The following is a 72,089-nucleotide window of genomic DNA, read 5'->3' on the forward strand; positions in this document are numbered from 1 at the left end:
GTGGTATGCCGTGTATCCACATCTGAGTGAAAACATATAATGACTGTCTTTCTCTGATTGACTTATTTCACTTAGCATAATAACCCCCAGTTCCATCCATGTCTATGCAAAAGGTAGCTTTCATCCATATTGATGGCTGAGTAATATTCCACTACATACACAAACCACATATTTTTCCAGTCATCTGTTGACAGGCATCCCAGTTCCTCCAAATCTGGCGATTGTGGACATTGCTGCTATGAACATTGGGGTGCATGGGCCCTTTATTTTCCCTGCATCTGTTTCTTTGGGGTAAATACCTTGTAGTGCAATTGCTGGGTTGTAGGGTAGGTCTACTCTTAACTTTTTGAGGAAGCAAACACTTATTTAGCACTAATCTTTAATAGGATTATGAGATCTTCATTTTCCCTGTTCCTGTCTCTCTAGGGCCATACCCTGTCATTTATACTTTATAAACTCATTGTCTAGCACACTGTCTAGCACATGGTAAGAGTTCTCTAAGTAACTGTTGACTGAATAGATGAATTAACTACCATAACCACACTGAATTCACCAGATTTCCTACAAACTGATTTTCACCCCTGACCTTGGTTATGTAATCCCTCTCTTAGGAATGCTCCTACACCAAATGATGTGTACATATTCAAACTGTGGACAGAATGTCATGTTTCAGGTTCCATTTTTGTATATCATTTCATATTAGAACCATTCCTGAACCTCTGGATCTTTCTTTTGTGTTCCTCACAGCATGCTTTCACAGCACCCCTTTGCTGCCACTACCTTACCATTTATAATATGGTGTTGTCATTTTCTGACCCTGTTGGGTTTCTCTCAGGTGATCTGAAGCTCTCTGAAGGCAAGACCCAAATTTCTCTCTATTTACCATTGAGAAACAACCATTAATGTGTCTGATATATTCTTTGGGCTAAATAAATTTCTGTTGATATTCCTTCTGTTGAGGGACAGAAGGAATAAATGGAATAAATTTATCCTGAATTTGTTTTGAATGTAGATGGAAACGTATATTTTTTAAAATATCTATTCATAATTAAATGTTACCAAAAATTAAACTAATTAAAAGGGAAAAATAACATGAACAGTTCCCAATCATATGATGAAATCTTACTGAAAGCAGGAAGAGTAGCAAGTTAAGCTATTTGCTTTTTAACTGAGAATCTTAGTTTCAATTTCTTTCTCATCACACATCTTAAGCAGGAGTTAAAACAAATTGAAGTTTCTTGAAGAGATCTAGTTAGAAGGCTCAGAGTCCGAATCAGACAAAAATGAGAAAATAATTCTATACACTCTAGTATTTTTATTTTTACCTTCCTTTATACTGTTATTTTTCTTTCCACATTTATCATCGACTAGACATCGCTCTACTTGTAGAAACTATTCTTTGTTACAGACAAAATCTTTAAGGAGCAAAAATTTACATAAAGACTATAAATTCTTGTATGGTACTTAAAAATCATTTATTTGAACATCACATTTTTTAATGGCTTATCAGCATAAGATGGGTGATATGAACGATATAAAATGATTCTGAGGTCTACAGGAAATTTGGAAACATGGTATAATATTCTTATTCCTAAGGTAGTTACAAAACACAATATTACAGGGATGTGTTATCATCACCTATGATAAATAAAATTAAGCAGAGTCGTTAATGGAACATCTCTAGAATTTAATTTTAGTCACAAATTAATATAAATATAATACATAATTTTATATAACTATATATCACTATGATATATACGTATATAATAATATAACATGTATATGCATGCTATATATATAACATTATAATACATATATATTATAATATATATTACATGTAATATGGAGTTGAGGCGCTATCCCCAGTTCAATATATGGTAACTATTACAATCATTTTTCTATCACCATTGCCTTGCATTGCATCATAGCATAAACGGCATGGACTGAGAAATCAGGTAGATTCAGATTATTGACTCTTTGGTGTTCTTGCTTTGAGACTTTCCCCTTTCTGCTTCCTCTCCTATAAAATACGGATAATGCCACCCTCTTTGAGTTGTTATAGATATTGCTGCTTAATTCCAATATATTTTTAATTATTAAATTAGTATGAAAGCATATGAATCCATATACATGAATGAAGCTAGTAAAACTAAACCCCAGTTTGATAGAATTGTCCAAATATTCAAAGAGTGATCCTGGCTTAGGGTTATTTTTCCTTTTCTTGTGCCCACTTTGCTCTTTTCAATGCAAAGTCTAGGATTCATATCATTCACTTTTTTTTTTTTTTCATTTCATAGGTGCTCTTTGCAAAAAGGACATCCAAAATTTCCTTTTGACCTTTGCTCGAGTTGAATCAATGTAGATCTCCAGGCACGTTATTTGGCATCTGAAATAGCTTTCTTACTACACAATTTTCTAATGGCATCTTTCATCTGATCATTTCTCAAGGTATAGATTAAAGGATTTAACATGGGTGTTATTGTAGTATAGAACACAGCAACTGCTTTATCAATAGATAAAGTAGCTGCAGGTCTCATGTACACAAATATGCAGGGCACAAATAATAGGACAACCACTGTGATGTGGGAGACACAGGTGGAGAGGGCTTTGCGCCTTGCCTCCAAGCTGTGGTTCCTTAGGGAGCGCAGAATGACCACATAGGAGACCATCAAGAGGAGGAAGTTTAAGACACAGATGAAACCACTGTTGGCAGCAACAAAGAACCCTAGAGTGTGGGTATCAGTGCAGGCAAGATTGAGCAAAGGGTTAAGATCACATATAAAATGATCTATGATATTAGGGCCACAGAAGGGTAAGGGGATGATAAAGAGGATTTGTATGGTTGCATGTAGGAAGCCTCCCACCCATACCACTCCCATTAGAAGGCTGCACACCTGCCGATTCATGATGGTCATGTAGTGCAATGGCTTGCAGATGGCCACATAGCGGTCATAGGCCATCACAGTAAGCAGGATAACATCAGCACCTCCAAAGAAATGCTCCCCAAATATTTGGATAATACATGCATTGAATGGGATGGTCTTCTTTTCACGGAGCGATTCTATGATCAGTGTAGGGGTATTTACAGAAGAATAGCAGGCATCAATGAAGGAGAGATAGGCCAGAAAAAAGTACATGGGGGACCCTGATAATGGGCTGGCAATGATAGTGACTACAGTGAGCACATTTCCTACCACAGAGATGATGTAGATGACCAAAAACACAGTAAATACGATTTTCTGCATCTTTGGATTCTCTGTGAGCCCCAGTAGAACAAACTCTGTCACATTGTTCCTATTCTCCATAATTTCATTTTATGATTAATTATGTTACCTGAAAAGAAATCATTTTTTATTAATGTAACCTTGACTATATTAAGCTTATTACCTAGTAAATAATAAATGCCTAAATTCCATTGAGTCATGAATTCTCATGCTGTTTTTTGACATATAAAGTAAGTTCAAGTTCTTGAAGATCATCTGCGCATACTTGATTTGAGATAACCAAGAGACTATGTTGTTGTAGTCAAGGTTATAAATACAAAGCCAGGATTTTTTCCTTTATCCTTAGAATTGACAATATGAGTGGAAGGATGAACAAAAGTTGGAGGAAGGGTGCCAATTGGATAAAACTTTGGTAGCAATATTTGTGTGTCTTGGATAAAGTCAACTGAGCTCCAGTAAGGGGATGTAAGCCAGAGACAGAAAGCCCATTATCAGACTATTTAAAGAATTGACAAAAATTGTAATAGGATATTTCTTATGGAATATAATAAAAGGCTACAGGACCTACCATAAAAAATTGGTTGTAACTGGGCAAAAACCCAGGAACTGGAGGGTATAGGCTTAGTGAAATGAGTCAATCAGAGGAAGACAATTATCATGCAGTTCACTCATATGTGGAATACAAAAAATAGTGCATCAGATCATAAGTGAAGGCCAGGAAAACTAAATGGGAAGAAATCATAGAGGGAGGCAAAACCATGAAAGACTTATTTTTTTTTAAGACTTTATTTGTTTATTTGACAAAGAGAGAGATCACAAGTAGGCAGAGAGGCAGACAGAGGTGGAGGTGAAGCAGACTCTGTGCTCAGTGGAGATCCTGATGCGGGGCTCAATCCCAGGACCCTAAGATCATGACCTGAGCTGAAGGCAGAGGCTTAACCCACTGAGCCACCCAGGCACCCCAGGACTTTTAACTCTTGGAAACAAGCTGAGGGTTGCTCAAGTGGAGATTTTAGGGGAATGGGGAAGCTGGGTGATGGGCATTTAGGAGGGCAAGTGATGTGATGAACACTGTATGTTATATACAACTGTTGAATCATGAAACACTACATCTAAAACTTATGATGTACTATATGTTAGATAAAAAGTTTAAATAAAAAAAAAACCTCCAGGAACAATATACTAGCTAATAAATATATACTTCTAATAATAGATTGTTATGTGCATGGATGGCATGGTAGTAACCTGAATGCTTAGTATTGCACCACCAATTTTGCAAATGAAGAAACAATTGCAGAACTGATGGAAATAATAAGAATAATAAATACAATACCAACGAAAACTTACCAGACTCTGTTTTTGCAGAAATGTAGTTCTTTAATCCTCACTACAAACCTCTAAGATGATTACCACTACTTTTATACTTCTTTTACATAGTAGAAGATGCAAACTTAGGGAAGAATTAAGGATCCTGGCTAGATCCAGCAGATAGTAAAGAGTAGAGCCAAGGTTAGATCAAATTATACTTGCTATTTTGTTTTTGCTCCAAATTTTTAATCTTTACCCTACCTTGTCATGTTCCAGTAAACAATCCTGAAGTAATAATCTCCTTTCACAAGGCCATAATAAATATAATGACTTTCATGTCATTTTGGAGGCAAGTATATATGAAACAGTTTCATCAAAACACACACATATACACATTGGAATTTTTAAATATTAATAAAAAATGTGGCGCTGCTTTCATTGAGGAGCACTCTTACTTTAGCCTTTTGTGTAGACCCATTAGCTACCTTCTCAATCCCCTTACAAGCATAGGTCCCCAAATTTTTCTGCACACCTTGAAAATGACTACAAGAGTGGTTGAGTGTACTGTATTGGTTTGAACTTTAGAAAGACTAGACTAGAACATTGCCTTTTACACTTGCAACTTCCTTTATTCAAGGTATATTTCTAGACAGTGTACATCCTTTTTCTTCATCCATGAAGTGAAAATGATCATATCCGTATCCTAGGTGTTACAAGAATTGATTGAAGAAACATATACACATGCCCACCACATAAGGGGGGCATATAAGATTTTTCACTTTTTTTTGTGACTGTGTATGCAACTAGGAGATTTGAATAATTGGTATTTTGAGTGATGTATGCATAAACCTTTAACCATGCAATCAGCTCACAAAGGTTCATCTCCAATTTTACTTCTCAAGAAGCCATAGAAACTCACATTATCCATAACAGTTAACCTCAGGAAGGAGTCTTCATGGTCTTGCATGGACTAAATGACTGTAATTTATGCCATTTATTACTCATATTTTTGTATTCTCTGTGTGTGTGTGTGTGTGTGTGTGTGTGTGTGTGTAGTGTATTTACATTTGATTTTCATGCTTGTGATCAGTCTTGAATGGGAAAGGAGGTGTGTCATGGCAAAAAGAAAAGCACCTGGTGTCAGAGAGCTGGGTCCTACAAATTATATAATCTCTATGAGCCTCCAAGCTTACATTTGCCAAATTAGGTTAATGACATTTGCCAAGTATCTATTGGATAATTAGTGTGAGGATAAAATATTGTTATATTTGTCAAGCTTTGAAACATAATGATTACTACATATAGAAAGGATCTTTTTTTTTTTTAAAGATTTTATGTATTTATTTGACAGAGAGAAATCACAAGTAGATGGACAGGCAGGCAGAGGGAGAGAGGGAATCAGGCTCCCTGCTGAGCAGAGAGCCTGACGCGGAACTCGATCCCAGGACCCTGAGATCATGACCCCAGCCGAAGGCAGCGGCTTAACCCACTGAGCCACCCAGGCGCCCCAGAAAGGATCTATCTTTAAGATGATTCAACACTAATGAAAAACTTACCTTATAGACTTAGATGATCTTAATGATATTTAATGGCTTTCAGAAATAATTCCATCCTCCGACTGATGCCTTCTTGGATAGGGGTCTTTTAATATGAAAGATATGACACACTCAGACATGGACTATTTAGGTAATTTGATAACCAATCAACAGTTCTTGAGAAAGTAGTTTCTATTAGTCTAAAACTTTCCTCCTAGCCTAAAGCCTCAAAATTCTACTCAGAAAAACTGAGATTTGAATTTAGAATGGATTCTTCTGACACTCTGTGGAGAAATGATCTCCAGATGGCTCTGGCCCCATAGGCAAGAGGCAAGAAATATGGAGGCAACACTTTCAAATGGGTCATTTCTACCATAATGAATCTTGCTCTGGAAAGGTGAACCCCCCACAACACCTTCATCTGGCACTGCATGGATATTTAAAGAGGTTTCTAGAAAGGTTCAAGGACCTTGGCTTACAACTATTGCTTTCTCCCTCTGGAATTAATTATCTCTTCTGATGGAAAGGCTTTTTCTTAAAAACAGGTGTGCTGAAGAGACGTGTTTGAGAAACATGCAGTTTCAAATAGGGAATTACATTCCCTGTACTTGGAACCCAAACAAAATTTCTCTTTGGGGAATTTGGTTCCTCTTCTTTCCTTTTCTGAAATACTTTATTTATTTATTTATTTATTTACTTGACAGAGTGCAAGTAAATATTTTATTGATTTACTTGACAGAGTGCGCAAGCAGGGAGAGCAGGAAAGGAAAAAGCAGAACACAGACAGTGCTCAGGGAGCATAAGGCCGTGTTCAATCCCAGGACCCTGGGATTATGACCTGAGCCAAAGGCAGAAACTTAACTGACTGAGCCACACAGATGTCCCATGAACTTTGACTTGTTAGAAAGCTAAATGTCATGTAAATAGAAAAATGGCATAATTTCATTGTGGGGACTGTGATATACTTAACCTGTTGACTCCAGATCCACATAGAACTGCTTCCTTAACAATATTAACACTTTTGGGGATACCTGCTATTTATTGCATCTGAGTTTGAGCAGTGAGGGCATAAAAAATGGAAAGGTAGCCATTAATATTCTTTACTGCAAAAGCTATTTTACACATTCACTAGAAAGATAGAAAAGTAAACAGAAACTCTAATAGGATCTCAATTAATAATCTCTGGAATTCATGATCTGTTCAGTAAGAAATACTAGGTAACATTAAAATTGTGGCAAGACATCAAAACACAAGCAGGAAGTTGTAATTTTAACCAGAAGAATTGTTCCACATTCTTGTCACCTGATATTGTTACTCATTTTTCTTTTAGGCACCCAAGGAGTTATGTGGTAATATAATATTGTGGTTTTAATTTGCTTTTCCTGATGACTAGTGATGTTGGACACTTTTTAATGTTATTGTTGGATATATAATATATATTATATATAAATGTCTTCATTTAAATTCCAGTTAGTTTCCATACAGGCTAATATTATTTTCATGTGTACAATATAGTGATTCAACAACTTGATACAATGCCTAGTGTTCATCACAAGTGCTCTCCATAATCTCCACCAGTTACTTATCCCCTACCCCCCTCCCCCCTCTCTTATAGTAACCATCACTTTGTTCTCTAGAGTTGAAAGAGTCTGTTTCTTGCTTTGCCTCTCTATCTCTCTCTCCACTATCCCTCCATACTGGTTTGCTTTATTTCTTAAATCCAAATATGAATGAAATCATATGTTATTTGTCTTTCTCTGGCTGACTTGTTTTACTTAGCATAATACTCTCCAGCTCCATCCATGTCATTGCAAATGGCAAGACTTCATTCTTTTTGATGGCAAAATAATATGCCATCACATATCATCACCTATTCTTTTCTTTCTTTTTTTTCCCATCACCTATTCTTTATCAGTTCATAAGATGATAGATATTTGGGCTGTTTCCATAATTTAGCTATTGTAAATAATGCTTCTTTAACCAGGGATGCATGTATTACTTTGAATTAGTGTTTTTCTATTCTTTGAGGAGATATCTATGAGTGCAATTTCTGGATTGTTGGGTAGCATCCTATATAAATAAATAAATAAATATATATATATATATATATATATATATATATATATATATATAATTATCAAACTCAACACCCAACAAACAAATGATCCAATTAAAAAGGGGCAGAAGAATTGAATACACATATTTGCAAAGTAGATATACAGATGGCTGAGAGACACAGGAAAAGGTGCTCAACATCACTGATCGTCAGGAAAACACAAATCAAAACTACAGTGAGGTATCACTTCATACTTGCCAGAATAACTAACATCAACAATGGAAGAAACAACAGATATTGGTGATGATTGGAGGAAAGGGAACACTCTTGCACCATTGGTGGGAATGTGAAGTTTGCAGCTGCTGTAGAAAACATTACAGTTTCCTCAAAAAGTTAAAAATAGAACTACCCTATGATCCAGCATTTGTACCTTACTTTGAGAATTTCTTTTCAAGTCCTTTGTAGAGTATAAAAATAGTAATTCTGGGTTTCTTATTACTTAACTATAAGTGCTTTTTATATATTCTAGATATAGGTATTTTTGTCATATAGATGTTTTATACATTAAAAAAAAATAAAAACAAATAAATATAAACCATATATTTATATATAATTTAAATACACAATTGCATATAATATAAAATGTTTATACATAAGTGCGTATGCTGTATTTTTTCCTAGTCTATGAATTGTTTTTTTTTTAATGATATCCAATGAACAAAAGACTTAAAATATTAACAAGTTTCAATTTTCAGTTTTTCTTATAGTTTTCGCTAATTGTGCAATATTTAATAAAAATAATCTTTCTATTATTTTTATAGGTTTAGCTTTAAAATCTATGTCTCTGCTTCATTTTGAGTTAATTTTTGTGTATGGTGTGAGGTAGTAGTCCATGTTCATTTTTTTTTTTTCATATGGGTATCCAATTGACCCAACATAGTTAGTTGAAAAAACATCTATTCTTTCTCCCACTGTATTATCTTGACATTTTTGTAAAAAAACAAACAAAAAAAAAAAAACACTCACATTTAGGTCTATTTATGGATATTCTATTTTTTCAATGATCTATATATTTATCCTTATAGCAATACCACACAGTGTTGTTATGGGATATTTTATATATATAAATATCCACATAGTTTAGCTAGAATAAGTTCTCTCTCCCTTTTTTTTTTTAAAGATTTTATTTATTTATTGGACAAACAGAGATCACAAGGAGGCAGAGAGGCAGGCAGAGAGAGAGGAGGAAGCCGGATCGCTGCTGAATAGAGAGCCCGATGCAGGCTCAATCCCAGGACCCTGGGATCATGACCTGAGCTAAAGGCTGAAGCTTTAAGCCACTGAGCCACCCAGGTTCTCCTAGAATAAGTTCTCTAACTGCTCTCTTTATTCCTCTGAGATTTTACATACAAATGGTATCATAGTATTTGTCTCTTTTTTTTCCATTTTTTAATTTATTTTTTTAATTTCTATTCAGTGTTCCAGAATTCATTGTTTATGCATCACCCCCAGTGCTCCATGAAGTATGTGCTCTCCATAATACCCACCACCAGGCTCACCCAATCTCTCACCCCCCTCCCCTCCAAAACGCTCAGTTTGCTTCTCAGAGTCCACAGTCTCTCATGGTTCATCTCCCTTCCAGTTTCCCCCAATTCACTTCTCTCCATCTCCTTTCTTTTTCTGGCTTATTTTACTTAGTATAATGCTTTCCAGATTTACCATGTCTTTCAAAATGGCAGGATTTCCTTTTTTTTTAAATGGCTGAATATTATTATATTCTTCATTCATCTATTGAAGGACATTTATATTTTTCTCCATAGCTTGGATATTGTAAATGTTAGCATAAATGTTGGTGTGTAGATATCTCTTTAAGATACTGGTTTATTTGTTTACTTTGTTCAGGTAAACTCCACACCCAACATGGGACTTAAGCCTCAGGTCCTGAGATCAAGAGCTGTATGGTCTATGGGCTGAGCCAGCCAGGCACCCCCAAGATGCTGAATTAAGTCTTTCAAATATACCCAGAAGTAGGACTGGGTATATAAAGTAGATCATTTTTTTTAAGGCTTTGAATTATCACCATATTGTTTTCCATAAAGGCTATGCCATTTTACATTCCAACCAACAGTGTCATGATTAGTGTGAGAGAGGTGTCCTATTTTATTCTTTTTCATATGGATATCCAGTTTTCTCAAAGCCATGTATTGAAGTTACTGTTCTTTCTGTACTGTGTGTTTTGGTACCCTTGTCAAAAATCAGTTCACTGTATATGCGTATGTCTATGTCTGGATTCTTTATTCTGTGCCATTTTTCTATGTGCCTGTTTTTATGTCAATATCATACTGTTTTGATTATTACAGCTTTGTAATACAGCTTGAAATCAGGTAGTGGGATGCTTTAAGCTTTACTCTTCTTTCTCTGGATTCCTTTGGTTTTCCAGGGTATTTGTGTGAGTCCAAAGAGAATAGGATAATTCTTTCTCTACCTGTGAAAAAGGCCATTGAAATTTTGATCAGGGGTGCATTGAATCTATAGATTGCATTAGGTTGTGTGAACATTTTCACAATATTTATCTTTCTAATTCCCTGAGCATGAAATTTTTTTCACTTATTTGTGTATTATTTTATCTTTTTCTAATATATCTTATGGTATTCAGTCTAAAACCTTTGACCTCCTAGGTTAAATCTATTCTTCAATATTTTGTTGATTTTGCAGCTATTGTATATAGGATCATTTTCTTAAAATGTCTTTCAGTAGTTTGTTGTTAGTGTATAGAAGTGCAACTGATATCTGTACATTGATTGTTTTATCTTGCAAATTTACTGAATTCATTTATTAGCTCTAATTTTTTGGTAGAATATTTAGGATTTTATGTATATGAAATCATGTGATTAGTTACAGAGAGAGTTTTACTTCTTTCTTCCTCGATTGGATGCTTTCATTTACTTTTTAATCTAATTTCTCTAGTAGAAACCTTTAATAAACTGTTTGCTATAAGTAATGAGAGGGAACATCCTGGTGTTATTCTGATTTTAAGTGGGAAATATTTTGTGAATTGTAGTTCTTTGTATGTTTAGTGATTTTTCTAAATTATTTTTCTAAAATCCATATTCTGTATGGTTACAGAACTCTTCTATTAGCTTAGAGGTTAGCTAGCTATTTGACAGAGACATCTTTAAACAATTTGTACAAAAAATAATAATAACATAGGTCTAGGTCTACCTCATGTTGTGCTCAGACTTTGGTGTAATGTCTCTTCAAAGTACATTGAGGCTTCTTCTTTTTTAATGACCTAATGCTTAATTGTGTAAATATTCTATCTATCTATCTATCTATCTCTCTATCTATAAAATGTATATTCTTGTTAGATATAATTTTATGTATGTGTCTACAATACTTTTAAGTTGTATTTTTCAGATCTTTTCTGTTCTCCTGACATAATGTTTGCTTTACTCATCAATAATTCAAAAAAAAGGAGTATTGCAATTGTCTCCTGTGAAGATGGATTTATATTTTTTCATATGGATTTACCTCATTTTGTTTCATGCATTCTGAGGCTGTATTACTGAGTGCGCATATGAGTATGGGTTATGCAGCAAGGAAAAGACAAATGCTATAATTTAAGGGCAGTATTGGAAGACTTTACTTTCATGATGTGGACAGCTATAGAAGAAACCAAGGAGTGTGCAACATCCCAGGCTAGTGAAGTTGAGTGTGTTAGAGTATGGTGGGTGCAGAGAAGGGGCAAGCAGAAGTGGAGATGAGCAATGCAGAAAGGAAAAATATGTATTAAAATAAAACCCCTAGATGGACCTGGCGTGAACCCAGGAGGATCACCTGCGATGTACTAAGGGCTATGATTTACTCAACCTGTCCCCATGAGGTTCTTCTGACACTCTATTTCTCTCTCACTCAAGGAGAGGGAGATAAAGCAAAGGAAGATAAAAACAAAGAAAAATAAGGGGAGAAAATGGTTATGCACTGTGGCATTGCCAAATTCTAACAAGTGCCCAAGCTAAGTAATATCCAGTAGCACAGAAAAAGTTATAATTGGATTGATAAATAATTCAAGATTTGTTAAATATATATTATGTATTATGATCAACAGCAGAGACTTCAGTCTTCAAGGAAATTATTCTTGAAGAGGAGAGAGGGAGAAAGGGAGGGGGGTGGGAGATGGAATAGCCTGGTGGTGGGTATTAAGGAGGGCATGAATTGCATGGAGCACTGGGTGTGGTGCATAAACAATGAATCTTGGTACACCGAAAGAAAAAAAAATTGTAAGATGTTGATAGACTTACAGAAATTAAATGGACGGCAACTTCAGAGAAAAATATGTATATATATATCCATAATATTACATCAGGGCTATAACACTGCAGAAGTATTGAATCACTCACTAATAACTCTCATGAGGTAAATGAAAAAATCCTCAAGCCCATCTATATGACCTTATAAAAATGTGGGCTTTATTTTTCAAATTTTAACCACATATGCCCTGGCCACTCTAAAATGCCTGTGGGAGATTTTCCCTCAGGTCCTTCTTGTGCTTTTAATTCAAGGTATTCCCAGTAACACTTTCCTGAAAGCTTCTTTTGTATGGAAGATTCACAGGAGAGTCAGGGACATTCCACATGCGTTTGCTATTTTATAGCACAGGCACAGAAATTAAAATAAAAACAACACAGCCTGAGGATCACCCTGACATTCCAAAGAGGTTTAAAATCTCACAGAAGTGAACATCCTGATTACTATGTATGTATGTGTGCATGTGTATAATGTAATATATGTTTATATATTAATGTATGTATATATACATAAGTATGTATGTTTAAATTGGGAAGAAATAACTAGGATATTTAACAATTTATTTTACATAAAAATTCGAACTTACTAAAAAAATTGGAACTTATTGCATCCTTATTTTTAAGTTTAAATTCTTCTGGAATAAATTTTCTTGTTGGTTATTTTTTAGAGAGGTCATTCAGGATATTCACGATAAAATCTTGATAATTTAAGGGTAAAGGGAAGGTTTAAAGTTTTTATTTATGAGAGGGTATTTAAGCAAAATCAATAAAGTATGAGCTTCTAAATCACATTGAAAAGGTTTAGATACAAACGGCCCCCTCATACTTGTATAACCTTGGGTTTAAATTTCCTTATTTGCAAAACAGGGGCAATAGTACAACAATATACCTCATCAGGTCATAGTGTAGACAAAATGGTTGGTAAATGAAAAGAGGTTACTAAAGTGCCTAGAATATATTATTATTTACCATTCTGGTTTTAAAGATTTAACTATAAATGTGTCACATAATTGAGCCCATAAATTTCAATATCACATTTTTCTTTATTATAGATGTGATAAAGTTAATTTTATTTATTTAACAGAGAGGAACACAGTGAGAGAGGGAACACAAGAAGGGGGAGTGGGAGAGGGAGGAGCAGGCTTCCCGCTGAGCAGGGAGCCCAGTGTGGGGCTCAATCCCAGTAATCTGGGATCATGATCTGAGCCAAAGGCAGATGCTTAAGGACTGAGCCACCCAGTGCCCTGGATGTAATAAATAGTTTTAAAAAAGCCAGAAGAATCAGGGCATCTGGGTGGCTCAGTCAGTTCAGGATCTGACTCTTACTTTCCATGCAACTCACAATCTCAGGGTCTTGAAATCAAGCCCAGGGCAGGCTCTGCATTCAGTATGGAGTCTGTTTGAGATTCTCTTTCTCTTTTCCCTCTGTCCCTTAACCTGCCTCTGCTTGCTTGTTCTCTCTCTCTCCCTCTCTCTAAAATAAATAAATGAATGAATGAATAAATATTTTTAAGAGCCAGAAAAATCATGTCAAATTGTCCTTGATGGATTTTTACACTATCCATAGATTCTCATGTCCTCAGTCATAATTTCCACTTCCAAATAAGCTAATGAAACTTCTTTTCCTTTTAACCTGTAGTTAACGTGTGTATGCAAAGAATTCCTCATACATTTTTCTCAAGTGATTTAAAATCTAAAGAGCCGTTCTTGAGAGAAATTCTTTAAATAAAAACGTATGTAAAAAGGTGGACTCTAAATTTACTCCAAAAACCCTGTTCATACATATATACAGTGTGTCTGTGTTTTTGTGTGAGAGAGTGAGAAAGAGGGAGAGAGAGAGAGACAGAGAATTGAAACAGGATTTTTATTTAATGAATTAAATAATGACCAAAAAGAAAATGATTCAAATGTGAACAGAGGATATTTATGCATAAGGCAACATTCCCAGAGAATTCTATGGTCACTGCTTTGCTGCTTTATAGAATTTTTTTTTTCTATATGAGTATATGCTTTCCCAAATAATGTTCAGTCACTGAAAACTGAGCAATACTGGATCAAATGTTGAGAGATGTTGAGTCTTAACCAAGATTTGAACTTGTTACAGTTTGGTTCTACAATTTTATGAAAAATTGTCTGTAAGTCCATATATATCCTTTAACTGATCACAACCTGACACATAAGGACTGTTTCAATACCCTCAACTTAAACATAAATAAATATATTGCTACGCTTTGTTTTATTAACCCAGAACAAATTTATAATAACATCATTTTTTTTCTTTGCATTCAATGTATGTCTAACATGAGTTCTTCAACTAATCCCATTGTGGAAGAATATAAAATCCACAGGTAAATCCAATGAACTGATGGAAGTATTGATAACTATCTTCTTATACAACAACTTGTTGCTTTCCATTTTGGGGAGAACTCTTCTTCAGATTTAATCATATCAGAATCATAAGCCTCTATATTTCATATCCCTAAATGAACTTTATTTATTTTGCCCTGGAAACAAGACAGACAGATCCAGTATGATTGGTTCCAATACCAGCTGAAGAAAGAGGATCAGGGAGAATGAATTCCTCGATACTAACAAGAAAGGTCACAAGACATAGGAGCTTGGATGCTCACCTTCATGATCATTAGACTAGAAATCTGTCCATTACATCATACTGTTCCTTCAGTGGCACCATTAAAATAATTCATTGACTTTAAGACTTTTAGACAAATTACGTCCGCTGTGGCAGACATTTGGTTACAGGTAAAAGGTGATGGCTCAACATAGTCACTCTCTGCTCCAAGTTCTACTGCATCTAGGTGGCTATGCTGCTTAACTGCATGGTTAAATATGCAGCACATTCTTTAATTGTCTTGGGTTCTTCAATATATCAATAGAAGATAACTAGTTTCTAGCATTTTAAACAGCTTCCAAATCATTGCTTCTAGCATTTTAAACAGCAACCTCAAAATGTGTCTTTAAAATGATTAGAAAAAAGGGAAATCTTGTATATAATAATAAACTGATATAACAGACTGGGGAACTTATATCAGATTCCAGATTGTGTCCCAGTTCCTTTTTCCCTGCCTCTCCATGTTATGACTCTTCACCAAACCTTTCAAAAAGAAGACTCACTGAAACTATTATCAACTAATTATCAACCAATCTCTGCTATGATCCAGAGCCTTGATTTTGTCCTTATTTCAAGAATATATCTTTAGTTCTCCTGGATATATGGAACATTTTGTGTGATTGGGATATTATATATAAATTCCAAAATGTCCATTAATTGGTGAAAGGATAAAGAAGATGTGGTGTGTATGTACAGTGGATTATTAGTCATTAAAAATAATGAACTCTTGGGGCACTTGGGAGGCTCAGTGGGTTAAAGCCTCTGCTTTCAGCTCAGGTCATGATCCCAGGATCCTGGAATCGAGCCCCGCATCTGGCTCTGTGCTCAGCAGGGAGTCTGCTTCCTCCTCTCTCTCTCTCTCTGTCTGCCTCTCTGCCTACTTGTGATCTCTGCCTGTCAAATAAATAAATAACGTCTTTAAAAAAATAATGAAATCTTGCCATTTGTAACAATGTGGATGGAGCTAGAGTGTATTAGGTAAGTGAAAAAAGTCAGCAAGAAATCTACATATTTTGTCAATTTATAAATATTACAAAATTTTAAAAGGCTTTTGTATATGTCATATGTTCTGTGTTATTTCAGATAAATTAAGTTTCTATTATGTCTCTGGAATCACCTCAACCACATGGAAAATCAGAACAATGTCACAGAATTTCTTTTCATGGGTCTGTGGGGAAATAAGCACATGGAGCTACTGTTCTTTTTCTTCTTCCTGCTTTGTTATTTGGTAATCTTAATGGGAAATTTTCTCATCTTATTCACAATCACCTGCAGCCATCTAATCGAACAACCAATGTACTATTTTCTATGTCACCTTTCCCTCATGGATCTCGGCTACACCTCCACGGTGGTCCCCAGGCTAATCAGGGACTTGGTCACAGCAAGAAAAAACATTTCCTATAACAACTGTATGACCCAGCTCTTCACTGCCCACTTGCTGGCGGGTGTGGAGATATTCATCTTGGTGTCCATGGCTTTAGACCGCTACGTTGCCATTGTCAAGCCCCTGCACTACATGGTCCTCATGAACCGGCGGAGGTGTAACATGTTGATCTTCATGGCCTGGGGTGTGGGTTTTTGGCACTCTGGCGCTCTACTGCTGGTAGTACTCCATTTACCTTTCTGTGGTCCTAATCAGATCGATCACTACATATGTGATGTGAAGCCTCTCTTAAAACTGGTGTGCAAAGACATTCATGTTGTTAATATCTTAATGATTGCAAACTCAGGAATGGTGGTGGTTGCTGTCTTTCTTGTCCTGGTGGCTTCTTACATTCTCATATTATACAATCTTAGGACATACTCTTCTGTAGGGAGACGCAAAGCTCTTTCAACCTGCAGCTCTCATGTAATGGTTGTCATCTTATTCTTTGTGCCTTGTATCTATATTTATGTTCTACCTGCCGGAAGTGAGAACAAGGATAAGGAAGTCTCTGTGTTTTACACTGTGATTGCCCCCATGCTGAATCCTCTCATCTACACCCTGAGAAACATGGAGATGAAAATCGCCATGGGGAAGGTGTGGTCTAAAATGATACATTCAAAATTCTGGTAGGGGCACCTTGGTGGTTCATGTGGTTCAGGTCATGATCAGGATCATGGGACCAAGCCCTGCATAGGGCTTTCTACTGAGCAGGGAACCTGCTTCTCCTCTGCCACTCCCCCCTGGTTTTTCTATGTCAAATAAATAAATAAAATCTTTAAAAAAGTATTTAGGTAAAGATGATATTTACTTTACTTCTCACCCTGTTTTCCCAGCGCATTTATTATTTGAGATGTTGTAGAAGATATATAGCTTTCTTTGGGGAGTTGGACTAAATGATCTCTAACATTTTAAGAGTCAAAGAAGAAAGTTACTATAGTTCAGATTGCAATCTGCATGCTAAATAAAATCTTTAAAAAAAATTTCAGGTAAAGATGATATTTATTTTACTTCTCACCCTGTGTTCCCAGCGCATTTATTATTTGAGATGTTGTAGAAGATATATAGCTTTCTTTGGGGAGTTGGACTAAATGATCTCTAACATTTTAAGAGTCAAAGAAGAAAATTACTATAGTTCAGATTGCAATCTGCATGCTAAAGTTTCCAACTAGTGGCAGATGTGGTTGAATGGGTTTGAGGAATGCTAGAAATGATTTTCTAAAACACATAGCACAGCCCTTTCCAAAAATATAGATGGAACCCTATTTTCCTTGAATAAAATCCAAACTTCTCTCTTGCTTACCAAAATTCGTCCTGGCCAAATTTGCTAATCTCAGAAGGCATTACATTGGTAGGAATTATGGCATTACAATGACAGGTTGGGAGCTCAGGGAGAGCTGGGTGATTGCTGACTCGGGTACATTTTCATCTTTGGGTCTTGTCAATTTGCTTTAATTATATATGCATTCTCATTTTTCAAATGTCTACGAAATGCATAATATTGTACTGTATAAAGTTGTAGCAGTACTTTGGCTAACACATGTGAAGATTTTGCTGGGACATATGGCTAGTGGAAACACGTTATATATCTTTCCTCTTTCTTTACCTTTCTTTTTTTTTTTTTTTTTTTTTTTCCCTTTGCTAGGATGCTTTCAACCAACTACACCCAACTACACATTCTTCAAACATACTCTAAAGTCTATCAGCTATATGACTGTTTCTTCTATCTTTCCTGGTTATAATGCTGCCCCCACTATGCGTTAGAGTTCATGTCTTTTTTTTTTTTTTTTTTTTTTTAAGATTTTATTTATTTATTTGACAGACAGAGATCACAAGTAGGCAGAGAGAGAGGAGGAAGAAGGCTCCCCGCTGAGCAGAGAACCTGATGAGGGGCTCAATCCCAGGACCCTGGGATCATGACCTGAAGCCAAAGGCAGAGGCTTTAACCCACTGAGCCACCCAGGCGCCCCTAGAGTTCATGTCTTAAATGTAAGTCACACTCCTGATATTTTCCTTTTTCCAGAAGTTTTTGCCAATTCACAGATAGACCAGAAGTATTTCTGATTTTCCTCTGTTATTTTGTTGTTATGAAACTGTACATTTACTCCTTTTAAATTAATCATCTGCCCTATATTAGTATTTTTTCTTATGTTTTCCTGGTTTGAGTCAACTCAGGCAAAGATGCACTATATCTTCATTTTTCTTTTATCCATTTTCCAGCAATGAACCCACACAAATTAAGAAATAAACAATTAATGAATTAATTTAATAAATGACTTTATTGTTTGTTCTCACTATCCAGAACTTCCCGTTACACTATGAACTATTATGAATTGATAAAATATGTAATAAAATATGTAATGTCAGAAAGTTTAAAAATTCAACATACATTTCATGTAGCTATCAGGGAACGAATGAAAACTGGCTGAATCTCAGCCACCTATTAGGTCTTTTTACTTATTTTCTGCATTTGGAGGTGCTACTATTTTAATTTTCAGTTATCCCTTGTCTTTTTAATCACATAATCAAGTCAGCTCTGTGTTTTGGTTCCCATTTGGGAAGACGTTTCTCTCTGCCAAAGCACTTGCCTTTTCTCAGCAGAATGTATTGTTTCCACACGCAGTTTTCTCAAGTGAATTACTTCTGCCCCACAGCCAAGAAGTCTAGGTAAAACCATAAATGAGATAATGCTTGTCTTTAATGTCAGGAAAGTTTCTTTTAGTATTTCTGCTCTTAAACTTTTCAGAAATCTAACTAATTATGTTTTGTTTTGTTTTGTTTTTTCTTCATGGGTCCATGAAACCTATAGAATATCAAGGGAAAACATTCTGCCTCTTTCATAGGAAATTAAGTCTGTCTAGTATAGTTTGGTTTGACCTGGTTTAACCTATTAATTTTCCAAAAAAATATATGGATTATTTTTAAAAGTATAGAATTGTAATATTTGTACCTTATATGTGTGATCATTTTTGTCTGTCTGTGTCTTTGGTATGTGATGTTTTGAGGGCCTTCAGGATGGGTCAAAGGAAATACTCAACCCATCAGAAAGAATGCTACACAACAGAACCAAAATCTTTTCTGATTTGATTTATTTTCTTAAGAATCTGTAATATTATTTTGGCAAAAAATATAAAAATATTATATAGTAGGCCCATCAAAAATATATTGAACCTAGATTAGTTATCCACTTGTAAGTTGTTCTCTCTAGAATTCACTTTCCAACCTATAGAACAATACCTAATACCTTCAAAAATACCTGAAATCTCAGTTTTGGAAGTAAGCTCATACAACCCATAAAACAAATGGTTTTATAAGGGAATTAGAAAAGAAGAAAAATATACCAAAATCAATTCTGAGAAGAGTGAGTTAATATGAACTGAGACAAATGCAGGGATTGAGGTGATAAATGAGGTACTTGTACACATCTCTAAGGAATATGCTCATATGTTTGTGTGTGTTATTGGTAGACTTATGACCAACTATGTCCTGTGTATTGACAAAAGGTCTGAGTGAAGCTTGGTCAAAACCATGTGTTATGTTGAAATGGACAAACAGTAAAACACTGAGTTCTGATATCCATCATTCTGAAGTACTAGACTTTCTTATTTACTCAGAGTTACTACACTGTCCAAGCTGGAGGCAAGTAGTAAACATATAAAAACCAGCTCCTTTCACTCATAGAAGGCACACAGTTCTTTTCCTTATTCTTATTTAGTAGCTCTTTGGGCAAATCTTTTTAACTTCTAGTGGACTGCGTTTTTATTGGAACCAGAGAACTAACATTACTTAACTCACAGGATGCACTATTAGGAGATGCAATGATACAATAAACTTGAAACACAAAATAATCTCTGGATAAATTGTTTATTATTATTATTATCATTATTATTATTATTATTATTATTATTATTATTTTGTATCTGATAAGATTCTGTAAAATTTGATCTCCTTAAGTTTAACATGTATAAAGGATTTTTTTAAAGCTTTTATTTATTTAGTTAACAGAGAGATCACAGGTAGGCAGAGAGAGAGGGGTAAGCAGGCTCCCAACTGAGCAGGGATTCCTACATGGGGCTTGATTCCAGGACCTTGAGATCATGACTTGAGCCAAAGCCAGAGGTCCAACCCACTGAGCCACCAGCACCCCAAGGAAATTTTTTATATATGGATTTGTATATGATGGAAAATTGTTCCCTGAATATCAATGTGTACATTTCTGGCTGAACCAAATAACCTGTACAGTTGAACTTACTTAGGGCCTGGGCAAATGGTAAACAGAATTGCTGGGCATTGAGTGCTGATTTCTCCTCATAGTTTCTTATATTCTCACTTAATGATATAACATTTTTACCTAGCATGTGTATGAAGAATGGATTGTTTATTCTTTTATCTTTCCTTTACTTCTGTCCTCCATTCCTCAGTCATCTATTTCATCACTGTTAGTCCCTAGCAATAAATAACTCCACTTGATAGTGGGTCACTATTTTATTGATCTATCTAATCTATCCATAAAGGTTACTCTAGATAATGATGTGCATTGAACTGTATTGCATGTGTTTGTTTCTTTTGTCTTTTCCCATTTCAGAGTTTTCTGAGGCTAATATAAAAGGAATTTCCAAATGGAGCAAGCAAGCCTATTTAAGAGAGGTTTTTTTTGTTTGTTTGTTTTTTGTTTTTTGTTTTTTTTTGTTTTGTTTTTTTCTTTATAGGATCAGGAGTTCATAAGTGAGAAAGCATTTATGCATGGCCCCATTAGAGAACCCATGAAGATTCCTGAAACTTTCAGAGAACAGCAAGCCCCAGCCTGGACTTAACTTCCTCCTTGCCATGACAACTGAATCATTGCATCCTTCACTTATAAAGGAGCTCCAAACTCTCATTTGCATGTTACCCCAACCAATCCATGTAACCCTAATTCCAATCTCTGTTTTACATAGAGGACCTGAATGACAATTAGACTCATAGCCTTTCACCTGTATAACTCTGCTTCTCTTTGACTTCCTGGAAACACAATTTGGGTTTCTACCTGAATCTGTATCTCTCAAATAGTCATTTTAATTGCCCAAGTAAATGTATGTTTTTGTTTTCAGTGAAGTCGTTCTTGACCAGCACTACCCTAATGCTATTCCATGCTGTATTATTTTAATTCAGAAAGCAAGATGAGTGCAAGTCAGGCAGAGTTTCTGAATTGCTCTTTCTGACTAGAGCATTATGGAGCCTCCTGAGAAAGTGCTTTACACAAGCCAACACAAATATGAAAAGTAAAGTTATATCTAGAAATTGCCCACAGGCACCCGAGTCAATACCATGGAGAGCAACACAGAGGCATTTGGTGAAGATCTGTTCAGAAATACCTCTAGGAATATAATTTCTTAGAGTTTCAAAGACCTATTAACTCTGTGTTGTCATATGTTATATTCTGTTCTTCTGAATCAACTTTTCTCCAGCAATTGGTATAAAATAAGTGACTCCTAGGACTTAAAATGTATATCTGTTTTCGTAAGAATTTCAAAATACTTAATTTTTTCCTTCCATTCTTCCTTTTCTTTTTCTTTCTTTCTTTCTTTCTTTCTTTCTTTCTTTCTTTCTTTCTCTCTCTGTCTCTCTCTTTCTTAAAATCCATTTCTTACATCCCTGATGGTTCAATGGATATTAAATTCTACTCCCCTTGCAAATATGTAAAGTGTTCTAAGATATGTTGAAATTTTCAAATTAATTTTAGAGAATTAACCTAAAATATGCTTGAATATTTGGTTTGTAAATCTCTGCATTTTATTTTATCTTTAGATACCGGAGAAGAATCAGCAGAGTGAGTACCTCAGGAGGGAGCTCCCCTGATTTCACCTAAAGGCAATCTTACAGCCACTGAGATCTAATGATCTATGAATTACCATGCCACTTTCATTGGGGAATGCTCCACCAACTGTGCTTTGGGGTGGTTATATGCTATTTAAATTTATTCCACTTAATTCCATCCTTAAACCATATTTTCTCTAGCAACATAAGATAATGTGATTACACAAAATAATTTCATGAACTATAGTCTTATTGTGCATTATTCATGAGCAGAATTCCACTTGAGAACAAAAACAGTTGAGTTGAACTTAATGAAATTTTTTAAGTTTCAGTGAAATTTATTGAGTCTCTTTTTGATACTTTTGTATTTTCCATTATATTCTTATGAAGGAATAGCCCAATTTATGATTGCATGTCCCAATGATGAGTAATTTTCTAACATTCAAAAAACTTGTCATTCTAAAATGGACTATATTTATCTGATTGAATTAATGGAACTATCATGGGCCATATTCTGATATCGTTAGGAGACAATCTGAACTTATGGTGGAAACTCTAACTATAAGAGCAATTATTCTTATTATCTAAATAGCATAATTAATACACAATGAAGAATTTTTATACAATTCAACCAAAGAAATAAAATTATAATTTGATTGTATTTTTATAGTGCAGGGAAATTACAGGCCAGTGATTAGTATTAAAAAGTCCCCAACACAAACAATTTTATAGATTAATTTTTACTTCTTTTTACTAACAGATTGCTCCAACTGAAATTTATCATGGTCAACCCTATTAATATATATTGTGACATTTTGATTTTTTGTTTTGTTTAGTTTTTTTCCCTGTTGACTTGGTGACAGATGTGTACATGACAATCTCAGAGACTGTTAACTTGAAAAAGTAAAAGGAAGCTAATATGTGGCTTTGAACTATGTACAACACTGGGGCATTTCACATTATTTTTGATATTCTTCAATATAGTCTGAATTATGTAATAATTTATGGATTCTATAAATGTGGACAATGAAGCTTTAAGCTGTTAGAAATAATCTCAACATTCATAAATGGTCTAGAAAGGGAGACAGTTAATTTTGTTTACTGAGCTCTTATTAAAAATTATTGGTGTATAGGAAAGGAAGATATTAAACAAAGTTAATGAGAAAAATGGGTATTGTCCTTGCTTATGCTGAATTATTGACTTCTCATAGAACACTGATCAGATTATTCAGATTTTAACCTTTATACATCTATTCTAAATAGTCATAATTAAAGGGGAATAAAACATATATTAGGACATATTTTCCTTAATATCAAACCTCTGACCACTGGAAGTATTTAGGTGAATTGTTTTCCTTTTTTATATTTAGATCGTTGCGGCTATCAAAAAACAACTTGAAGCAAAACAGTTCACCATTCAGTTATTATACTTCTCCATGTTTCTATATCTTTCGTGGTCCATGATTCCAACTAGAAAATGCCTAAATTTCTTCCTTTCATCACTTACGATATCAGTTACTTGACAAACTGAGAAAATACGGCCAAGGATATATTACATGTTTCAATCACAATAAATCTATCATGGACTGCATTCACATATCCCTTTTACTTCAGTTAACAGCAGTAATTATAATAGCATTTCCCACTCAGATATCAGGATGAGAGTTTAAGAACTGTTATGGGTGAAACATTGGTGATAATCTAGAAAATGAATCAGAATCCTACCAGAAGGAAGGCACATAGCTATAACTGATGAAAAATTATTTCAAAATGATTTGGAATGAAGAATGCTGGACCACATATTTATATTAACTGCAAAATATATCCCTCAAGATATTCATAAACATAGATTAGGTGATCAGTAATCGTTACCTTGTACACTTTTTTTTTTTTTAAATAATTGGGATGAGAATTCAAAATGTATCTTCTCACTGCTGGTCTGCAGGACACCCCATCATCTTGCACTGCTCACAAGCATCTACTGAAGCTCTCTGGACTGAGTGGGAATGAAGATATCTGTCCTCCACATGATTATTACATATTGATGCTAAATTACCTAGATTATCTTGATCTGCATCTCTTTTATTGGAAACCCAGGGTTTGGATATATAAGTGACGTCCACTTAAGTTGTTTATCTACCAATTAATTTTGAGTCAATTTGTTTTAGGCAAACACATCTCTCTGTAAATGGTATGCCATCTCCTAAATTAGGAATCAGCACTGGCTGCAATAAGGTAAGGAGAAAATTGATCCAAGAATCATAAAATTATTAACATCTATTTAGGTACCATTCACTATTGAACACAGTGAACTGATAATTGTGTTTGCTTTATTAAAAACAAGAGAGAGGTTAGGAAGCCTGATAGAGGTACCAAAGTCATAGTAGAAATGGACTCTTTTTCTTCTTGATGAAATTAAAGTTGAATGATAAATTAAAACAGAATGAGTTTCTTATAGTATATATTATTCAAAAATGCTACACCAGTTACCTAAAATGATCTTAAAATCATAGGTTTTGAGTTTTGGTGGATTTGATGACTTCTAAATACCTTTGCTATATTAGTATTCTCTGTTTTAAAATATTCACCCAGGCTGGCCAGAAATGGTAGTTACATCAGGTTAGATAAAGAGAAAAGCTGTGCTGTAGTGTCTGCATCTCATTGAGTGACATTTAATTCCTCAGTGTTGGTTAAAAGAGCTCCCAGAGTATATTCTGTCTATCCAACCCTCTTTCTTTCAAGAGAAAGATTCAAGATTCTGCGAAAGATGCAAATTTATGAATCTTTGATCCATTCACTGATGTAAAATCTAGTTGCTGAGGGTTGAAACAAATCTCTCTTTGAGCTACATTCTTTATCATATTCTTTGTTGAATTTTATTCTCTAGATCACATATAAAATACTGAAGTTCCTAGGAAAAGTCATGAAATATAAAAGTGTAAATATAATTCTTTACATATTTCATTTTGCATTTGCAATCACAAATTTAGATTAATTTAAAACAATTTTTATTTAGCTTGTAAAATGTAAATAGGAGAAATGAAAAAAATTGGCTCTTTATTTTTTACAATTGAATCGTTTTAATGTGCCTGATAGTATTTTAGTATTTTTTTTATTTTTATTTTTTTCAAGATTTTCTTTATTTATTTGACAGAGTGAGATCATAAGTATGCAGAAAGGCAGGCAGAGAGAGACCGGAGGAAGCAGGCTCCACGCCAAGCAGAGAGCCCAATGCAGGACTCGATCCCAGGACCCTGAGATCATGACTTGAACCAAAGGCACAGGCTTAACCCACTGAGCCACCCAGGTGCCCCAGTATTTTAGTTCAAAATATGCAATTGATACTGTTTGTCCAAAGGGCAAGGAAGATAATCTTTATTTATTTATTTATTTATTTAGAGAGGGAGAGATAGAGATAGAGAGATGTGGGGGCAGAGGCAGAGGAAGATGGAGAGAATCTTAAGCAGCTCCACACCCAACACAAAGCCTAATACAGGGCTCTGTCTCACGACCCTGAGATCATGACCTGAGAAAACATCAAGAGTTGGACACTTAACCAACTGAGGGACCCTGGCACTCCAAAAACTGATATATTTTTAATAAATTTTCATTCCTGAGGATACATTCCCAAATAAAACAGAATTTGTCCAGATCATCCTGAAAGAAAAAGAGTTTCACCTATGCATAAACATGTACATTTTAAAAGGTGCAAAATTTTTAACTATGTAAATTTAAGTCCTTTGTTATCTAATTAATAAAACTAATAATAATAAGCTTATTGCTTTAACATAAATCTAACATTTGATTATTCCATCATCTTGGATGGTAATGCTGAAAATTACATCATTTTCCAGTTATAGAATAATTTACAATAGATTTCTAACATAAGAGAAATTTAAAAAAAGCATAAATCTAGGTATCAGGAATAAATAATATGTACTCAATGATATGAATTTGCTTTTTGGTAAAGTTTATAGTATTGTTGCCATGCTGCTAATTTTTTTATGCAGATTCCCATTTTTTTTTTTCTTTTCAGATATTTAACCCATCTGTTTACAATCTATGCCAGTCTGAAATACATGGAGAGCCAGAGGAATGTCTCAGAATTCATTCTCTTGGGACTTTCGTATGACCAGAAAATGCAAATAATTTGCTTGGTGCTCTTCTTATTCTGTTATGTTGTCCTGTTGGCAGGAAACCTTCTGATCCTTGTCTCCATTAGATGCAGTCCTCTTTTGCACCAACCCATGTACTACTTCCTCAGCCACTTATCCTCTATGGACATCTGTTTTACCTCTAGCATTACACCTAAATTTATTGCTGACCTGCTAGTGGAAAGAAAAACCATCTCCTATGGTAGTTGCATGTTACATGTCTTGACAATGCACTTCTTTGGAATGACTGAAGTATTAATCCTTACAGTCATGGCCTTTGATCGCTACGCTGCCATCTGCAAACCTCTCCACTACTTGCTTATCATGAACAGGACAAGGTGCCATCTCCTAGTCTTGGCTGCGTGGGCTGGTGGGGCTGTCCACTCCTTTCCTCAATTTCTTATGGTAATCAGGTTGCCCTTCTGTGGTCCTAATGAGATTGATCACTACTTTTGTGATATTTTTCCTTTGCTAAAGTTGGCCTGTACTGATACCTACATCACTGGTGTCCTTATGGTTGTCAATTCAGGACTGGTTACCTTAGTGACATTTGCGGTTTTGTTTTTTTCTTATATTATTTTATTATTCAGTTTAAGGCATCACTCAGCTGAAGGAAGACGCAAAGCCCTCTCTACCTGTGGGTCTCATATCACTGTGATAGCTTTATTTTTTGGGCCTTCAATCTTTGCCTACCTTCGACCTCCAACCACTTTCTCTGAAGATAAAATATTTGCTCTGTTTTACACCATCATTGCTCCTATGTTCAATCCTTTAATCTATATGCTGAGAAATACAGAGATGAAACAGGCCCGAGAAGATCTGGTGTCAAACAACAGGGCTCAACATCTTTTTAACAAAACAAGGAGCCAGCTAGACCTACATAGGATAGGGAAGAAACCATTTCAAAGTGTACTTACTTGTTCAGCTGGTATCATGATCCTGAGTGACAAAAATCGGAACTTAAGAGTTTAATAATAACTAGAAAGAAATATTAATTTAATCATTCAAAAATAACTTTAAAACATAGTTCATTTTATAGACGTTGAGAGGGTAAGGACAAGCTTACAGGCACAATATCGGTTATATGCACAGTTAAGACAATGTTATATAATCTGTGAATTGTGATGGAAAAAGAAAATTTTAATAATTCTGTATTAATAATTCAGGTATGTTGGCTAGACCACATGAGGAAATATTCTCTATAGCAAAGGAGTTGTTAAAGTCCATGATTTTAGGGGCACCAGGGTGCCTCAGTGGGCTCCTCCTGCGAGTCTGCTCCCTGAGGCGGCGGGGCCACTGGCAGCTCTCATAGCTCTTACAGCTCTGACAAGAGCCCTGACAGCTCTGACAGCTCTTACAAGAGCTCTGAGGGCTCTGACGGGTCTTACAAGAGCTCTGACAGCTCTGATGGCTCTTACAGCTCTTACAAGAGCTCTGATGGCTCTGACGGCTCTGACGACTCTCCTACTCCTCCCCAGCTTCAGCCTTGCAGACTAACCTTTATAGGGGTGGTTGAGCCCCGCCCCCACACAGGTAGCCAATGGGATTTAAACTCACCTCAGTAAATATAGGTATGCCCTTCTGATTGGATGTCTTCACCTGGCCTGACTGGCCTTTGTATCTAGGCTTTGCAAGTAAGTTCCTCTGGGAGGGGCAGGGTCAATCTAAGTTCACTGCATAGGGTCAATCTAAGTTCACTGCAACAAAATGGCTCTCTCTGGCCAACCAGTCCCTTACAGTGTATTACTATTTTTGGCATAGAATGCAGTGATTCATTGGTTGCTTATAACACCTACTGCTCATTATATCAAGTGCCTTCCTTAATACCCATCATCCAATTATCCCATCTTTCCACCTACTTCTCCTCCACCAACCCTCAGTTTTTTCTTATGGTTTAAGATTTGTCTCCCTTTCTGTTTTTATCCTATATTATTTATTCTTTCAAAATAAATATTTTTAAGGTTGCCAAGTGGGTATTTTTATTTAAATTCAGTTAGCTAACTTATAGTACAACATTTTTTTTAATGTGGAGTTTCCATGATTCATTAGTTCAGCATAACACACAGTGCTCATCTCAAGATATGCCCTCCTTAATACCTATCACCTTGTTACACCATCCTGCCATCTAACCTCCTCTCTCCACAACTTCAGTTTGTTTCCCAGAGTCAAGGGTCTCTTGTGATTTATCTTCCTCTCTGATTTCTTCCCTTCTGATTGTCTCTCCCTTACCCTATGGTCCTCTGTGGTATGCCGTGTATCCACATCTGAGTGAAAACATATAATGACTGTCTTTCTCTGATTGACTTATTTCACTTAGCATAATAACCCCCAGTTCCATCCATGTCTATGCAAAAGGTAGCTTTCATCCATATTGATGGCTGAGTAATATTCCACTACATACACAAACCACATATTTTTCCAGTCATCTGTTGACAGGCATCCCAGTTCCTCCAAATCTGGCGATTGTGGACATTGCTGCTATGAACATTGGGGTGCATGGGCCCTTTCTTTTCCCTGCATCTGTTTCTTTGGGGTAAATACCTTGTAGTGCAATTGCTGGGTTGTAGGGTAGGTCTACTCTTAACTTTTTGAGGAAGCAAACACTTATTTAGCACTAAGCTTTAATAGGATTATGAGATCTTCATTTTCCCTGTTCCTGTCTCTCTAGGGCCATACCCTGTCATTTATACTTTATAAACTCATTGTCTAGCACACTGTCTAGCACATGGTAAGAGTTCTCTAAGTAACTGTTGACTGAATAGATGAATTAACTACCATAACCACACTGAATTCACCAGATTTCCTACAAACTGATTTTCACCCCTGACCTTGGTTATGTAATCCCTCTCTTAGGAATGCTCCTACACCAAATGATGTGTACATATTCAAACTGTGGACAGAATGTCATGTTTCAGGTTCCATTTTTGTATATCATTTCATATTAGAACCATTCCTGAACCTCTGGATCTTTCTTTTGTGTTCCTCACAGCATGCTTTCACAGCACCCCTTTGCTGCCACTACCTTACCATTTATAATATGGTGTTGTCATTTTCTGACCCTGTTGGGTTTCTCTCAGGTGATCTGAAGCTCTCTGAAGGCAAGACCAAATTTCTCTCTATTTACCATTGAGAAACAACCATTAATGTGTCTGATATATTCTTTGGGCTAAATAAATTTCTGTTGATATTCCTTCTGTTGAGGGACAGAAGGAATAAATGGAATAAATTTATCCTGAATTTGTTTTGAATGTAGATGGAAACGTATATTTTTTAAAATATCTATTCATAATTAAATGTTACCAAAAATTAAACTAATTAAAAGGGAAAAATAACATGAACAGTTCCCAATCATATGATGAAATCTTACTGAAAGCAGGAAGAGTAGCAAGTTAAGCTATTTGCTTTTTAACTGAGAATCTTAGTTTCAATTTCTTTCTCATCACACATCTTAAGCAGGAGTTAAAACAAATTGAAGTTTCTTGAAGAGATCTAGTTAGAAGGCTCAGAGTCCGAATCAGACAAAAATGAGAAAATAATTCTATACACTCTAGTATTTTTATTTTTACCTTCCTTTATACTTTTATTTTTCTTTCCACATTTATCATCGACTAGACATCGCTCTACTTGTAGAAACTATTCTTTGTTACAGGACAAATCTTTAAGGAGCAAAAATTACATAAAGACTATAAATTCTTGTATGGTACTTAAAAATCATTTATTGAACATCACATTTTTTAATGGCTTATCAGCATAAGATGGGTGATATGAACGATATAAAATGATTCTGAGGTCTACAGGAAATTTGGAAACATGGTATAATATTCTTATTCCTAAGGTAGTTACAAAACACAATATTACAGGGATGTGTTATCATCACCTATGATAAATAAAATTAAGCAGAGTCGTTAATGGAACATCTCTAGAATTTAATTTTAGTCACAAATTAATATAAATATAATACATAATTTTATATAACTATATATCACTATGATATATACGTATATAATAATATAACATGTATATGCATGCTATATATATAACATTATAATACATATATATTATAATATATATTACATGTAATATGGAGTTGAGGCGCTATCCCAGTTCAATATATGGTAACTATTACAATCATTTTTCTATCACCATTGCCTTGCATTGCATCATAGCATAAACGGCATGGACTGAGAAATCAGGTAGATTCAGATTATTGACTCTTTGGTGTTCTTGCTTTGAGACTTTCCCCTTTCTGCTTCCTCTCCTATAAAATACGGATAATGCCACCCTCTTTGAGTTGTTATAGATATTGCTGCTTAATTCCAATATATTTTTAATTATTAAATTAGTATGAAAGCATATGAATCCATATACATGAATGAAGCTAGTAAAACTAAACCCCAGTTTGATAGAATTGTCCAAATATTCAAAGAGTGATCCTGGCTTAGGGTTATTTTTCCTTTTCTTGTGCCCACTTTGCTCTTTTCAATGCAAAGTCTAGGATTCATATCATTCACTTTTTTTTTTTTTTTCATTTCATAGGTGCTCTTTGCAAAAAGGACATCCAAAATTTCCTTTTGACCTTTGCTCGAGTTGAATCAATGTAGATCTCCAGGCACGTTATTTGGCATCTGAAATAGCTTTCTTACTACACAATTTTCTAATGGCATCTTTCATCTGATCATTTCTCAAGGTATAGATTAAAGGATTTAACATGGGTGTTATTGTAGTATAGAACACAGCAACTGCTTTATCAATAGATAAAGTAGCTGCAGGTCTCATGTACACAAATATGCAGGGCACAAAGAATAGGACAACCACTGTGATGTGGGAGACACAGGTGGAGAGGGCTTTGCGCCTTGCCTCCAAGCTGTGGTTCCTTAGGGAGCGCAGAATGACCACATAGGAGACCATCAAGAGGAGGAAGTTTAAGACACAGATGAAACCACTGTTGGCAGCAACAAAGAACCCTAGAGTGTGGGTATCAGTGCAGGCAAGATTGAGCAAAGGGTTAAGATCACATATAAAATGATCTATGATATTAGGGCCACAGAAGGGTAATGGGATGATAAAGAGGATTTGTATGGTTGCATGTAGGAAGCCTCCCACCCATACCACTCCCATTAGAAGGCTGCACACCTGCCGATTCATGATGGTCATGTAGTGCAATGGCTTGCAGATGGCCACATAGCGGTCATAGGCCATCACAGTAAGCAGGATAACATCAGCACCTCCAAGAAATGCTCCCCAAATATTTGGATAATACATGCATTGAATGGGATGGTCTTCTTTTCACGGAGCGATTCTATGATCAGTGTAGGGGTATTTACAGAAGAATAGCAGGCATCAATGAAGGAGAGATAGGCCAGAAAAAAGTACATGGGGGACCCTGATAATGGGCTGGCAATGATAGTGACTACAGTGAGCACATTTCCTACCACAGAGATGATGTAGATGACCAAAAAACACAGTAAATACGATTTTCTGCATCTTTGGATTCTCTGTGAGCCCCAGTAGAACAAACTCTGTCACATTGTTTCCTATTCTCCATAATTTCATTTTATGATTAATTATGTTACCTGAAAAGAAATCATTTTTTATTAATGTAACCTTGACTATATTAAGCTTATTACCTAGTAAATAATAAATGCCTAAATTCCATTGAGTCATGAATTCTCATGCTGTTTTTTGACATATAAAGTAAGTTCAAGTTCTTGAAGATCATCTGCGCATACTTGATTTGAGATAACCAAGAGACTATGTTGTTGTAGTCAAGGTTATAAATACAAAGCCAGGATTTTTTCCTTTATCCTTAGAATTGACAATATGAGTGGAAGGATGAACAAAAGTTGGAGGAAGGGTGCCAATTGGATAAAACTTTGGTAGCAATATTTGTGTGTCTTGGATAAAGTCAACTGAGCTCCAGTAAGGGGATGTAAGCCAGAGACAGAAGCCCATTATCAGACTATTTAAAGAATTGACAAAAATTGTAATAGGATATTTCTTATGGAATATAATAAAGGCTACAGGACCTACCATAAAAAATTGGTTGTAACTGGGCAAAAACCCAGGAACTGGAGGGTATAGGCTTAGTGAAATGAGTCAATCAGAGGAAGACAATTATCATGCAGTTCACTCATATGTGGAATACAAAAAATAGTGCATCAGATCATAAGTGAAGGCCAGGAAAACTAAATGGGAAGAAATCATAGAGGGAGGCAAACCATGAAAGACTTATTTTTTTTAAGACTTTATTGTTTATTTGACAAAGAGAGAGATCACAAGTAGGCAGAGAGGCAGACAGAGGTGGAGGTGAAGCAGACTCTGTGCTCAGTGGAGATCCTGATGCGGGGCTCAATCCCAGGACCCTAAGATCATGACCTGAGCTGAAGGCAGAGGCTTAACCCACTGAGCCACCCAGGCACCCCAGGACTTTTAACTCTTGGGAAACAAGCTGAGGGTTGCTCAAGTGGAGATTTTAGGGGAATGGGGAAGCTGGGTGATGGCATTTAGGAGGGCAAGTGATGTGATGAACACTGTATGTTATATACAACTGTTGAATCATGAACACTACATCTAAACTTATGATGTACTATATGTTAGATAAAAAGTTTAAATAAAAAAAAACCTCCAGGAACAATATACTAGCTAATAAATATATACTTCTAATAATAGATTGTTATGTGCATGGATGGCATGGTAGTAACCTGAATGCTTAGTATTGCACCACCAATTTTGCAAATGAAGAAACAATTGCAGAACTGATGGAAATAATAAGAATAATAAATACAATACCAACGAAAACTTACCAGACTCTGTTTTTGCAGAAATGTAGTTCTTTAATCCTCACTACAAACCTCTAAGATGATTACCACTACTTTTATACTTCTTTTACATAGTAGAAGATGCAAACTTAGGGAAGAATTAAGGATCCTGGCTAGATCCAGCAGATAGTAAAGAGTAGAGCCAAGGTTAGATCAAATTATACTTGCTATTTTGTTTTTGCTCCAATTTTTAATCTTTACCCTACCTTGTCATGTTCCAGTAAACAATCCTGAAGTAATAATCTCCTTTCACAAGGCCATAATAAATATAATGACTTTCATGTCATTTTGGAGGCAAGTATATATGAAAACAGTTTCATCAAAACACACACATATACACATTGGAATTTTTAAATATTAATAAAAAATGTGGCGCTGCTTTCATTGAGGAGCACTCTTACTTTAGCCTTTTGTGTAGACCCATTAGCTACCTTCTCAATCCCCTTACAAGCATAGGTCCCCAAATTTTTCTGCACACCTTGAAAATGACTACAAGAGTGGTTGAGTGTACTGTATTGGTTTGAACTTTAGAAAGACTAGACTAGAACATTGCCTTTTACACTTGCAACTTCCTTTATTCAAGGTATATTTCTAGACAGTGTACATCCTTTTTCTTCATCCATGAAGTGAAAATGATCATATCCGTATCCTAGGTGTTACAAGAATTGATTGAAGAAACATATACACATGCCCACCACATAAGGGGGGCATATAAGATTTTTCACTTTTTTTTTGTGACTGTGTATGCAACTAGGAGATTTGAATAATTGGTATTTTGAGTGATGTATGCATAAACCTTTAACCATGCAATCAGCTCACAAAGGTTCATCTCCAATTTTACTTCTCAAGAAGCCATAGAACTCACATTATCCATAACAGTTAACCTCAGGAAGGAGTCTTCATGGTCTTGCATGGACTAAATGACTGTAATTTATGCCATTTATTACTCATATTTTTGTATTCTCTGTGTGTGTGTGTGTGTGTGTGTGTGTGTGTGTAGTGTATTTACATTTGATTTTCATGCTTGTGATCAGTCTTGAATGGGAAAGGAGGTGTGTCATGGCAAAAAGAAAAGCACCTGGTGTCAGAGAGCTGGGTCCTACAAATTATATAATCTCTATGAGCCTCCAAGCTTACATTTGCCAAATTAGGTTAATGACATTTGCCAAGTATCTATTGGATAATTAGTGTGAGGATAAAATATTGTTATATTTGTCAAGCTTTGAAACATAATGATTACTACATATAGAAAGGATCTTTTTTTTTTTTTTTAAAGATTTTATGTATTTATTTGACAGAGAGAAATCACAAGTAGATGGACAGGCAGGCAGAGGGAGAGAGGGAATCAGGCTCCCTGCTGAGCAGAGAGCCTGACGCGGAACTCGATCCCAGGACCCTGAGATCATGACCCCAGCCGAAGGCAGCGGCTTAACCCACTGAGCCACCCAGGCGCCCCAGAAAGGATCTATCTTTAAGATGATTCAACACTAATGAAAAACTTACCTTATAGACTTAGATGATCTTAATGATATTTAATGGCTTTCAGAAATAATTCCATCCTCCGACTGATGCCTTCTTGGATAGGGGTCTTTAATATGAAAGATATGACACACTCAGACATGGACTATTTAGGTAATTTGATAACCAATCAACAGTTCTTGAGAAAGTAGTTTCTATTAGTCTAAAACTTTCCTCCTAGCCTAAAGCCTCAAAATTCTACTCAGAAAAACTGAGATTTGAATTTAGAATGGATTCTTCTGACACTCTGTGGAGAAATGATCTCCAGATGGCTCTGGCCCCATAGGCAAGAGGCAAGAAATATGGAGGCAACACTTTCAAATGGGTCATTTCTACCATAATGAATCTTGCTCTGGAAAGGTGAACCCCCCACAACACCTTCATCTGGCACTGCATGGATATTTAAAGAGGTTTCTAGAAAGGTTCAAGGACCTTGGCTTACAACTATTGCTTTCTCCCTCTGGAATTAATTATCTCTTTCTGATGGAAAGGCTTTTTCTTAAAAACAGGTGTGCTGAAGAGACGTGTTTGAGAAACATGCAGTTTCAAATAGGGAATTACATTCCCTGTACTTGGAACCCAAACAAAATTTCTCTTTGGGGAATTTGGTTCCTCTTCTTTCCTTTTCTGAAATACTTTATTTATTTATTTATTTATTTACTTGACAGAGTGCAAGTAAATATTTTATTGATTACTGACAGAGTGCGCAAGCAGGGAGAGCAGGAAAGGAAAAAGCAGAACACAGACAGTGCTCAGGGAGCATAAGGCCGTGTTCAATCCCAGGACCCTGGGATTATGACCTGAGCCAAAGGCAGAAACTTAACTGACTGAGCCACACAGATGTCCCATGAACTTTGACTTGTTAGAAAGCTAAATGTCATGTAAATAGAAAAATGGCATAATTTCATTGTGGGGACTGTGATATACTTAACCTGTTGACTCCAGATCCACATAGAACTGCTTCCTAACAATATTAACACTTTTGGGGATACCTGCTATTTATTGCATCTGAGTTTGAGCAGTGAGGGCATAAAAAATGGAAAGGTAGCCATTAATATTCTTTACTGCAAAAGCTATTTTACACATTCACTAGAAGATAGAAAAGTAAACAGAAACTCTAATAGGATCTCAATTAATAATCTCTGGAATTCATGATCTGTTCAGTAAGAAATACTAGGTAACATTAAAATTGTGGCAAGACATCAAAACACAAGCAGGAAGTTGTAATTTTAACCAGAAGAATTGTTCCACATTCTTGTCACCTGATATTGTTACTCATTTTCTTTTAGGCACCCAAGGAGTTATGTGGTAATATAATATTGTGGTTTAATTTGCTTTTCCTGATGACTAGTGATGTTGGACACTTTTTAATGTATTGTTGGATATATAATATATATTTATATATAAATGTCTTCATTTAAATTCCAGTTAGTTTCCATACAGGCTAATATTATTTTCATGTGTACAATATAGTGATTCAACAACTTGATACAATGCCTAGTGTTCATCACAAGTGCTCTCCATAATCTCCACCAGTTACTTATCCCCGACCCCCCTCCCCCTCTCTTATAGTAACCATCACTTTGTTCTCTAGAGTTGAAAGAGTCTGTTTCTTGCTTTGCCTCTCTATCTCTCTCTCCACTATCCCTCCATACTGGTTTTGCTTTATTTCTTAAATCCAAATATGAATGAAATCATATGTTATTTGTCTTTCTCTGGCTGACTTGTTTTACTTAGCATAATACTCTCCAGCTCCATCCATGTCATTGCAAATGGCAAGACTTCATTCTTTTTGATGGCAAAATAATATGCCATCACATATCATCACCTATTCTTTTCTTTCTTTTTTTTCCCATCACCTATTCTTTATCAGTTCATAAGATGATAGATATTTGGGCTGTTTCCATAATTTAGCTATTGTAAATAATGCTTCTTTAACCAGGGATGCATGTATTACTTTGAATTAGTGTTTTTCTATTCTTTGAGGAGATACCTATGAGTGCAATTTCTGGATTGTTGGGTAGCATCCTATATAAATAAATATATATATATATATATATATATATATATATATAATTATCAAACTCAACACCCAACAAACAAATGATCCAATTAAAAAGGGGCAGAAGAATTGAATACACATATTTGCAAAGTAGATATACAGATGGCTGAGAGACACAGGAAAAGGTGCTCAACATCACTGATCGTCAGGAAAACACAAATCAAAACTACAGTGAGGTATCACTTCATACTTGCCAGAATAACTAACATCAACAATGGAAGAAACAACAGATATTGGTGATGATTGGAGGAAAGGGAACACTCTTGCACCATTGGTGGGAATGTGAAGTTTGCAGCTGCTGTAGAAAACATTACAGTTTCCTCAAAAAGTTAAAAATAGAACTACCCTATGATCCAGCATTTGTACCTTACTTTGAGAATTTCTTTTCAAGTCCTTTGTAGAGTATAAAAATAGTAATTCTGGGTTTCTTATTACTTAACTATAAGTGCTTTTTATATATTCTAGATATAGGTATTTTTGTCATATAGATGTTTTATACATTAAAAAAAAATAAAAACAAATAAATATAAACCATATATTTATATATAATTTAAATACACAATTGCATATAATATAAAATGTTTATACATAAGTGCGTATGCTGTATTTTTTTCCTAGTCTATGAATTGTTTTTTTTTTAATGATATCCAATGAACAAAAGACTTAAAATATTAACAAGTTTCAATTTTCAGTTTTTCTTATAGTTTTCGCTAATTGTGCAATATTTAATAAAAATAATCTTTCTATTATTTTTATAGGTTTAGCTTTAAAATCTATGTCTCTGCTTCATTTTGAGTTAATTTTTGTGTATGGTGTGAGGTAGTAGTCCATGTTCATTTTTTTTTTTTTCATATGGGTATCCAATTGACCCAACATAGTTAGTTGAAAAAACATCTATTCTTTCTCCCACTGTATTATCTTGACATTTTTGTAAAAAAACAAACAAAAAAAAAAAACACTCACATTTAGGTCTATTTATGGATATTCTATTTTTTCAATGATCTATATATTTATCCTTATAGCAATACCACACAGTGTTGTTATGGGATATTTTATATATATAAATATCCACATAGTTTAGCTAGAATAAGTTCTCTCTCCCTTTTTTTTTTTAAAGATTTTATTTATTTATTGGACAAACAGAGATCACAAGGAGGCAGAGAGGCAGCAGAGAGAGAGGAGGAAGCCGGATCCCTGCTGAATAGAGAGCCGATGCAGGCTCAATCCCAGGACCCTGGGATCATGACCTGAGCTAAGGCTGAAGCTTTAAGCCACTGAGCCACCCAGGTTCTCCTAGAATAAGTTCTCTAACTGCTCTCTTTATTCCTCTGAGATTTTACATACAAATGGTATCATAGTATTTGTCTCTTTTTTTTCCATTTTTTAATTTATTTTTTTAATTTCTATTCAGTGTTCCAGAATTCATTGTTTATGCATCACCCCCAGTGCTCCATGAAGTATGTGCTCTCCATAATACCCACCACCAGGCTCACCCAATCTCTCACCCCCCTCCCCTCCAAAACGCTCAGTTTGCTTCTCAGAGTCCACAGTCTCTCATGGTTCATCTCCCTTCCAGTTTCCCCCAATTCACTTCTCTCCATCTCCTTTCTTTTTCTGGCTTATTTTACTTAGTATAATGCTTTCCAGATTTACCATGTCTTTCAAAATGGCAGGATTTCCTTTTTTTTTAAATGGCTGAATATTATTATATTCTTCATTCATCTATTGAAGGACATTTATATTTTTCTCCATAGCTTGGATATTGTAAATGTTAGCATAAATGTTGGTGTGTAGATATCTCTTTAAGATACTGGTTTATTTGTTTACTTTGTTCAGGTAAACTCCACACCCAACATGGGACTTAAGCCTCAGGTCCTGAGATCAAGAGCTGTATGGTCTATGGGCTGAGCCAGCCAGGCACCCCCAAGATGCTGAATTAAGTCTTTCAAATATACCCAGAAGTAGGACTGGGTATATAAAGTAGATCATTTTTTTTAAGGCTTTGAATTATCACCATATTGTTTTCCATAAAGGCTATGCCATTTTACATTCCAACCAACAGTGTCATGATTAGTGTGAGAGAGGTGTCCTATTTTATTCTTTTCATATGGATATCCAGTTTTCTCAAAGCCATGTATTGAAGTTACTGTTCTTTCTGTACTGTGTGTTTTGGTACCCTTGTCAAAAATCAGTTCACTGTATATGCGTATGTCTATGTCTGGATTCTTTATTCTGTGCCATTTTTCTATGTGCCTGTTTTTATGTCAATATCATACTGTTTTGATTATTACAGCTTTGTAATACAGCTTGAAATCAGGTAGTGGGATGCTTTAAGCTTTACTCTTCTTTCTCTGGATTCCTTTGGTTTTCCAGGGTATTTGTGTGAGTCCAAAGAGAATAGGATAATTCTTTCTCTACCTGTGAAAAAGGCCATTGAAATTTTGATCAGGGGTGCATTGAATCTATAGATTGCATAGGTTGTGTGAACCATTTTCACAATATTTATCTTTCTAATTCCCTGAGCATGAAATTTTTTTTCACTTATTTGTGTATTATTTTATCTTTTTCTAATATATCTTATGGTATTCAGTCTAAAACCTTTGACCTCCTAGGTTAAATCTATTCTTCAATATTTTGTTGATTTTGCAGCTATTGTATATAGGATCATTTTCTTAAAATGTCTTTCAGTAGTTTGTTGTTAGTGTATAGAAGTGCAACTGATATCTGTACATTGATTGTTTTATCTTGCAAATTTACTGAATTCATTTATTAGCTCTAATTTTTGGTAGAATATTTAGGATTTTATGTATATGAAAATCATGTGATTAGTTACAGAGAGAGTTTTACTTCTTTCTTCTTCTCGATTGGATGCTTTCATTTACTTTTTAATCTAATTTCTCTAGTAGAAACCTTTAATAAACTGTTTGCTATAAGTAATGAGAGGGAACATCCTGGTGTTATTCTGATTTTAAGTGGGAAATATTTTGTGAATTGTAGTTCTTTGTATGTTTAGTGATTTTTCTAAATTATTTTTCTAAAATCCATATTCTGTATGGTTACAGAACTCTTCTATTAGCTTAGAGGTTAGCTAGCTATTTGACAGAGGACATCTTTAAACAATTGTACAAAAATAATAATAACATAGGTCTAGGTCTACCTCATGTTGTGCTCAGACTTTGGTGTAATGTCTCTTCAAAGTACATTGAGGCTTCTTCTTTTTTAATGACCTAATGCTTAATTGTGTAATATTCTATCTATCTATCTATCTATCTCTCTATCTATTAAAATGTATATTCTTGTTAGATATAATTTTATGTATGTGTCTACAATACTTTTAAGTTGTATTTTTCAGATCTTTTCTGTTCTCCTGACATAATGTTTGCTTTACTCATCAATAATTCAAAAAAAAGGAGTATTGCAATTGTCTCCTGTGAAGATGGATTTATATTTTTTTCATATGGATTTACCTCATTTTGTTTCATGCATTCTGAGGCTGTATTACTGAGTGCGCATATGAGTATGGGTTATGCAGCAAGGAAAAGACAAATGCTATAATTTAAGGGCAGTATTGGAAGACTTTACTTTCATGATGTGGACAGCTATAGAAGAAACCAAGGAGTGTGCAACATCCCAGGCTAGTGAAGTTGAGTGTGTTAGAGTATGGTGGGTGCAGAGAAGGGGCAAGCAGAAGTGGAGATGAGCAATGCAGAAAGGAAAAATATGTATTAAAATAAAACCCCTAGATGGACCTGGCGTGAACCCAGGAGGATCACCTGCGATGTACTAAGGGCTATGATTTACTCAACCTGTCCCCATGAGGTTCTTCTGACACTCTATTTCTCTCTCACTCAAGGAGAGGGAGATAAAGCAAAGGAAGATAAAAACAAAGAAAATAAAGGGGAGAAAATGGTTATGCACTGTGGCATTGCCAAATTCTAACAAGTGCCCAAGCTAAGTAATATCCAGTTAGCACAGAAAAGTTATAATTGGATTGATAAATAATTCAAGATTTGTTAAATATATATTATGTATTATGATCAACAGCAGAGACTTCAGTCTTCAAGGAAATTATTCTTGAAGAGGAGAGAGGGAGAAAGGGAGGGGGTGGGAGATGGAATAGCCTGGTGGTGGGTATTAAGGAGGGCATGAATTGCATGGAGCACTGGGTGTGGTGCATAAACAATGAATCTTGGTACACCGAAAGAAAAAAAAATTGTAAGATGTTGATAGACTTACAGAAATTAAATGGACGGCAACTTCAGAGAAAAATATGTATATATATATCCATAATATTACATCAGGGCTATAACACTGCAGAAGTATTGAATCACTCACTAATAACTCTCATGAGGTAAATGAAAAAATCCTCAAGCCCATCTATATGACCTTATAAAAATGTGGGCTTTATTTTTCAAATTTTAACCACATATGCCCTGGCCACTCTAAAATGCCTGTGGGAGATTTTCCCTCAGGTCCTTCTTGTGCTTTTAATTCAAGGTATTCCCAGTAACACTGTTCCTGAAAGCTTCTTTTGTATGGAAGATTCACAGGAGAGTCAGGGACATTCCACATGCGTTTGCTATTTTATAGCACAGGTACAGAAATTAAAATAAAAACAACACAGCCTGAGGATCACCCTGACATTCCAAAGAGGTTTAAAATCTCACAGAAGTGAACATCCTGATTACTATGTATGTATGTGTGCATGTGTATAATGTAATATATGTTTATAATTAATGTATGTATATATACATAAGTATGTATGTTAAATTGGGGAAGAAATAACTAGGATATTTAACAATTTATTTTACATAAAAATTCGAACTTACTAAAAAATTGGAACTTATTGCATCCTTATTTTTAAGTTTAAATTCTTCTGGAATAAATTTTCTTGTTGGTTATTTTTTAGAGAGGTCATCAGGATATTCACGATAAAATCTTGATAATTTAAGGGTAAAGGGAAGGTTTAAAGTTTTTATTATGAGAGGGTATTTAAGCAAAATCAATAAAGTATGAGCTTCTAAATCACATTGAAAAGGTTTAGATACAAACGGCCCCCTCATACTTGTATAACCTTGGGTTTAAATTTCCTTATTTGCAAAACAGGGGCAATAGTACAACAATATACCTCATCAGGTCATAGTGTAGACAAAATGGTTGGTAAATGAAAAGAGGTTACTAAAGTGCCTAGAATATATTATTATTTACCATTCTGGTTTTAAAGATTTAACTATAAATGTGTCACATAATTGAGCCCATAAATTTCAATATCACATTTTTCTTTATTATAGATGTGATAAAGTTAATTTTATTTATTTAACAGAGAGGAACACAGTGAGAGAGGGAACACAAGAAGGGGGAGTGGGAGAGGGAGGAGCAGGCTTCCCGCTGAGCAGGGAGCCCAGTGTGGGGCTCAATCCCAGTAATCTGGGATCATGATCTGAGCCAAAGGCAGATGCTTAAGGACTGAGCCACCCAGTGCCCTGGATGTAATAAATAGTTTTAAAAAGCCAGAAGAATCAGGGCATCTGGGTGGCTCAGTCAGTTCAGGATCTGACTCTTACTTTCCATGCAACTCACAATCTCAGGGTCTTGAAATCAAGCCCAGGGCAGGCTCTGCATTCAGTATGGAGTCTGTTTGAGATTCTCTTTCTCTTTTCCCTCTGTCCCTTAACCTGCCTCTGCTTGCTTGTTCTCTCTCTCTCCCTCTCTCTAAAATAAATAAATGAATGAATGAATAAATATTTTTAAGAGCCAGAAAAATCATGTCAAATTGTCCTTGATGGATTTTTACACTATCCATAGATTCTCATGTCCTCAGTCATAATTTCCACTTCCAAATAAGCTAATGAAACTTCTTTTCCTTTTAACCTGTAGTTAACGTGTGTATGCAAAGAATTCCTCATACATTTTTCTCAAGTGATTTAAAATCTAAAGAGCCGTTCTTGAGAGAAATTCTTTAAATAAAAACGTATGTAAAAAGGTGGACTCTAAATTTACCCCAAAAACCCTGTTCATACATATATACAGTGTGTCTGTGTTTTTGTGTGAGAGAGTGAGAAAGAGGGAGAGAGAGAGAGACAGAGAATTGAAACAGGATTTTTATTTAATGAATTAAATAATGACCAAAAAGAAAATGATTCAAATGTGAACAGAGGATATTTATGCATAAGGCAACATTCCCAGAGAATTCTATGGTCACTGCTTTGCTGCTTTATAGAATTTTTTTTTTTCTATATGAGTATATGCTTTCCCAACTAATGTTCAGTCACTGAAAACTGAGCAATACTGGATCAAATGTTGAGAGATGTTGAGTCTTAACCAAGATTTGAACTTGTTACAGTTTGGTTCTACAATTTTATGAAAAATTGTCTGTAAGTCCATATATATCCTTTAACTGATCACAACCTGACACATAAACAAGGACTGTTTCAATACCCTCAACTTAAACATAAATAAATATATTGCTACGCTTTGTTTTATTAACCCAGAACAAATTTATAATAACATCATTTTTTTTTCTTTGCATTCAATGTATGTCTAACATGAGTTCTTCAACTAATCCCATTGTGGAAGAATATAAAATCCACAGGTAAATCCAATGAACTGATGGAAGTATTGATAACTATCTTCTTATACAACAACTTGTTGCCTTCCATTTTGGGGAGAACTCTTCTTCAGATTTAATCATATCAGAATCATAAGCCTCTATATTTCATATCCCTAAATGAACTTTATTTATTTTGCCCTGGAAACAAGACAGACAGATCCAGTATGATTGGTTCCAATACCAGCTGAAGAAAGAGGATCAGGGAGAATGAATTCCTCGATACTAACAAGAAAGGTCACAAGACATAGGAGCTTGGATGCTCACCTTCATGATCATTAGACTAGAAATCTGTCCATTACATCATACTGTTCCTTCAGTGGCACCATTAAAATAATTCATTGACTTTAAGACTTTTAGACAAATTACGTCCGCTGTGGCAGACATTTGGTTACAGGTAAAAGGTGATGGCTCAACATAGTCACTCTCTGCTCCAAGTTCTACTGCATCTAGGTGGCTATGCTGCTTAACTGCATGGTTAAATATGCAGCACATTCTTTAATTGTCTTGGGTTCTTCAATATATCAATAGAAGATAACTAGTTTCTAGCATTTTAAACAGCTTCCAAATCATTGCTTCTAGCATTTTAAACAGCAACCTCAAAATGTGTCTTTAAAATGATTAGAAAAAAGGGAAATCTTGTATATAATAATAAACTGATATAACAGACTGGGGAACTTATATCAGATTCCAGATTGTGTCCCAGTTCCTTTTTCCCTGCCTCTCCATGTTATGACTCTTCACCAAACCTTTCAAAAAGAAGACTCACTGAAACTATTATCAACTAATTATCAACCAATCTCTGCTATGATCCAGAGCCTTGATTTTGTCCTTATTTCAAGAATATATCTTTAGTTCTCCTGGATATATGGAACATTTTGTGTGATTGGGATATTATATATAAATTCCAAAATGTCCATTAATTGGTGAAAGGATAAAGAAGATGTGGTGTGTATGTACAGTGGATTATTAGTCATTAAAAATAATGAACTCTTGGGGCACTTGGGAGGCTCAGTGGGTTAAAGCCTCTGCTTTCAGCTCAGGTCATGATCCCAGGATCCTGGAATCGAGCCCCGCATCTGGCTCTGTGCTCAGCAGGGAGTCTGCTTCCTCCTCTCTCTCTCTCTCTGTCTGCCTCTCTGCCTACTTGTGATCTCTGCCTGTCAAATAAATAAATAACGTCTTTAAAAAAATAATGAAATCTTGCCATTTGTAACAATGTGGATGGAGCTAGAGTGTATTAGGTAAGTGAAAAAAGTCAGCAAGAAATCTACATATTTTGTCAATTTATAAATATTACAAAATTTTAAAAGGCTTTTGTATATGTCATATGTTCTGTGTTATTTCAGATAAATTAAGTTTCTATTATGTCTCTGGAATCACCTCAACCACATGGAAAATCAGAACAACGTCACAGAATTTCTTTTCATGGGTCTGTGGGGAAATAAGCACATGGAGCTACTGTTCTTTTTCTTCTTCCTGCTTTGTTATTTGGTAATCTTAATGGGAAATTTTCTCATCTTATTCACAATCACCTGCAGCCATCTAATCGAACAACCAATGTACTATTTTCTATGTCACCTTTCCCTCATGGATCTCGGCTACACCTCCACGGTGGTCCCCAGGCTAATCAGGGACTTGGTCACAGCAAGAAAAAACATTTCCTATAACAACTGTATGACCCAGCTCTTCACTGCCCACTTGCTGGCGGGTGTGGAGATATTCATCTTGGTGTCCATGGCTTTAGACCGCTACGTTGCCATTGTCAAGCCCCTGCACTACATGGTCCTCATGAACCGGCGGAGGTGTAACATGTTGATCTTCATGGCCTGGGGTGTGGGTTTTTGGCACTCTGGCGCTCTACTGCTGGTAGTACTCCATTTACCTTTCTGTGGTCCTAATCAGATCGATCACTACATATGTGATGTGAAGCCTCTCTTAAAACTGGTGTGCAAAGACATTCATGTTGTTAATATCTTAATGATTGCAAACTCAGGAATGGTGGTGGTTGCTGTCTTTCTTGTCCTGGTGGCTTCTTACATTCTCATATTATACAATCTTAGGACATACTCTTCTGTAGGGAGACGCAAAGCTCTTTCAACCTGCAGCTCTCATGTAATGGTTGTCATCTTATTCTTTGTGCCTTGTATCTATATTTATGTTCTACCTGCCGGAAGTGAGAACAAGGATAAGGAAGTCTCTGTGTTTTACACTGTGATTGCCCCCATGCTGAATCCTCTCATCTACACCCTGAGAAACATGGAGATGAAAATCGCCATGGGGAAGGTGTGGTCTAAAATGATACATTCAAAATTCTGGTAGGGGCACCTTGGTGGTTCATGTGGTTCAGGTCATGATCAGGATCATGGGACCAAGCCCTGCATAGGGCTTTCTACTGAGCAGGGAACCTGCTTCTCCCTCTGCCACTCCCCCCTGGTTTTTCTATGTCAAATAAATAAATAAAATCTTTAAAAAAGTATTTAGGTAAAGATGATATTTACTTTACTTCTCACCCTGTTTTCCCAGCGCATTTATTATTTGAGATGTTGTAGAAGATATATAGCTTTCTTTGGGGAGTTGGACTAAATGATCTCTAACATTTTAAGAGTCAAAGAAGAAAGTTACTATAGTTCAGATTGCAATCTGCATGCTAAATAAAATCTTTAAAAAAAATTTCAGGTAAAGATGATATTTATTTTACTTCTCACCCTGTGTTCCCAGCGCATTTATTATTTGAGATGTTGTAGAAGATATATAGCTTTCTTTGGGGAGTTGGACTAAATGATCTCTAACATTTTAAGAGTCAAAGAAGAAAATTACTATAGTTCAGATTGCAATCTGCATGCTAAAGTTTCCAACTAGTGGCAGATGTGGTTGAATGGGTTTGAGGAATGCTAGAAATGATTTTCTAAAACACATAGCACAGCCCTTTCCAAAAATATAGATGGAACCCTATTTTCCTTGAATAAAATCCAAACTTCTCTCTTGCTTACCAAAATTCGTCCTGGCCAAATTTGCTAATCTCAGAAGGCATTACATTGGTAGGAATTATGGCATTACAATGACAGGTTGGGAGCTCAGGGAGAGCTGGGTGATTGCTGACTCGGGTACATTTTCATCTTTGGGTCTTGTCAATTTGCTTTAATTATATATGCATTCTCATTTTTCAAATGTCTACGAAATGCATAATATTGTACTGTATAAAGTTGTAGCAGTACTTTGGCTAACACATGTGAAGATTTTGCTAGGACATATGGCTAGTGGAAACACGTTATATATCTTTCCTCTTTCTTTACCTTTCTTGGTTTTTTTTTTTTTTTTTTCCCTTTGCTAGGATGCTTTCAACCAACTACACCCAACTACACATTCTTCAAACATACTCTAAAGTCTATCAGCTATATGACTGTTTCTTCTATCTTTCCTGGTTATAATGCTGCCCCCACTATGCGTTAGAGTTCATGTCTTTTTTTTTTTTTTTAAGATTTTATTTATTTATTTGACAGACAGAGATCACAAGTAGGCAGAGAGGCAGGCAGAGAGAGAGGAGGAAGAAGGCTCCCCGCTGAGCAGAGAACCTGATGAGGGGCTCAATCCCAGGACCCTGGGATCATGACCTGAGCCAAAGGCAGAGGCTTTAACCCACTGAGCCACCCAGGCGCCCCTAGAGTTCATGTCTTAAATGTAAGTCACACTCCTGATATTTTCTTTTTCCAGAAGTTTTTGCCAATTCACAGATAGACCAGAAGTATTTCTGATTTTCCTCTGTTATTTTGTTGTTATGAAACTGTACATTTACTCCTTTTAAATTAATCATCTGCCCTATATTAGTATTTTTTCTTATGTTTTCCTGGTTTGAGTCAACTCAGGCAAAGATGCACTATATCTTCATTTTTCTTTTATCCATTTTCCAGCAATGAACCCACACAAATTAAGAAATAAACAATTAATGAATTAATTTAATAAATGACTTTATTGTTTGTTCTCACTATCCAGAACTTCCCGTTACACTATGAACTATTATGAATTGGTAAAATATGTAATAAAATATGTAATGTCAGAAAGTTTAAAAATTCAACATACATTTCATGTAGCTATCAGGGAACGAATGAAAACTGGCTGAATCTCAGCCACCTATTAGGTCTTTTTACTTATTTTCTGCATTTGGAGGTGCTACTATTTTAATTTTCAGTTATCCCTTGTCTTTTTAATCACATAATCAAGTCAGCTCTGTGTTTTGGTTCCCATTTGGGAAGACGTTTCTCTCTGCCAAAGCACTTGCCTTTTCTCAGCAGAATGTATTGTTTCCACACGCAGTTTTCTCAAGTGAATTACTTCTGCCCCACAGCCAAGAAGTCTAGGTAAAACCATAAATGAGATAATGCTTGTCTTTAATGTCAGGAAAGTTTCTTTTAGTATTTCTGCTCTTAAACTTTTCAGAAATCTAACTAATTATGTTTTGTTTTGTTTTGTTTTTTCTTCATGGGTCCATGAAACCTATAGAATATCAAGGGAAAACATTCTGCCTCTTTCATAGGAAATTAAGTCTGTCTAGTATAGTTTGGTTTGACCTGGTTTAACCTATTAATTTTCAAAAAAAAATATGGATTATTTTTAAAAGTATAGAATTGTAATATTTGTACCTTATATGTGTGATCATTTTTGTCTGTCTGTGTCTGTGGTATGTGATGTTTTGAGGGCCTTCAGGATGGGTCAAAGGAAATACTCAACCCATCAGAAAGAATGCTACACAACAGAACCAAAATCTTTTCTGATTTGATTTATTTTCTTAAGAATCTGTAATATTATTTTGGCAAAAAATATAAAAATATTATATAGTAGGCCCATCAAAAATATATTGAACCTAGATTAGTTATCCACTTGTAAGTTGTTCTCTCTAGAATTCACATTCCAACCTATAGAACAATACCTAATACCTTCAAAAATACCTGAAATCTCAGTTTTGGAAGTAAGCTCATACAACCCATAAAACAAATGGTTTTAGAAGGGAATTAGAAAAGAAGAAAAATATACCAAAATCAATTCTGAGAAGAGTGAGTTAATATGAACTGAGACAAATGCAGGGATTGAGGTGATAAATGAGGTACTTGTACACATCTCTAAGGAATATGCTCATATGTTTGTGTGTGTTATTGGTAGACTTATGACCAACTATGTCCTGTGTATTGACACAAGGTCTGAGTGAAGCTTGGTCAAAACCATGTGTTATGTTGAAATGGACAAACAGTAAAACACTGAGTTCTGATATCCATCATTCTGAAGTACTAGACTTTCTTATTTACTCAGAGTTACTACACTGTCCAAGCTGGAGGCAAGTAGTAAACATATAAAAACCAGCTCCTTTCACTCATAGAAGGCACACAGTTCTTTTCCTTATTCTTATTTAGTAGCTCTTTGGGCAAATCTTTTTAACTTCTAGTGGACTGCGTTTTTATTGGAACCAGAGAACTAACATTACTTAACTCACAGGATGCACTATTAGGAGATGCAATGATACAATAAACTTGAAACACAAAATAATCTCTGGATAAATTGTTTATTATTATTATTATCATTATTATTATTATTATTATTATTATTTTGTATCTGATAAGATTCTGTAAAATTTGATCTCCTTAAGTTTAACATGTATAAAGGATTTTTTTAAAGCTTTTATTTATTTAGTTAACAGAGAGATCACAGGTAGGCAGAGAGAGAGGGGTAAGCAGGCTCCCAACTGAGCAGGGATTCCTACATGGGGCTTGATTCCAGGACCTTGAGATCATGACCTGAGCCAAAGCCAGAGGTCCAACCCACTGAGCCACCAGCACCCCAAGGAAATTTTTTATATATGGATTTGTATATGATGGAAAAATTGTTCCCTGAATATCAATGTGTACATTTCTGGCTGAACCAAATAACCTGTACAGTTGAACTTACTTAGGGCCTGGGCAAATGGTAAACAGAATTGCTGGGCATTGAGTGCTGATTTCTCCTCATAGTTTCTTATATTCTCACTTAATGATATAACATTTTTACCTAGCATGTGTATGAAGAATGGATTGTTTATTCTTTTATCTTTCCTTTACTTCTGTCCTCCATTCCTCAGTCATCTATTTCATCACTGTTAGTCCCTAGCAATAAATAACTCCACTTGATAGTGGGTCACTATTTTATTGATCTATCTAATCTATCCATAAAGGTTACTCTAGATAATGATGTGCATTGAACTGTATTGCATGTGTTTGTTTCTTTTTGTCTTTTCCCATTTCAGAGTTTTCTGAGGCTAATATAAAAGGAATTTCCAAAATGGAGCAAGCAAGCCTATTTAAGAGAGGTTTTTTTTGTTTGTTTGTTTTTTGTTTTTTTGTTTTTTTTTGTTTTGTTTTTTTTCTTTATAGGATCAGGAGTTCATAAGTGAGAAAGCATTTATGCATGGCCCCATTAGAGAACCCATGAAGATTCCTGAAACTTTCAGAGAACAGCAAGCCCCAGCCTGGACTTAACTTCCTCCTTGCCATGACAACTGAATCATTGCATCCTTCACTTATAAAGGAGCTCCAAACTCTCATTTGCATGTTACCCCAACCAATCCATGTAACCCTAATTCCAATCTCTGTTTTACATAGAGGACCTGAATGAGAATTAGACTCATAGCCTTTCACCTGTATAACTCTGCTTCTCTTTGACTTCCTGGAAACACAATTTGGGTTTCTACCTGAATCTGTATCTCTCAAATAGTCATTTTAATTGCCCAAGTAAATGTATGTTTTTGTTTTCAGTGAAGTCGTTCTTAACCAGCACTACCCTAATGCTATTCCATGCTGTATTATTTTAATTCAGAAAGCAAGATGAGTGCAAGTCAGGCAGAGTTTCTGAATTGCTCTTTCTGACTAGAGCATTATGGAGCCTCCTGAGAAAGTGCTTTACACAAGCCAACACAAATATGAAAAGTAAAGTTATATCTAGAAATTGCCCACAGGCACCCGAGTCAATACCATGGAGAGCAACACAGAGGCATTTGGTGAAGATCTGTTCAGAAATACCTCTAGGAATATAATTTCTTAGAGTTTCAAAGACCTATTAACTCTTGTGTTGTCATATGTTATATTCTGCTCTTCTGAATCAACTTTTCTCCAGCAATTGGTATAAAATAAGTGACTCCTAGGACTTAAAATGTATATCTGTTTTCGTAAGAATTTCAAAATACTTAATTTTTTCCTTCCATTCTTCCTTTTCTTTTTTTCTTTCTTTCTTTCTTTCTTTCTTTCTTTCTTTCTTTCTTTCTTTCTTTCTTTCTTTCTCTCTCTGTCTCTCTCTTTCTTAAAATCCATTTCTTACATCCCTGATGGTTCAATGGATATTAAATTCTACTCCCCTTGCAAATATGTAAAGTGTTCTAAGATATGTTGAAATTTTCAAATTAATTTTAGAGAATTAACCTAAAATATGCTTGAATATTTGGTTTGTAAATCTCTGCATTTTATTTTATCTTTAGATACCGGAGAAGAATCAGCAGAGTGAGTACCTCAGGAGGGAGCTCCCCTGATTTCACCTAAAGGCAATCTTACAGCCACTGAGATCTAATGATCTATGAATTACCATGCCACTTTCATTGGAGAATGCTCCACCAACTGTGCTTTGGGGTGGTTATATGCTATTTAAATTTATTCCACTTAATTCCATCCTTAAACCATATTTTCTCTAGCAACATAAGATAATGTGATTACACAAAATAATTTCATGAACTATAGTCTTATTGTGCATTATTCATGAGCAGAATTCCACTTGAGAACAAAAACAGTTGAGTTGAACTTAATGAAATTTTTAAGTTTCAGTGAAATTTATTGAGTCTCTTTTTGATACTTTTGTATTTTCCATTATATTCTTATGAAGGAATAGCCCAATTTATGATTGCATGTCCCAATGATGAGTAATTTTCTAACATTCAAAAAACTTGTCATTCTAAAATGGACTATATTTATCTGATTGAATTAATGGAACTATCATGGGCCATATTCTGATATCGTTAGGAGACAATCTGAACTTATGGTGGAAACTCTAACTATAAGAGCAATTATTCTTATTATCTAAATAGTATAATTAATACACAATGAAGAATTTTTATACAATTCAACCAAAGAAATAAAATTATAATTTGATTGTATTTTTATAGTGCAGGGAAATTACAGGCCAGTGATTAGTATTAAAAAGTCCCCAACACAAACAATTTTATAGATTAATTTTTACTTCTTTTTACTAACAGATTGCTCCAAACTGAAATTTATCATGGTCAACCCTATTAATATATATTGTGACATTTTGATTTTTTGTTTTGTTTAGTTTTTTTCCCTGTTGACTTGGTGACAGATGTGTACATGACAATCTCAGAGACTGTTAACTTGAAAAAGTAAAAGGAAGCTAATATGTGGCTTTGAACTATGTACAACACTGGGGAATTTCACATTATTTTTGATATTCTTCAATATAGTCTGAATTATGTAATAATTTATGGATTCTATAAATGTGGACAATGAAGCTTTAAGCTGTTAGAAATAATCTCAACATTCATAAATGGTCTGGAAAGGGAGACAGTTAATTTTGTTTACTGAGCTCTTATTAAAAATTATTGGTGTATAGGAAAGGAAGATATTAAACAAAGTTAATGAGAAAAATGGGTATTGTCCTTGCTTATGCTGAATTATTGACTTCTCATAGAACACTGATCAGATTATTCAGATTTTAACCTTTATACATCTATTCTAAATAGTCATAATTAAAGGGGAATAAAACATATATTAGGACATATTTTCCTTAATATCAAACCTCTGACCACTGGAAGTATTTAGGTGAATTGTTTTCCTTTTATATTTAGATCGTTGCGGCTATCAAAAAACAACTTGAAACAAAACAGTTCACCATTCAGTTATTATACTTCTCCATGTTTCTATATCTTTCGTGGTCCATGATTCCAACTAGAAAATGCATAAATTTCTTCCTTTCATCACTTACGATATCAGTTACTTGACAAACTGAGAAAATATGGCCAAGGATATATTACATGTTTCAATCACAATAAATCTATCATGGACTGCATTCACATATCCCTTTTACTTCAGTTAACAGCAGTAATTATAATAGCATTTCCCACTCAGATATCAGGATGAGAGTTTAAGAACTGTTATGGGTGAAACATTGGTGATAATCTAGAAAATGAATCAGAATCCTACCAGAAGGAAGGCACATAGCTATAACTGATGAAAAATTATTTCAAAATGATTTGGAATGAAGAATGCTGGACCACATATTTATATTAACTGCAAAATATATCCCTCAAGATATTCATAAACGTAGATTAGGTGATCAGTAATCGTTACCTTGTACACTTTTTTTTTTTTTTAAATAATTGGGATGAGAATTCAAAATGTATCTTCTCACTGCTGGTCTGCAGGACACCCCATCATCTTGCACTGCTCACAAGCATCTACTGAAGCTCTCTGGACTGAATGGGAATGAAGATATCTGTCCTCCACATGATTATTACATATTGATGCTAAATTACCTAGATTATCTTGATCTGCATCTCTTTTATTGGAAACCCAGGGTTTGGATATATAAGTGACGTCCACTTAAGTTGTTTATCTACCAATTAATTTTGAGTCAATTTGTTTTAGGCAAACACATCTCTCTGTAAATGGTATGCCATCTCCTAAATTAGGAATCAGCACTGGCTGCAATAAGGTAAGGAGAAAATTGATCCAAGAATCATAAAATTATTAACATCTATTTAGGTACCATTCACTATTGAACACAGTGAACTGATAATTGTGTTTGCTTTATTAAAAACAAGAGAGAGGTTAGGAAGCCTGATAGAGGTACCAAAGTCATAGTAGAAATGGACTCTTTTTCTTCTTGATGAAATTAAAGTTGAATGATAAATTAAAACAGAATGAGTTTCTTATAGTATATATTATTCAAAAATGCTACACCAGTTACCTAAAATGATCTTAAAATCATAGGTTTTGAGTTTTTGGTGGATTTGATGACTTCTAAATACCTTTGCTATATTAGTATTCTCTGTTTTAAAATATTCACCCAGGCTGGCCAGAAATGGTAGTTACATCAGGTTAGATAAAGAGAAAAGCTGTGCTGTAGTGTCTGCATCTCATTGAGTGACATTTAATTCCTCAGTGTTGGTTAAAAGAGCTCCCAGAGTATATTCTGTCTATCCAACCCTCTTTCTTTCAAGAGAAAGATTCAAGATTCTGCGAAAGATGCAAATTTATGAATCTTTGATCCATTCACTGATGTAAAATCTAGTTGCTGAGGGTTGAAACAAATCTCTCTTTGAGCTACATTCTTTATCATATTCTTTGTTGAATTTTATTCTCTAGATCACATATAAAATACTGAAGTTCCTAGGAAAAGTCATGAAATATAAAAGTGTAAATATAATTCTTTACATATTTCATTTTGCATTTGCAATCACAAATTTAGATTAATTTAAAACAATTTTTATTTAGCTTGTAAAATGTAAATAGGAGAAATGAAAAAAATTGGCTCTTTATTTTTTTACAATTGAATCGTTTTTAATGTGCCTGATAGTATTTTAGTATTTTTTTATTTTTATTTTTTTCAAGATTTTCTTTATTTATTTGACAGAGTGAGATCATAAGTAGGCAGAAAGGCAGGCGGAGAGAGACCGGAGGAAGCAGGCTCCACGCCAAGCAGAGAGCCCAATGCGGGACTCGATCCCAGGACCCTGAGATCACGACTTGCACCAAAGGCACAGGCTTAACCCACTGAGCCACCCAGGTGCCCCAGTATTTTAGTTCAAAATATGCAATTGATACTGTTTGTCCAAAGGGCAAGGAAGATAATCTTTTATTTTATTTATTTATTTATTTATTTATTTAGAGAGGGAGAGATAGAGATAGAGAGATGTGGGGGCAGAGGCAGAGGAAGATGGAGAGAATCTTAAGCAGCTCCACACCCAACAAAGAGCCTAATACAGGGCTCTATCTCATGACCCTGAGTTCATGACCTGAGACAACATCAAGAGTTGTACACTTAACCAACTGAGGCACCCTGGCACTCCAAAAACTGATATATTTTTAATAAATTTTCATTCCTGAGGATACATTCCCAAATAAAACAGAATTTGTCCAGATCATCCTGAAAGAAAAAGAGTTTCACCTATGCATAAACATGTACATTTTAAAATGTGCAAAATTTTTAACTATGTAAATTATAGTCCTTTTGTTATCTAATTAATACAACTAATAATAATAAACTTATTGCTTTAACATAAATCTAACATTTGATTATTCCATCATCTTGGATGGTAATGCTGAAAATTACATCATTTTCCAGTTATAGAATAATTTACAATAGATTTCTAAAATAAGAGAAATAAAAAAGAAGCATAAATCTAGGTATCAGGAATAAATAATATGTACTCAATGATATGAATTTGCTTTTTGTTAAAATTTATAGTATTATTGCCATGCTGCTAATTTGTTATGCAGATTCTTATTTTGTTTTCTCTTTTCAGATATTTAACCCATCTGTTTACAATCTATGCCAGTCTGAAATACATGGAGAGCCAGAGGAATGTCTCAGAATTCATTCTCTTGGGACTTTCGTATGACCAGAACATGCAAATATTTTGCTTTGTGCTCTTCTTATTCTGTTATGTTGTCCTGTTGGCAGGAAACCTTCTGATCCTTGTCTCCATTAGATGCAGTCCTCTTTTGCACCAACCCATGTACTACTTCCTCAGCCACTTATCCTCTATGGACATCTGCTATACCTCTACCATTGCACCTAAATTTATTGCTGACCTGCTAGTGGAAAGAAAAACCATCTCCTATGATAGTTGCATGTTACACGTCTTGAAAATGCACTTCTTTGGAATGATTGAAGTTTTAATCCTTACAGTCATGGTATTTGATCGCTACGCTGCCATCTGCAAACCTCTCCACTACTTGCTTATCATGAACAGGACAAGGTGCCATCTCCTAGTCTTGGCTGCATGGTTTGGTGGGGCTGTCCACTCCTTTCCTCAATTTCTTATGGTAATCAGGTTGCCCTTCTGTGGTCCTAATGAGATTGATCCCTACTTTTGTGATATTTTTCCTTTGCTAAAGGTGGCCTGTACCGATACCTACATCACTGGTGTCCTTATGGTTGTCAATTCAGGACTGGTTTCCTTAGTGACATTTGTGGGTTTTTTTCTCATATTATTATATTATTCAGTTTAAGGCATCACTCAGCTGAAGGAAGACGCAAAGCCCTCTACCTGTGGGTCTCATATCACTGTGAATGCTTTATTTTTTGGGCCTTCAGTCTTTGCCTACCTTTGGCCTCCAACCACTTTCTCTGAAGATAAAATATTTGCTCTGTTTTACACCATCATTGCTTCCTGTGTTCAATCCTTTAATCTATATGCTGAGAAATACAGAGATGAAACAGGCCATGAGAAGAACATGGGGTCAAACAACAGGGCTCAACCTCTTTTTAAAAAAACAAGGAGCCAGCTAGACCTACATAGGATAGGGAAGAAACCATTTCAAAGTGTACTTGTTCAGCTGGTATCATGATCCTGAGTGACAAAAATCGGAACTTAAGAGTTTAATAATAACTAGAAAGAAATATTAATTTAATCATTCAAAAATAACTTTAAAACATAGTTAATTTTATAGACTTTGAGATGGTAAGGACAAGCTTATAGACACAATATTAGTTATACATACAGTTAAGACAATGTTATATAATCTGTGAATTGTGATGGAAAAAGAAAATTTTAATAATTTTGTATTAGAAAATTCAGGTTTGTTGGCTAGACCACATGAGGAAATAATCTCTATAGCAAAGGAGTTGTTAAAGTCCATGATTTTAGGGGCACCAGGGTGCCTCAGTGGGTTAAAGCCTCTGCCTTTGGCTCAGGTCATTTTCCCAGGGTCCTGGGATCGAGCCCCACACTGGGCTCTCTGCTCTGCGAGGAGCCTGCTTCCCCATGTCTCTCTCTCTGCCTGTCTCTCTGCCTACTTGTGTTCTCTGTGTGTCAAATAAGTAAAATCTTAAAAAAAAAAAAAATCCACAATTTTAAGACCAAGTTTTGCTCATGATATCATCTTCCTCTAAATGAACTCAAGTTGTATTTAGAAATTAATCACACATCAATAAGTTTGCATAATAAAATCTGATTTAAAATGATTCTCTGGCTTTAACTCTCTTGACTTCATATTGGATATAAAAATAAATTAGTGAAGATAAAGTGAAATCAGTTACTCAAAGTATTTAAAATATACTCACTGCTCTTCTACATGTCGATCCATTAAAAAAAAAGTCCATAAAGGAACTGAATCATAAAATGCCAGCAATTAGTAGGCAAGTCACTATTTATCAGATCCAGGTCTTTCTTATGTACACAAGAAAAACATGAACAAAAGACAAATAAGAGCTAAAACTTCAATCAAAAAACCCTGTGACACAAATCATGGAAATGAATGGAAATGGCAAATCATCGGGGTGCCTGGGTGGCTCAGCAGGTTAAGCCTCTGCCTTCGGCTCAGGTCATGATCTCAGGGTCCTGGGATCAAGCCCCACATCAGACTCCTGGCTCAGTGGGGAGCCTGCTTCCCCCCTCTCTCTCTGCCTTCTTGTGATCTGTCAAATAAATAAATTTAAAAAAAAAAAAAAAAGGAAACACAAATCATCTTAGTAAATAACATGAAAAGGAGATGCATGAAAAACATTTCCTAGAAGAACCCGAAAATATTTAATCCAATCTCAGCTTCGTGTTTTGGTTCCCATTTGTCTGGACATTTCTCTCTGCCCAAACACTTGTGTTTTCTCAGCGGAATGATTGGATTGCTTCCAGAGTTTGATTGACTTTGTTATTCCTGCCCCAGTGTCAAGGCAAAATCCAAGAACACACAATAGAGGCAGTAGTGTCTGTCTGTGGATGCCAAGATCTTCTTTGGATGTTTCAACTCTTAGAACACATATATACATATACATATATGTATATGTATATGTATATGCCTGTCTGAATCAGTATTGTGTTCAAATAAATGATTACTTTAAATCACAGTTTTCACTCTTGAAGATACTTAGTATCAGTGAGGATTCTTTTTGTTTAATAAGCAGAGATGCTAATTACCCCTTGCTGTATAACAGGTAATATTTGAAACTGCAGAGTCCAATAAGTGGAATAATAACCAGACATTTAATTTTATTTCTCTGTGTATAGAAAAAATATTTTAATTAAGTTTCACTATAACTTGTATGCTACTACAAAATCACTGGTTTGCGATATGCCGTTTACTGATGGAACTTTAAATAGTACTTGATGCCCGCTTGTTGCTCTTGGCCTGTAGGAACTATTTATCTTGGGTACTAGGGCATACTAACCTAGTTAACCGAATTTCCACATCGACATTTTTGTGCATCATACCACCATATGTGGCAGGAAAACACGTCATATGGTCAGTGCTTCTGTAAAATGCAGAAAATACTGGTGTTACTTTAAATCAGGAATTGGTAGCTTCGACCTGAGCAAGTAATATCGTGTTGACTTCAGCATAAGTGATGCTCTGTGACTAGAATTCCCCATTTTTATCATATTCTTTAAAATGGTGTTGGAGATTTTTGGAAGTTGTAACAGATGTAAAGCAGTTGCATGAAAGCTGTAGAGGGATGTAACTTTGTGTCAGCTATGCGTACATTTCATTCTTAGTTAAACTGGATAATGACAGTTAACATACTCCACTAAAAGTGTTGGTTTATATAATGAATTATCTTTTTATTTATGAAAATAAAAGTAATTTTACTTACAAAAAAAGTAAAATTTTTTATATTAATTTAATAAAACAAATTCTTAAATAGAACAAAATAAACACCTAATGAGCCACTTATGTATAGAATGCCTGTGCCCATCAGCTCTTGTTCTTACCTTGGGCCGTCTCACCTGCCAAAGCCTACAAGGCTCCGAATTCTTCAGCCACCCACAGCCCCCACAGCCACCCAGCTCCAGAGCTCAGTGTCTATGGAATACCTGACCCACATATATGTATACGTATAACTAATAATTTTTTTTTTTTGGAGCAATGAAAAACTCTGAAATACCAGGGGAATCATTCTTCCCATTCCACAGAATTTCCTCTGACTGGTTATTTATTCTTAGGTCTGTTTGCTCTGGTTTAATGTAACTATATTTCCAAAAAGTATTTGGATTATTTTTAAGTATAAAGATCTAATGTGTATATGTGTACCTTTGTGTGTGTGTGATTGAATCTGTATGATTGGGGACTCTGAGGGTCTCGAGGACAAGTCAGAAGGAATAAGCACTGGAAAGAACATTATGCAACAAAACCAAAACCCTTTTATTATCGTTTATTTTTTCTCATGATCCACAATATTTTCAGAGAAAAGATATGAAAATATTATATAATAAGCCCACAAAAAATGTTCCAAACTAAGATTATTTATCTACTTGCCAGATGTTCTTTCTAGGGTTCATTTTCCAGCCTACTATATATTTTTTTTTTTAATTCACTTGAGAGAGATGGAAAGAGAACACAAGCAGGAGGAGGTTTAAAGGGAGGATGGGAAGCAGACTTCCTGCTGAGCATGGTTCCTGCTTTGGGGCTTGATCCCAGGACCCCAGGACCATGACCTGAGCCTAAGGTGGACACTACCAACCGAGGCACCCAGGTGCCCTGCAATGTCTACTATCTTCAAAAAGATCAGTCAGGTAAATACATAGAAGATTTTCATAGGATGTATTGCTCTGCATGTGCATTTAAACATAGAATATTTAAGTTTGTAAATGTGTAGTTTAAGAAATTCTACCCATTTCTACTGGGATTTATTGCTAATTAAAAAATATATTATCACAAGAAGAGACAAGATGGTGGGGTAGTAAGAGGAGGCACCATTTCAACCTGTACCCTAATGTGAACTGATTACCTAATAAAGAACTCTGATCACCCATGAAATCAGTCTGAAATTAGCATTATACACTTCTGCATCTCTGCGGGGGAAGAAGATGCCAGTGGACAGGTAAAGCAGAGTGCAAACATCGAACTGATATCAGAAGATAAGACAAAATAATGGGTCGCTTCTGGGAGCCACCAGAAGTGACCCACTGGAAAGTAATATCCCAATAAGAGAGTGCCCTGAGATTGGGGACCAGCATTAATTTGGAGTCCGGTTGAAAGCACTCAAAAAGAGCAAAGGATCGTGGGGGGGAATTGTAGGCATCCCGGCGGTTAGGGAAAGGAACTTAAGTTTCTGGACCCAGGACAGCCACTGCTGGCGCTGAGCCAGAGAGAGTGCGACGAAGAAAACAGGTCTTGGTCCCTGAGCTGCCAGCACACCTGAGAGCATCTGGGCGGCAGCTCCTGTGCGGGTGAGGGAGCCTCAACAGCGGGCAGAACCACAGCCTTTTACAGTCTCCACACACATGCCATGCTACCAGAGTCTGAGTCGCACCCCACACCCTCCTCTGAGAGAGGTGCATGCAGGCACCAGCCAGCACTCTCTCGGACCCAGAGAGTCTGAGCACTTCCAGCCCGGGACAACAGGAAAATCTCTAGTGTGCTATTGCTGCTTGGGATCTTTCTGGCGGTCTGGAGCTGCTCAGACAGCGGCAGCTATCCTGGTTTTCCATACGAGCCGAACCGGAGTTCCAGTGACCCCAGAGACCATGTGTGGGAATGTGCTCTGCCAGTGGCAGAGGGGGAATTAATGTGCTCTGGAGCACCCAGAGGGGAACAGACTAAGGCTTCTCTCTGAGAGGGAGGTCTGGGGGCAGTTTGCTTTCCTCTAAACCTAAAAAACCATCAAAAGCTGCCAAGGCGAGAGAAAACAAACAAACAAACAAACAAACAAAAACCTCCAGAAAACAAAAGCCTGGAAAACTGGTTTTCTCAGAGCCCACCCCCTATGTGGGGACAAGAGTCCTTAACTCCAGCAAGACTCCCTTAAACACTTGTGGCAGGCCCCTCCCCCAGAAAGCCAACCAAAAAAAAAAACCCAAAAGATACAGAGGAGAACCACCACTACTTCATAGACACAACTTTTATTTTTAATTCATTCCCACTATTCTGGTTCTTTTTTTTTTTTTAATATATATAGGTTTTTAACCTACTTACCATCACAGTGAGATGTCCAGTACATCAAATTCCATATAACCTTTTAACCTGAACTTTTTGATACAAATAACTGTGTTTTTTCTCTGCTTTTCTTTTTTTTTTAATTTTTAAATTATATTTTAGTTTAGTTTAGTTTATTCGTTTTGTTTTTTTTTTTAATATTCATATGAGTTAAGATTCAAGGTATTCCCATTTCCCCAATCAATGCTACCCCTATAGGTAAACCAGTTTTTAAACACTTTTATCTTAGGAAAGTTGACTCCTTTAACAAAGATATCAAGATACATCCAGGAAGAATCAAAATAACCTTCCTCCCCAACAACGAGAATTTATAACCACTCTCCTATCTTTTAGTTCTGCCAGTGTTTCTGTGTATTTGTTTCTGTCCTAGTAGTATATAAATCTTTTTTTGTTTATTTTTATTTATTTATTTTCTCTTCTCATCCACTTTTGTCGGTATCTTTGTCTGTTTTTCTTTTTGACAAAGTTCTTTTTTGTTTGTTGCTTGTTTGTTTTCCTTTATTTTTATTTCTCTTGCTACCTACTTTTGTCCATCTTTTTGTTTTTCTGTTTTTGTTTATATACTTCATAAGTCTTACCTGCGGCCCATTTGGACTGAGCCTTCACTTTTATTTTATCTTTCTTTTTTTTTTCTTTTTTTTCTTTTTCCTATTTCTCTCCCTCTCCCTCTCTCTCTCTCTCTCTCTCTCTCTCTCTCTCTCTTTTATTCTTCTTTTCTCTTTCTTTTTGATGGGGCCTTTTGATTTCTCAGAAACATTCCAGGGTGCATCTTGCCTGCACCATGGTCAATACATTCAGCTACACATCCTTTCAGCCATCTCTCACCAAAATGACTAGGAGGAGGAATGCCAAACAGAAGAAAAATTCAGAGACTGGCCCTTCCACAACAGAGCTATTGAATGTGGACAGAGACAGTATGTTGAAAAGGGAATTCAAGCTAACAATTACCCAGGCAATAGATAGGTTGGAGAAAGCCATGGATGACTAAACGGAATTGATAAGGACAGAAGAGAAAGCCACCAGGGATGAAGTTTTCAATATTCTCAATGAGGTTCAATCTAATCTAAATTCTCTAAAAACTAGGGTAACTGAGGCCGAAGATAGAATTAGTGATTTGGAGGACAAACAGATAGAGAAAAATGATCAGGTGGAAGCCTGGAACAAACAGCTAAGAAGTCATGAAAACAGAATTAGGGAAATAAATGATGCCATGAAATATTCCAATGTCAGAATTATTGGAATCCCTGAAGGGGAGGAGAAAGAAATAAGAATAGAAGATATAGTTAAATAAATTCTCCATGAAAATTTTCCCAATCTCGCAAATGGAACCTGCATTCATGTACTAGAGGCATAAAGGTCTCGCCCCAAGATCATTGAATCTAGAAAGACCTCAAGGTACCTGATAGTGAAAATGATGAATCATAATTGCAGACAGGAGCCCTTGAAAGCCACTAGGGCAAAGAAATTCCTTACATACAAAGGAAAACCCATTAGAATAACATCAGACCTACCCACAGAAACCTGGCAAGCCAGAAAGGGTTGGCAATATGTATTCAGGGCACTAAATGAGAAGAACATTCAGCCAAAAATACTTTATTCAGTAAGACTGACATTCAAAATGGATAGAGAGATAAAAGTCTTCCAAGATCAGCAAGGTTTAAAAGAGTATGGGACCACCAAACCAACATGGCAGGAAATATTATGGGGGGTTCTATAAAAGAGGAAAAATCCCAAGAATATCATTGAACAGAAACATATGGAGACAATCTATAGAAACACAGACTACACCCGTAACACAGTGTCAATAAAAACGCCTCTCTCAATAATCACTCTCAACATGAATGGCCTAATGTGCCCATAAAATGACACAGGGTTGCAAACTGGATAAAATGATAGGACTTATCCATATGTTGTCTACAAGAGACCATTTTGAACCTAAGGATACACCCAGACTGAAAGTGAAGGGATGGAGAAGCATCTTTCATGCCAATGGGCCTCAAAAGAAGGCTAGGATAACTATTATCATATCAGATAAATTAGATTTTAAACTAAGACTGTAGTCAGAGGTACAGAAGGACACTATATAATTCTTAAAAATCTAACTACCAAGAAGAGCTAACAATTGTAAATATTTATGCTCCCAATACAGGAGAGCTAATTACATAAAAAAACCGTTAATCAAGATAAAGAGTCATATTGATATGAATACATTAATAGAAGGAGATATTAACAAGCCACTCTCAGTAATAGACAGATCATCCAAGCAGAAAATCAATAAAGAAACAAGAGCATTGAATGGCACATTGGACCAGATAGACCTCATAGATATATACAGAACATTCCACCCTAAAACAACAGACTACTCATTCTTCTCAAGTGCACAGGGAACTTTCTCCAGAATTGACCACATACTGGGTCAAAAATCAGGGCTCAACAAATTTCAAAAGATTGAGACTATTCCCTGCATATTCTCAGATCAAAATGCTTTGACACTGGAGCTCAACCATAAGGAAAAGTATGGAAGCAACTCAAATACCTAGAAGCTAAAGACCACCTTGCTTAAGAATGCTTGGATAAACCAGGATATCAAAGAAGAACTTAATTCATGGAAAGCAATGAGAATGAAGATATTTCGGTCCAAAACCTATTGGATACAGGAAAGGCGGTCCTCAGGGGGAAATACATAGCCATCCAAGCCTCCCTCAAAAAAAAATTGAAAAATCCAGAATACATCAGGTGTCTCTACACCTTAAAGGACTGGAAAATCAACAACAAATTAAGCAAATTCCACACATAGGAAGGGAAATAATCAAGATTAGAGCAGAGATCAATGAGATAGAAACTAGAGATAGAGTAGAATGCATCAATGAAAGTAGAAGCTGGTTTCATGAAAGAATCAATAAGATCAAGAAACCATTGGCCAAACTAATCCAAAAGAAGAGAGAGAAGGCCCAAATTACTAAAATTATGAATGAAAAGGGAGAGATCACAACTAACACCAAGGAAATAGAAACACCATCAGAAATTATTATCAACAATTATATGAGAAGAAGTTAAGCAGGCTAGTTGAAATGGATGCATTCTTGGAAAACTATAAAATTCCAAAAGTGAACCAGGAAGAAATTGACAACCTGAATAGGCCGATATATAGTAACAAGATTGAAGCAGTGATCAAAAACTTCCCAAAAAACAAGAGCCCAGGACCTGATGGAAACCCTGGGGAATTCTACCAAACTTTCAAAGAGGAAATAACACCTATTCTCCTGAAGCTGTTTAAGAAAACTGAAGCAGAAAGAAAACTTCCAGACTCTTTTTATGAAGCAAGCATTAACCTCATCCCCAAACCAGGCAAAGACCCCACCAAAAAGGAAAATTTCAGACCAATATCACTGATGATTATGGATGCTAAGATTCTCAAGAAGATCCTAGCAAACAGGATCCAACAGCACATTTAAAAGATTATCCACCATGACCAGGTGGGATTCATCCCTGGGTTACAAGGATGGTTCAACATTCACAAATCAATCAATGTGATAAAACAAATTAATATGAGAAGAGAGAAGAACCACATGGTCCTCTCAATTGATGCACAAAAAGCATTTGACAAAATCCAGCATCTGTTCCTGATTAAAATGCTTCAGTGTAAAGGGATAGTGGGAATATTCCTGAACTTCATAAAATCTATCTATGAAAAACTCACAGCAAATATCATTCTCAATGGGAAGAAAACTCACAGCCTTCCTGTTGAGATCAGGAACACAACAAGGATGCCCACTCTCACCACTCTTGTTCAACACAGTATTAGAAGTCCTAGCAACAGCAATCAGACAACAAAGAGAAATAAAATGTATCCAAATTGGCAATGAAGAAGTCAAACTCTCTCTCTTCGCAGATGACATGATACTTTATATGGAAAACCCAAAAGACTCCACCCCCAAAATACTAGAACTCGTACAGCAATTCAGTAATGTGGCAGGATACAAAGTCAATGTACAGAAATCAGTGACTTTCTTATACACTAACAATGAAAATACAGAAAGGAAAATTAGAGAATTGATTCCATTTATTATAGTACCAAGCACCATAAGATACCTGGAAATAAACCTAACCAAAGAGGTAAAGGATCTGTACTCGAGGAACTACAGGACACTCATTAAAGAAATTGAAGAAGGAATGAAAAGATGGAATACCATTCCATGCTCTTGGATCAGAATAATAAACATCGTTAAAATGGCTATACTGTCTAGAGCAATCTATACTTTTAAAGCCATTCTGATCAAAATTCTACCAGTATTTTTCCAAGAGCTGGAACAAAGAATCCTAAAATTTGTATGGAATCAGAAGAGACCGCGAATTCCTAAGGAAATGTTAAAAAAGTAAAACAAAATTGTGGGCATCACGTTACCTGATTTCAAGCTTTACTACAAAGCTGTGATCACCAAAACAGCATGGTACTGGCATAAAAACAAACACATAGACCAGTGGAACAGAGTAGAGAGCCCATATATGGACCCTCAACTCTATGGTCAAACAATCTTTGACAAAGCAGGAAAAAATATACAGTGGAAAAAAGACAGTTTCTTCAATAAATGGTGCCAAGAAAATTGGACAGCTATATGTAGAAGAAAGAAACTCGACCATTCTCTTACACCGTACACAAAGATAAACCTGAAATGGATAAAAGACCTCAATGTGAAGCAGGAATCCATCAGAATCCTAGAGAAGAGCATAGGCAGTAAGCTCTGCGATATCAGCCACAGCAACTTCTTTCAAGATATGTTTCCAAAGGCAAAGGAAACAAAAGCAAAAATGAACTTTTGGAACTTCCTCAAGATCAAAAGCTTCTGCACAGCAAAGGAAACAGTCAACAAAACAAAGAGGCAACCCACGGAATGGGAGAAGATATTTGCAAATGACAGTACAGACAAAAGGTTGATATCTAGGATATATAAAGAACTTCTCAAACTCAGCACACACAAAACAGATAATTATGTCAAAAATGGGCAGAAGACATGAACAGACACTTCTCTAATGAAGACATAGAAATGGCTATCCGACACATGAAAATAATGTTCATCATCACTAGCCATCAGGGAAATTCAAATTAAAACCACATTGAGATACCACCTTACACCAGTTAGAATGGCCAAAATTATCAAGACAGGAAACAACATGTGTTGGAGAGGATGTGGAGAAAGGGGAACCCTCTTAAACTGTTGGTGAGAATGCAAGTTGGTGCAACTACTTTGGAGAACAGTGTGGAGATTCCTTAAGAAATTAAAAATAGGCCTTCCCTATGACCCTGCAATTGCACTCCTGGGTATTTACCCCAAAGATACAGATGTAGTGAAAAGAAGGGCCATCTGTACCCCAATGTTTATAGCAGCAATGGCCACGGTCGCCAAACTGTGGAAAGAACCAAGATGCCCTTCAACGGACAAATGGATAAGGAAGATGTGGTCCATATACACTATGGAATATTATGCCTCCATCAGAAAGGACAAATACCCAACTTTTGTATCAACATGGGTGGGACAGGAAGAGATTATGCTGAGTGAAATAAGTCAAGCAGAGAGAGTCAATTATCATATGGTTTCACTTATTTGTGGCATAAGAAATAACACAGAGGACATGGGGAGATGGAGAGGAGATGGGAGTTGAGAGAAATCAGAGGAGGAGATGAACCAGGAAAGACTATGGACTCTGAAAAACAATCTGAGGGGTTTGGCGCGGCCGGGGGTGGGAGGTTGGGGGAGCCTAGTGATGGGTATTATGGAAGGCATGCATTACATGGAGCACTGGGTGTGGTGCATAAACAATGAATTGTTACACTAAAAATTTTTTAAAAATACATCATCACAACCTTCTGTTAAGGGAATATCTCAGCGTGATATTGAACATTCATACTACCCAGGCATACTATATTGGATCCAAGATTCTGAAACTACAGGCTGACAGAAGCTCTTATGTCTTGGATGGATCTAAAGGGAAAGATCAGAATCCAAAACCAGCTGGGGGTGATATAGTCGTACATGACTTCCTGCCCCAGTACCATCTCCAGGTCCCTCACCCTTTCTTTAACCCTTCATCTGTGTCTAAGCATCCATCAAGAAGGCTGGTTGTGACACTTCTAGGCTCTTTTTAATATTCTCCTCAACACCAGAGAGATATCCAGGATTATGTTACTACATGTCCTCGATACTTCAAAGCAATCTTTTTCTCCTTTTTATAAAAGTGTTGCCTCATTTTGTTAATCAGTGCATCTATCACCTCACATATCTTATCTTTATCTTATCACATATTTATCTTTCTACAAAAATTAAGTTCTTCTTTCTCAGAAATTTCATGTTTATAACAGTTTTGTCAATTACAGTCATCACATTACACACTAGATTCTCAGATCTATACTCATAGCTGACTATTTATAAACCTCTATGAACCTCTCCTGGTTCCTCCAACTCCTCCTGGAAACTACTTTTCTACTTTCTGATTCAATGAGATGATTTTTTTTTTTTTTTAAGATTGCATATATAACTGATACAATGCACTATTTCTCTTTCTTTGGCTTATTTTGTTTAGCATAATGTCCTCAAGTTCTATCCGTGCTGCCATAAGTAACAGTATTTCTTTCTTTCTCATGGTTAAATATATATATATATATATATATATGACAAGATATAGATATACATAAGATATATACATATGTCTTTTATTCATTCATCCACTTAGGTTGTTCCATATCATGGCTTTTGTGAATCATCTGTCCCCAAAAATCTTAGTTTCAAAGAGTTCATTCCTTCCCTTGTACCTAAATAACCAAATTTCACAAAGCATTTACATTCTATTAAATACCTCTTAGACTAGTTGCTAGATCTGAACTTACACAAAATAGTCTTATTTTACTTCATGTACAGATATTTTTACTGTAAAATGAACTAAAATCTGAATTGGGTCCCTCATAAGGAAAAGTGGACTGCACACTAAATCAGAGGAAGTTGGAGGGCCTTTCCTAGATATGAGTCCCAACATTTCAGTCCAGTTCAATATGACAGTTGCAGTAATGAGAGTATGTTCTCATTCTCATATTCATGTGGTCCCAATGGGATATGACATGCCATTGCATTATGAAGAAGATATTTAAGCTCCTAGTTATGACAGACTAGCTGTGTGCCTTTTGAACTTAGTCTACAGGGTGATCTAATTCTTGGTAAATAGTGTTAAAAAGAAAACCACAGACCAAAATTGGAGTCATTTAGGTTAAGACCCCAAGTCATCAAAGCAATGCTTACTACCTAACCTATCTTTTCAGCCACTTCAGGGATATAACTTTTATGGAATTCCTGGCCAACAGTACAAAATTTACTGATAGATCCCTTCTGCCCCAATCAGGAGGGCAACTTTGCCTAAAGCAGTGCATTCTTTGTTAATGATTTCCTTTTCTATGCTACTTCCCTGCCTTTAAAAACTTTTATTTTTCTGCAGTTCTCTGTACCTCTTTTCCATTTCCTAGGTAGGATGCTGCCTGATTCAGGAATCATTCAAAAGAGGCAGTTGGATCTTTTAAATTACTCAGTTGAAATTTGGGGTTTAACAGTAGTAAGTATCCTATAAGTGATTATATTTTGTTATTTTTTTTTTAGGATTTGAGAGAATTTAAGTACCTTATCTGGAGATGTTAAGCAGTAGGACTAGTAAGGTTTATCCAGGCTCTCTGAGCTTCAAGTTTCCAAAAACTGTGCTCCCTCCTTGTCTATGGGCAACAGTAATCATCCTGTGTTTTGTTTGTTTGTTTGTGTGTTTGTTTTTTAACTCAATTAGCCAAATTGTACTACATCATTAGTTTCAGATATAGTGTTGACTAATTTACCAGTTGCTTATAACACCCAGTGCTCATTACATCAAGTGCCCTTCTTAACTCCCTTCACCCAGTTACCCAATCTTCCACCCACCTCAACTCCAGTAGCCCTCATAACTTTAAAAAGAAGCACAGGTGTTTGGTTCCCTTTTCAGCTGGGGCCACCTATTGATAAGAAAATGGAGATTATGGTCTCCATTTTGTTCTGAAGCCAAGTTTGGGCTTGAATGGCTCTTGTTTTTGAGCAGTAGGAATGTACCCTGGTGTCATATTTTCCTTCAAAGGAAGAAAGGATCTTGGAAGCCATTGTTTGCCCTGTAGAGTGGCCTGGCTGCCTTTACTGACCATTTTCAAGGTCTGCCAGGGTCTATCTCCCTTCCAGTGTACAACATTTTTAGATTAGATTGCCAAGCACTGTTACCATTTTATACCCTCAAATTTTAAACTTAATTTAATATTTTGCTTTCACTGATATCATTTAGTTCTTGGCTTTCCTCAGTTGTTAATTCTATGATAAATTTATGAAATAACAAATGTATAATGATCTCTTTGTACCACAATTATATCTTAAACATAAGGATGGACAGTACACCATGTTTTACTTAAACATATGCCCTCTAAAGCTTTCTTACTGTACTAAGACTTTCTCAAGAGCTCCTTCTTTGTTTGTAATTAGTTCTTTATCAAACTATGTCTTATTTTTCATGCAAATATGCTTTTCATAGGCTCTCCATTCAATTTTTCCAAATAATCAAACCAAAATTGAATTCAGCTCTTTGTCTAAATTGGGAGGTTTCACACAGAATGCTTAGAACTACTAAAGTAGGCTTTGGCATCTGAGACTCTGAAGAGTACCTGATATATCTAGTTTGCTAAGATTCCTGCCCCCTGGGCCTCATCTAAGGGGGTCTATGTTGTAGGAAGTCTGGTCTTAGAGTTTTGGATCTGAGCCTGAAATGGCTCTGTAACTTCACTTTAAGTCCAAAGACTCTCCTCTACTTTTGTTAAATTTGTCAACTGCTTTTTGAAATTTATTACAAATAAGTAATAAATACATATCTAAGACTGAGCTATATGGTCATGTGACCTATTCTTTCAACAAGACCAGGTGTGATCCCATATCTAATGATGCTAGCTCTACATTTAACTGAGGACACTTGGGCTAGTCATGCAAGTACATGGAATTTTAAACAAATATCTGAGTGTAGAATTGATAGAACATAGCTTACTATAGCTTGAGTAGATGCTGTCAAACTGTATTTCAATGTTTGTGCAATTTTATACTTCTCCTACCAATACATAAGTTCCAGTCCTCATATTGGTAATTTGTGCTTTTTCTCTTTATTGATCTTGATAAGTTTTTCTTAGTTTTATTAATCTTTTCAGAGAACCAACCTTTGCTTTTGAGGGGGAGAAGAATGTGACCCCAGAATATGCCCCTTTAGCATGGAGACTATAAGTTCTAACAGACTCAGGAAGAGTTGTTTTATCTCTCCTTTGAGTTCCTAAAAGAATTTAGGTTGAGTACCTGTATCAGGAAGAGAGCTAACAACAGATAAATTTTTACATCAGAAAGACTTACCTGACTAAGAAGAAAACCATCTGTTTACCAAACATTTGCTTTTCTATCTTCTTGTGAATTTTCTTCTTCCTCTTTATAGCTCTAGATTTCTACTGCGTTCTTCTCAGGCCAGGATGGCATAAATCTTGATTGCCTGATGGTCAGGGAGTCTCATATCTTTGGAATTCCAATGTGTACAAAATTAAGTCTCTTTTTCCTACTGTAAATCTGTTCTAAATCAATTTAATTATTAGATCAGCCAAGGAACCTATAAAGAGGAAGGGAAGGTTTTCATCCCCCACACTTTTTTTGTTTGTTTGTTTGTTTTAAATCTCTATTTAAGGCTGCTAGCTATATTTTTTACTTGATTAATTTACAAATTTATTAATAAATTATTATATCCTATTCCATACTTGGATTTAATTTGCTTTTATATTCCTAGATATTGATTTCTAGAATACTTATAGAACATTGATTACTGAACATTTTTTTTTTAACGATAGAGGCAATATCACTACACATTCTACAGATTTTGGAAGGATAATAAGGGAATATAATGATCATAATAAGACCAATATATTCAAGAATTGGATAAGATGGACAAATTCTTTGATATAAATTACATTAAAATTATATTAAAAACTTACATTAAAAAATAATAAATATTCGAGGCACCTGGGAGGTTTAGTCGATTAAGCATCTGACTGTTGATTTTGGCTCAGGTCACGATCTCAAAGTCATGAGTATGGACCTGCTTGGGTTTTTCTCTCTAGCTCGCCTTCTACCACTCCCCCACCTTCCTTCTCTCTCTCTCTCTCTCTCTCTCTCACACACACACACACAAATAAATAAATAAAAGCTAGACAATGAAAGATAATAGATATTTTTCAATAGTCTGTACAGCTTGAAAAAAAATAATAAATTGTTTTGTCCCCTTAACTCCTGTCTGGGTAGCTTCAATCGAGGATTCTACCAACTTTAAATAAAACAGTAATACATATTCCATACAAACTCTTTTAAAAGAACAGAAGCAAATGTTCTCTCAACATATTAGTTCAGCATTTCTGTGAGACATATCATTATACTAGCTTATATGAGCATTCCTTATAAATTTTTATATAGACAATCACTTCATTGCACATACAGACAACTTAAGAACCTAGATGTCCATCAACAGATGAATGGATCAAGAAGATGTGGTATATATACACAATGGAATACTATGCAGCCATCAAAAGAAATGAAATCTTGCCATTTGCGACAACATGGATGGAACTAGAGCGTATCATGCTTAGCGAAATAAGTCAAGCAGAGAAAGACAACTATCATATGATCTCCTTGATATGAGGAAGTGGTGATGCAACATGGGGGCTTAAGTGGGTAGGAGAAGAATAAATGAAACAAGATGGGATTGGGAGGGAGACAAACCATAAGTGACTTTTAATCTCACAAAACAAACTGAGGGTTGCTGGGGGGAGGGGGTTTGGGAGAAGGGGGTGGGATTATGGACATTGGGGAGGGTATGTGCTTTGGTGAGTGCTGTGAAGTGTGTAAACCTGGTGATTCACAGACCTGTACCCCTGGGGATAGAGTATTATGCCTCCATCAGAAAAGATGAATACCCAACTTTTGTAGCAACATGGACGGGACTGGAAGAGATTATGCTGAGTGAAATTAGTTTTACTTTTTAATGTGAGTTTAGCATCACTGAAGGATATAAAAGATCAACATATTAAAGCCAACTGCATAGTTTGTACTAGTAACGAAAAAATAAATATTCAATTTTAAAAACCCCCTTTGTAATATCACAGTGTCTTAAAATTATAAATTAATTAAGAATGACTGTAACATGATATAAAGCATACATGTACTCTGGAAGCAAAATATCTGTTGAAAGAATATAAATACATTAATAAATAGAAAAAATACTGTGTTCGTGGACAGATGATTCAACATTATTAAGAGCTAAATTCTCCCCAGAGGAATCTCCAGATTCAAGCATTCTCAAACAAACGTATAAGCATATATTTAAAATTTTGTCAAAATTGATTCAGAA

The 72,089-nt window shown here is 35.6% G+C and overlaps 3 protein-coding genes and 3 pseudogenes across 3 annotated transcripts; 4 read left to right on the top strand and 2 right to left on the bottom strand.

Annotated features, from left to right (window-relative positions):
• Positions 1 to 2,375: 2,375 nt before the first annotated feature.
• LOC116600075 (olfactory receptor 4C46-like) lies at positions 2,376 to 3,305 on the bottom strand. The gene has a single exon (XM_032360075.1). It carries the CDS (start codon positions 3,303 to 3,305, stop codon positions 2,376 to 2,378), a length of 930 nt encoding a protein of 309 aa, XP_032215966.1.
• Positions 3,306 to 16,185: 12,880 nt separating this feature from the next.
• On the top strand, positions 16,186 to 17,115 carry LOC116599894 (olfactory receptor 4P4-like). Its single transcript, XM_032359837.1, has one exon. The coding sequence runs from the start codon at positions 16,186 to 16,188 to the stop codon at positions 17,113 to 17,115; it is 930 nt and encodes a 309-aa protein (XP_032215728.1).
• Positions 17,116 to 26,357: 9,242 nt separating this feature from the next.
• Positions 26,358 to 27,306, top strand: LOC116599895 (annotated as a pseudogene).
• A 3,740-nt stretch (positions 27,307 to 31,046) lies between these two features.
• Positions 31,047 to 38,431, bottom strand: LOC116599695 (annotated as a pseudogene).
• A 6,398-nt stretch (positions 38,432 to 44,829) lies between these two features.
• LOC116599896 (olfactory receptor 4P4-like) lies at positions 44,830 to 45,759 on the top strand. Its single transcript, XM_032359838.1, has one exon. The coding sequence runs from the start codon at positions 44,830 to 44,832 to the stop codon at positions 45,757 to 45,759; it is 930 nt and encodes a 309-aa protein (XP_032215729.1).
• Positions 45,760 to 55,031: 9,272 nt separating this feature from the next.
• Positions 55,032 to 55,977, top strand: LOC116599897 (annotated as a pseudogene).
• Positions 55,978 to 72,089: the final 16,112 nt, after the last annotated feature.

The sequence above is a fragment of the Mustela erminea genome, chromosome 9 (genome assembly GCF_009829155.1).
Source record: "Mustela erminea isolate mMusErm1 chromosome 9, mMusErm1.Pri, whole genome shotgun sequence".
NCBI classification, from domain to species: Eukaryota; Metazoa; Chordata; class Mammalia; order Carnivora; family Mustelidae; genus Mustela; species Mustela erminea.

What these genes read in the sequence shown, in the direction of transcription:
- LOC116600075 (XM_032360075.1), bottom strand. Translation starts at nt 3,305, where the DNA reads ATGGAGAATAGGAACAATGTGACAGAGTTTGTTCTACTGGGGCTCACA.
- LOC116599894 (XM_032359837.1), top strand. Translation starts at nt 16,186, where the DNA reads ATGGAAAATCAGAACAATGTCACAGAATTTCTTTTCATGGGTCTGTGG.
- LOC116599896 (XM_032359838.1), top strand. Translation starts at nt 44,830, where the DNA reads ATGGAAAATCAGAACAACGTCACAGAATTTCTTTTCATGGGTCTGTGG.